This window comes from Physcomitrium patens, chromosome 15 (genome assembly GCF_059467195.1).
Source record: "Physcomitrium patens ecotype Gransden chromosome 15, ASM5946719v1, whole genome shotgun sequence".
Taxonomy (NCBI): domain Eukaryota; kingdom Viridiplantae; phylum Streptophyta; class Bryopsida; order Funariales; family Funariaceae; genus Physcomitrium; species Physcomitrium patens.
Window position 1 is genome coordinate 240,093 of NC_143424.1, and position 65,577 is coordinate 305,669.

The 65,577-nt window shown below is 32.1% G+C and overlaps 3 protein-coding genes and 1 long non-coding RNA gene across 13 annotated transcripts; 1 reads left to right on the plus strand and 3 right to left on the minus strand.

Annotated features, from left to right (window-relative positions):
- Positions 1-47,428: 47,428 nt before the first annotated feature.
- Positions 47,429-52,419, minus strand: LOC112292603 (uncharacterized). 4 transcript variants are annotated; one of them, XM_090256127.1, is made up of 7 exons: positions 51,449-52,419; positions 50,287-51,194; positions 50,042-50,169; positions 49,117-49,196; positions 48,859-48,893; positions 48,505-48,620; positions 47,429-48,303 (listed from the first exon to the last, which is right to left on the minus strand). In XM_090256127.1, the coding sequence occupies exons 2-7, from the start codon at positions 51,119-51,121 to the stop codon at positions 47,749-47,751; spliced, it is 1,749 nt and encodes a 582-aa protein (XP_090112253.1). In that variant the 5' UTR covers positions 51,122-51,194; positions 51,449-52,419; the 3' UTR covers positions 47,429-47,748. The 4 variants fall into 4 exon arrangements, with proteins under 4 accessions (XP_090112253.1, XP_090112254.1, XP_024397025.3 ...); XM_090256128.1 differs by having other exon boundaries at positions 47,429-48,287; positions 48,489-48,620; XM_024541257.3 differs by having other exon boundaries at positions 47,429-48,325; positions 48,458-48,620.
- Positions 51,591-52,418, minus strand: LOC141046261 (uncharacterized). Its single transcript, XR_012219045.2, has 2 exons — positions 52,269-52,418; positions 51,591-51,907 (listed from the first exon to the last, which is right to left on the minus strand). It is a non-coding gene; the product is annotated as an uncharacterized LOC141046261 (long non-coding RNA).
- A 1,148-nt stretch (positions 52,420-53,567) lies between the features above and the next one.
- Positions 53,568-58,428, minus strand: LOC112292045 (putative plant SNARE 13). 5 transcript variants are annotated; one of them, XM_024540143.3, is made up of 8 exons: positions 57,437-58,428; positions 57,083-57,175; positions 56,673-56,766; positions 56,450-56,579; positions 55,999-56,078; positions 55,573-55,659; positions 54,999-55,073; positions 53,568-54,848 (listed from the first exon to the last, which is right to left on the minus strand). In XM_024540143.3, the coding sequence occupies exons 1-8, from the start codon at positions 57,505-57,507 to the stop codon at positions 54,783-54,785; spliced, it is 696 nt and encodes a 231-aa protein (XP_024395911.1). In that variant the 5' UTR covers positions 57,508-58,428; the 3' UTR covers positions 53,568-54,782. The 5 variants fall into 5 exon arrangements, with proteins under 5 accessions (XP_024395911.1, XP_090112256.1, XP_024395910.1 ...); XM_090256130.1 differs by having other exon boundaries at positions 55,918-56,078; XM_024540142.3 differs by having other exon boundaries at positions 53,568-55,073.
- Positions 58,429-58,470: 42 nt separating this feature from the next.
- LOC112292044 (uncharacterized) lies at positions 58,471-60,687 on the plus strand. 3 transcript variants are annotated; one of them, XM_024540139.3, is made up of 5 exons: positions 58,476-58,965; positions 59,162-59,489; positions 59,630-59,941; positions 60,063-60,156; positions 60,265-60,687. In XM_024540139.3, the coding sequence occupies exons 2-5, from the start codon at positions 59,194-59,196 to the stop codon at positions 60,331-60,333; spliced, it is 771 nt and encodes a 256-aa protein (XP_024395907.1). In that variant the 5' UTR covers positions 58,476-58,965; positions 59,162-59,193; the 3' UTR covers positions 60,334-60,687. The 3 variants fall into 3 exon arrangements, with proteins under 3 accessions (XP_024395908.1, XP_024395907.1, XP_024395909.1); XM_024540141.3 differs by having other exon boundaries at positions 59,226-59,489; XM_024540140.3 differs by lacking the exon at positions 60,063-60,156 and having other exon boundaries at positions 58,471-58,965.
- The last annotated feature ends 4,890 nt before the right edge of the window (positions 60,688-65,577 follow it).

Genomic DNA, 65,577 nt, shown 5'->3' on the forward strand with positions numbered 1-65,577 from the left:
CAAATATAAAAAAAGGTCTAAGCCTACAATAGTCCAACTTGTCACAAAGATAAGTAGTCTTGATATTGCAACAAAGTAACCATATCTTGTCACCAATGTTGAATTGTGGTTGTTTCTTGTGATAGGTATCTACATTAATCTTTTGTCATTCTTGAGGTCCTTTTGATTACGACTTTTATTGTTGCATGTAGCATTGATAAATAATTTGCCAAATCTTTTGCCACACGATTATCAACTTTTGAAAAGTCAAAAGTAATAAGTTATAGATGAAAATCATAATTAACAAAGAAAGGTGTTTGTTGAATCAAAGAATATATCAAATTATTGTACATAAACTTTGCCAATAGTAAAAGAATTGTTCAATCATCTTGATGATAAATCATGGTCCACCTCAAATATGCTCTAAAACTTGATTCACTTGTTCTGTTTGTCTATTAATTTAAGGATGAAATTATAAAGAGAGATCTATATCCACCTTTAAAATTTCGAAAAGGTTTCTTTAAAATCTTAATATAAATTGAGTCTTCTTACCTAAAATAATATCTTTAGGTAATTTGTGATAATGATAGATGTTGTTAAGAAAAAACTTTGCCATTTCTTCACATGTGATAGATTTTGTATATGGTACAAAATGTGCCATCTTAGTAAATGATCTACTACTATGAAAAAAAATCATATGAAGCTAAGATTAGAGGATCTATAATAAAATCCATAGAAATAAAAGACTGTAATTGTTTTAGAAGAGGTTATAGCTAAAGAAGTCAATAAGGTTGACGATAAGGAATTTTGGATCTTGAATAAATATCACATAATTATAAAAAGTCTTTAACCGCCTTCTACATTTGAAGATACTAAAAATTTCTTGATATTAGCTCCAAAATCTTGTTGGATCCAAAATGTCCAATTGTTAGAAAGTCATGATAAGTTTGAAGAATACATAATTATGCCCTACCTTCTAGAAGGTATAATTGTCTCTTGAAGTAGAGTAAGTTATTTTTGAATTAAACTTGGAAGAATTGTTAGATTTAGAAGAATTACTCCATATATCATGGATAAGAAGATTAGAAGACATACTTGATTGAACTTTTTTGATAAAGATTAAATCAAAAATAAATGTTGATTTTATTCCTTAAAGCTAAAAATGTTCAAATTTTAAGAAAATGATTCATTATTAATCAAAATTTGTATTTGTATTTTTTTTTTTATAAAAAATAAGAACTTCTAAAAAAGGTATTTCATAAATCTTATTATTTTTCGGATCAACAAGTGATCAAGAAATCAAATCTTGATAAAGATATGCTCCAACAAGTTAAGCAACAATTTAAAACAAGTGATCACATGAAATACTTGAGGTTTCTGTCATTTGATACATAGTGACTAGACTTGAGGCAACTTTGAAATAAAGATACCATTTAAAAAATAAATCTACAACAACAAGAAATTCTTGGACGTGGATCTCTCACAAACATATACATTTATTCTAATAGTAATTTATATGATTATGTAGAAGTAAGAAAATATAGACTAATTTCATAAAGTCTTCAAGAGAATCTTCTAAAAAGCTTCATAGATGCAATTTTGACTTTAGATATCTTTCTAGGTTAGAAACTTGGCCAACAAATTAACCACGTGTAGATAGTTTGTAAAATAAGTTAATTTTGAGTAGCAGCTTGTAAAACAAACTAACAATGTGGTACATACATACATAACTTGCCTTATAAGTTAAGACATGTGGCTAAGAAAGTCAACACATGTTGAAGGTCCTATAGAATATGGCTATGTAACTCCTAGTTAGAGAGTATATATGGAGGCAAAAGTGAAGCCTTTTTCACTCTTGTCAATGCCTTTCTAGTTCTTAATCTTATTTTAAGACTTTTTAGTCTTCTTATTTTTTAAAAATAGTCATTCTAGTTCAATATTATATCATCTTTGAGTGACTTTCTAGTCCCTTTTAATGACACAAGAATATGTTGAAGATTTTTTTTCTTTGAGATTGATGTCCTTGAGAGTTTGACAAGAGAACTAACATATTGTTCTTGTCTTGCTTTAGAAGTGAGTGGATTATCCCACTTCTATTGTTGTGTTTTAAAGATTGTAGACTATTCACCTTTAAATAAAAAACTTTATTTTTTTAACACTGATCTTTTTTTTAAAAAAAGTGGATTATCCTTCTTTGTAGAAATTTTTATTAGAGGTTGTAGATTATCTTCATCTAATTAAATTTTTAAAATTTTTTTGAATTGTCTATGGAAGAAAAAATTATAGATGCTATTCTCAATGGAAGTGAATATAGATTTGCAACTATTATAGATCTTCATGAGCTTGCCAATACTTTGAGAGTGGAAATCTCACGTACTTCCAATATGAATCATGGATGTATTATGCCAATGCCTATGGAAGAAGTTCATAGTTTGTGACAAGAAATTGTGCAGTTGAAGGAAGTAAGTAGATTGACTTTACAACCAAATCTAAAAAAATTTGCTTCTACAAGTATGGTGAGAACAAGGATTAGTATGCCTCAAAAATTTGATGGAATAATATCAAAATTTTAAGGATTTTTCTAATAATTCAAGCTCTATCTAAGGTTACATCTTTTCCAATACCCCGATGGATTTACTCAAGTCAAATTTATAGGCGCACTTCTATCAAGAAGTACTCTCTCTTGATTTGTATCTTTAATAAAAAAAAAAAGATTTGCGACTCTTTTATGATTTCATTTCATTCTTAGAAGTGTTTATGATCACATTCAAAGAAAGTAATCAAAAAAGAATAGCAGAGACCAAGCTCTTATCTTTATAGCAAAGATCATGATCAGCCACCATATATACTACTAAATTCCAAAACTTTGCTTGCAACATGGACTCGAATGACAAAGCCTTTATCAATCAATTTCAATATGGATTGAAGGATAATGTCAAAGACTCATTATAGACAATGCCAAAGATAAAATTGCTCAATCCATTATTTGTGATAATTGATTATTTGGAAGACATCAAGAACAAAGATATGGTTGAAGAAGAACAAATCAAACAATGACAACAGTTCTTAAGTTTTCAAAACCTTATTTATCAAGGCCAAAATCAATGCAAATTGATATGTTATGTTTTAAATCCCTCATAGAGCAAGAAAAGAATTGACGACATCAAGAAGGCTTATGCTTATATTATGGAGAAGGTAACTATATTGCTTAATATTATCTAAAAAAACAATACAATTACAAAATAAGAAGCATGGTTGCCAAAGAAAATAGTGTATTGAAAAATGAGTTGTTCTAGCTACAATAAGGACTATGCGGCTGAAATCATGTGTAATATGTAATAAAGGTTTTATTTTTTTCTCTGATCTTTTACCTTGTTTTATAATAGAAGTCTATTTAGAATTGAAAAATTACAAAGTCTTAGCCTTGTTGGATTCAAGAGCCTCAGGTTGTTTTATAGATGAAGACTTTGTCAAAAAATAAGATATATCCTCAGTTAAAAAAATCAAACTTATACATGTAGAAGTAATAGATAGACGTTCACTATCTTTTGGGGATGTTATACATGAAACTATTCCTATAAAATTAGCAACTAGTGGTCACAATAGTTTAGTAATATTTAATGTGATTAAATTTCTTTCTAATTCAATTATTTTAGGATTATTGTAGTTAAAAAGATATAATCCTCAGATAGACTAGATTTCTTACAATCTTTATTTTTTCCATAGTTTAGTCCAAGGTCTTGCTAGGTAAGTAGAAATCCATAAGTCTAGTATATCCAAACTTTTATTAGTAGACATAAGAGCTTTTATGTATGCCACAAATAAAGGGCCATCTTTTGCTATATATGCCATGCACATTATTGATGGTGAAAAGATACCAAGTGGTATTTGTAGCCAATATCAAGATTTTTAAGATGTTTTTGAAAAGAAAAATATAGATATTTTTCCAAAGCATCATCTTTATGTTTGTTTCATTAATCTTTAAGGAAGAACTCAACAATCATTTGGACCAATCTATAGTCTATCAAAAAATGAGTTGACTACACTCAAAGAGTATATTGATGAAAACTTGGCTAAGAATTTTATACACCATTCTAAATCTCTAGTTCACGCTACTATCTTATTTGTGAAGAAAAAAGATGGATCTGTACAGATGTGTATGGATTATTGAGGACTTAACAAGATCACCATTAAGAATAGGTATTGTCTACCTTTGATTTTAGGACTTCTTGATCAATTAAATAAAGCAAAGATCTATACAAAAATAGATCTACAAAGAACATATAACTTAGTCCGCATCAAAGAAGGAGATGAATAGAAGACTACTTTTCAAACTAGCTATAGAAATTTTGAATATAATGTCATATCTTTTGAACTCAAGGATGCACCAATTACTTTTTAATATCTAATAAATGATGTTTTTTGTGAGTTTCTTGATGATTTTATTGTCTGTTATTTAGAAAATATTTTAATCTATTTTAAGAACACAAAAGAGTATAAAATTCATGTTCGTCATGTATTATAAAAACTAAGAGATGTAAGATTATATGTGAAGATGAAAAGTATATTCTACACTATTCAATTTGATTTTTTGGAATACATCATTTTCAATGAAGGCCTTATGATGGATCCAAAGAAAGTCCAAACTATCATAGATTGAAAGATCCTAAGAATAGTAAGAGATGTGCAATGCTTTTTGGGCTTTGTCAATTATTACCGAATCTATATCAAGAATTTTTTTTAAGTTACAACTCCACTTATACGTTTGATTTGTAAAGACAAACTTGAATGGAATAAAGAAGCTGAAGCATCGTTTATTATTTTGAAGAAAAAATTTACTTTTGCACCAACTTTGTATTGTATCGACTTTTTCAAGGCATTCTTTACAGAAATAAATGCATTAGACTTTGCCTTAGATATAATATTGTCACAAATAAGAATAGATGACAAATTCCATCTAATAACTTTTCATTCTAAGAAATTTTTAATAGCCAAAATTAACTATGAGATCCACAACAAAGAACTTCTTACAATTATGGATTCATTTCAAGAATGGCATCATTATCTAGAAGGTACTTCAAGTCCTGTTATAGTATATACAAATTACAAGCACCTCAAATATTTCATATTGACACATATTTTGAATCATCACCAAGCTCATTAGAGCATGTCATTATCAAGATTTGATTTTAAGATGACATATTGACTTAGAAAATAATAAGGTTTATCAGATGCTCTCTTTAAATATTGTCATATTGTGTGAATTTCTATTTAGAAGTACGCTGAATACTTAGTTATAGAGAGTTTAGTTTTAACTTATTGGCCAAACTTCAATAAGTTATTTAACCTTTAAAGTAAAAGATAAATAAATACTACAATATCAAAAAGATATTGTACTAATAAAACTATTTATATTTAAGAAGATTTATACATAAGGATTTCTAAAATATTTAGTAATTTTATAACATTCTTGGCTATACCAAATTACAACTAATTATTTGCTGATAATTAGATTTTCAATAATTTCAAAGAAAATCCATAATCTCTTTTCAAAAGCTTATTTTTATATCAAAATTTAACCATAGCTCTATATATCCATCTTCAATACATAAATAAAGTCTTAAATTTCAAAAATTCCTTTACTTTGTATAAAATATTCACATTATAATAAAACCCCTTCAAAAATATAATATTTCTACAAAAGTTTTCTTCTTCTTGAACTTCAGAAATTCATATCTCTTGATTCAATCATTCAATTTTTTTTTAAATTCATAAATATTATAGAATTTATCCTTAAGTTTTATGTCAAAATACTTCAATTGTAAATTTGCTACTAATTGTTTGACATCTTAAAATTCCTAGCAGGTGCTCTAAAACCCTAATTCACAAGCATCTGAGTACTATTTTCTTTACATCTCACAAATCCAAAATTCAAATACTACAAACTTTATGCATAAAGTTTATTAATATGATTATATACAATCTAGAAAATTTTGAGCCAAAATCTTATCAAATTGCTCAAGATATAGCTCAAAATACAACCACTAGTAAATCGGGTCACTTACTGCCCTTAGATTTGAAGTACTAACTTCAACTTCCAATATCTCCTTCATTATAGTATAGAATTCATCAAATAATATACATAAAATATAGTCAAAAAAGTATTTTTTTCAAATCTGATTGCCGATCCTTAATTGGTTTCTGCATACATGCGTTATATCCAAAAGAGTGAAAATAGATACAAAACCAGCACCTTGACTTTGAGCGCCTATATCTCCTTCATAAAAACTCCAAATGACTCAAAATTTGCACCAAAATTATAGTAAAAAACTTGAAATTACCAATCCTAGCCTCAATGTTCAAATGGCTCCAAAGTGTAATCTTAATTTCTAATAAGGCCTTGGACAGCCTCTTTGAAGTCAAGTGGGCATGATTTTTAGACAATAGGAGTGGAGATTTTTATCACCCATCTTCATTCATCCATATGGATGCCTTAACTTCTCTTTTTGTTACCAAAATCTCTCTTCAATGCTTTTCTTTATAAGATTTATACAATATATTCCCTAAACACCATATAAAAGAAAAAGAATAAGACTTTAAGGATCACCAATATCTAATAAAGGTGACTTTAAATATTTAAAAGTTACTACTAATAAGATCGACTTCAAAAGTCACTATCAAAAGAAAATGAAGTTATATAAATTCTAATAGAGGCCCTTTTAAATAAATTTTTTTGGGGGTAGTAATCTATCCACATCCTATAACCAACAAAAATCCACTAATATGGCTTTTACCATGTTATATAGTATATTATATATTAAATATATAAACACATTATTTTCACATAGTAGTCAAACCACAACACGACAATGCTCTTATCTTAAATCAAAAGAAGGAGACATATATTTTTATCAATAAAGAACAATTCTCTTGAAGCCAAAGCATTTTCATCTTCGAGCAATGAAATCAACATTGACTATTGATTTGACCTTTGTCAAACAAATTCAATCAAATATGTCCTCTAATCCTTTTATTCATGATATCAAGAATTTTTCTTCTAAGTCTTATGATATTTCAAAGTTTGAATTCAAGAATAATATTATCTATTTTAAAGGATGCCTATATGTTTTAAAAGGAGAAGCATGTTTATGGGTTCTTCAAGCACATTATGACTTTCTAGCAGCAAGACATTTTGGATACAATAAGACTTTAAAGCTTATATCAAAAGATTTTTGGTGGCCACAAATGTGGAAGGCAGTAAAAGACTTTGCCTAGTCATGTGATGTTTGTTTAAGATCAGAACTCCTCATCATCAATTCTATAGACTTTTTCAACCATTGTCTATATTCGAATAATCATGGTCTTTTATTTCTATGGATTTTATTACAAATCTTTTAAGTTCAAGTTTATATGATTCTATATTTATAATCATAAATTACTTCATCAAAATAGTATATTTTATACTATATATAAAATCTATTTCAGGTGAAGAAATAACTAATCTTTTCATTGACAATATCTATTGCTATCATAGATTGTCAAAGGATATTATATCGGATAGGGGGACTCAATTCGTATCAAAATTTTGAAAAATCTTATTCAAGATTCTAAAGGTGGATATAAAGCTTTTTTTGGCTTTTCATCCTTAAATTGATAGACAAACAGAATGGGTGAATCTAATTTTAGAACAGTATTTGAGGTATACCATCAATTATCATCAAGATGTTTGAACAATTCTTTTGCCATTGGCAGAGTTTATATACAATAATTTGATACATTTTTCTATTCAATAAATTCTTTTCTTTATCAATTATGGTTATCATCCATGACTTGATACTTTTGACTTTTCAAAAGTTGATAATTCTATGGTGGAATATTTAGCAAATCATTTGTCAAAGCTATATGCAACAATGAAGACACAATTAGAGGAAGTTCAAGAACGACAAAAGACTAATGCAAATGCCTATTACAAGGAGTAATCACAATTCAATGTGGGTGATAAGGTATAGTTACTTTGTTGCAATATCAAGACTACTCGTCTTTGTGACAAATTGGACTATTGTAGGTTGAGATCTTTTTTATTTGTGAACAAATTAATCATGTTGCTTATCAATTACATCTACCGGAGTCTATGAAGATCCACCTTATATTTTACATGTCCTTTCTTGAGCCGTATAAAATAGTAAATATCTTAAAAAAAAGACAAATGCCACCTCCTCCTATAAAAGTAGATAATAATCAAGAGTTCAAGATGGAAGAAGTCTTAGATTTAAGGCAGTGCCAAAATAGGTTGAAATATATTGTTCATTGACATAGATATGATATTAACAAATGTACATGGGAGCCAACAAAGAAACTTGCAAATACAACAAAGAAGGTTGAGGCCTTTTATCAAGGACATCCATTAAAACTAAGATGAAGAATTGTAAAGATCCATGAAAGATGATGACCGCTCCTCATGGAATTCGTCTTTAGAAAGAAGGGTAATATCATAGATATATACATTTATCTCAATAGTTACTTATATGATTAGGTAGAAGTAGGTAAATATAAATTAATTTCATAAAGTCTTCTAGAGAAGCTTTCTAGAAGCTTCATAGATACAATTTTGACTTTAGATGTATTTATAGGTTAAAAACTTGGCCAACAAATTAACCACGTGTTGGTAGCTTATAAAATAAGTTAACATTGTATAATAGCTTGTGAAACAAGTTAGTTATGTAGCACATACATACATAACTTGGCTTATAAGTTAAGACATGTGGTTAAGGAAGTCAACTCATGTTGGAGGTTCTATGGATATCATTTCAATATAAGATTAGTAAAATAATAAATCCTTTTTCAAAGCATCAAATAATGTTTTGGTTTTTATATCCCTTAAAAGTTTGTCTTTACAAGTCAAATGTGTAAATAAAGCTACAACTTAAAAAAATTCTTGATGAAGATGTGATAGTAATTAGCAAATTTTTGAAAGCATTGGACATTTCTTATTATTTTTGGAATCTTCTAATCTATGAAAGTATGGATTTTTTTCAAATTTATCATTAGTTTATTATTAAAAATGATGTATTCTAGGAAGTCAACTTAAATAATGTGGAATACACAGTTTTCATATTTGGCATATAATTGTACATCTTTAAATTTTTATAACATACAACAAATATGAACATCATATTCTTCTATATTTTTAGGGTAGATTAAATTGTCATGCAAATAATTAACAATAAAATCATCTAGAAATTCACAAAAGACATCATTCATTATATATTGGAAAGTAATTGGTGCATTCATGAGTCCAAAAGGCATGACATTACATTTAAAATACCCATTCTTGGTTTGAAATATAGTATTTCATTCATCTTTTTTTTTTTAATGGATACTAGATTAGATGCTCCTTGTAGCTCTGTTTTTATATAGATATTTATTTGATTTAATTGATTAAGAAGTCCTAAAATCAAAGGTAGAGGATTCCTATTTTTGATGGTGATTTTATTGAATCTTTGATAGTTTATATACATCTGCAAAGATTTATCTTTTTTCTTCACAAATAAGATAGAAGCTTTAATTAGAGATTTAAAATGGCATATAAAATTCTTAGCTAAGTTCTCATCAATGTGATCTTTGATTGAAACAACTTCAATTTGTGATAGGCTATAGATTGATCCAAATGATGGTTGAACTCCTTCATGAAAATCTATGCAATAATCATAAAGACAATGCTTTGAAAGAATATTTGTATTTTTTTTAAAAAAAATATCCTAAAATCTAGATATTGACTAGGAATTCTACTTAACATCTTTCCACCATAAAAAATAGGTGTGGCATATATAGCAAAAGATGACCTTTCTTTTGGAGCATGCATGAAAGCTCTTGTATCTACTAATAAAGACTAGGATGTATTAAACTTATATATTTTTACTTGACTAATGAGATTTTGGATTAAACTACTAGAAAAATTAAAGGTATTCATAATTCAATCTATCTAAGGATTATACTTTTTTAACCAAGATAATCTTAAGATAATTAGATTGGATGAAAATCTTATTATATTAAATATTATTGTGCTATTATGATCTTTAATTATTATATATAAAAGAATAATTTTATATATAACATCTCCAAAAGATAGTAAACAATCATCTTTGACTTCTACATGTACGAATATAAGTTTTTTGACTAAAAATATTTCTTATTTTTTGATAAAATCTTTGTCTATAAAATGATTAGAGGCTCTTGAATCTAATAAAATTAAGATTTTGTGATTTTTTAGTCTTAAATAAACTTCTATTACAAAACAAGGTAAGAGATCTAGAGAGAGAATAGGATCTTTATTAGGAATTACATAAGATTTCAGCTGCACTCTCCCTATTGTAGTTGGAGAAATTTATTTTCCAACACATTGTTTTATTTGGCAACCATGCTACTTATTTTGTAGTTGCATTATCTCTGAGGATAATATTAAGTAGTATGTTGAGATACTCGACAATATAAGCATAAGACCTTTTAATATCATCATGTCTTATCTTACTCTAAAAGAAATTTAAAATGCATAGTATCAATATATATTAGATTTAGTATTGATGAATAATTCTTTAAAAACTTAGGATTTCAAATTAACATTTGACTTGTTCCTCTTCAACCAAGTCTTTGTTCTTGACACCTTTCAAATAACTGATTATTGCATGCAATGGCTTCAACAATGAATAATTCCAAATAATTTGCCTTCAATATTATCAATAACAAATCTTTGATATTATCCTTTAATCTATATCAAAATTGATTAATAAGGGCTTTATCATTCTAGTCGAAGTCAAAAGCCAAGTTTTGGAATTCAATACCATATACGGTAGATGATTGTAATCTTTGCCATAAATGTATGAGCTTAATCTTTGCTATTCTTTTTCATTTACTTTCTTCAAATACAGCCATAAACACTTCTATAAATGAATTCAAAAAACAAACAAATTATAAATCCATTTCTATTAAAAGTCCAAATCAAGTATCAAAAAAATCAATCTTATAGACAAGAAATCCTCAATACACTCTTGAAAGAGATTAGAAAGACACTCAAAGATAAAATAATATTGACCTAGAATGGCTATTGTCAAAAATAAGAAGACTTAAAAGTCTTGAAATAAGATTAAAGACTAAAAAGGCATTGACAAGAATGAAAAAGGCTTCACTTTTGCTTCCATATATACTTTCTAATTAGAAGCTACATGGTGATGTTGGGGTAGAGAGAATGCAAAACTTCATCTTCTATTTTTTCATTCAAAAACTCTTATATTTCTTCAACTTCTTCTTCTTGAACTTCATTAGAGCCAATTTCTTGGTCTTTTTTTATAGTAATCATTAATCATAGAATCACATTTAAAAAAAAATATTTAGCCAATCTCTTTTTTTTTATTCATAATTATCCGAGTATCCAATACTTCTACCATAATAGCTTCAACTTTGGCTTTGCTAACATTATTCTTCTCCTTCACTTTATCTTTCTTCCACCATTCCTTTGATATTGATATATCTCCAAGATGATTAGAAGAAGGTATCTTCTTTAATTTTTTTTCATCTTCATAAGCTTCTTGTTACTTGAAGACCTTTTCTTCCTTCCAAGCTCAGTAGCATCTTCTTCATAAATAGCTCTACCTTTTTTTCTTCAACTATAACATCATACAAACCATCACGTTTGTTTTCATGTAAAAATGCTTTAATTCTAATGACATCAATTAGATCATTCTATCTAGTCATTTTCTTAATAGCTTTAGCTTCCCTGATTATGACTTTTGTAATTGATAAGAAATTAGCCTTAATTGCTTTTTGCTCAACTGTAAAAGAATAAGACTCAATTTCTTTTCCTTGTATGGCATTGTTCTTTAATATTTGTTCTTCCACCAATTTTTTCATACCACCTTTTCCAAAATTAGTCTTTAAAGGCTCATCTGACCCTGTGAGTCTTATCTTATCCTCCTTAAAATATACAATACCATCCTTAATTAAAACCTTATAATTGTCACATGTACCATGCTTATGATTTGAATTATTACACCACATATATCTCTCTACAAATCCCTTTGAGCCTTCAATTGTCTTTGATGAGTTTGCTATGTGAGATTTCTTCAATTCAGTCATTTCTACCTTCAAATCATATATGCTCTTGATTAATTCTTCAAGAATACCATCCTTGACAATCTTCATCACCTTTTGAGGTGGTACTTCATTCTGAGATGTAGGCACTGATTCCAACCTTAATATTAAATCTTAAGTCTTAATCTTCTATTGTTTAGCCAAAAGTCCCACTGTCTCTTTTATTAGCTTTCAGTTATTTATAAAACCACTCTTAGACGTCTTTTTTGTTAGATGAAAGAGAATCTTGTATTTCAAATATTCATTAGCTGATTGCAAGAATAACTCAGTTTTTTTTGTTTCTAATAGATGCCTCTTTTGCCATAGTAATTACTCAAATATGGTTTTAAATTTTTTGATTAATTCATTTAGAGCCATTTGATTCCTTGGCCTATACTCAATCCACACCAAAAAAGTCACATTGGTCATTCTTTCTAAATCTTCCTCAAAAAATTCATCTTTCAAGAGTTCTTCAAATTTCTTCCATGATATAGCCTCTACATGCAACTTTTGCACCTTTTTTCTAATTTTTGGTATCATTGCCAAATTAAAAATAGTGATAAGCTTCAATTCTAGAACTTGATGCACTTCCATTTTACATGTGTAAATCCTTAAGAACTTGGTGATATTCCTCCCATCAAACCTCTTAACTTTATCTACTACTACTTATAAGATCTTTGTAATGTTCATATCCTTTCCATGCACTTGTTGCCTTTCTTCCATAAATTGAGCAAATTTCCTAAACAAATCATAGAAACCCACTCGTCCTAATAATCCAAACCTTGGTGTTAGTGTAAAATACACCCTTCTATCCAAATTACAAGATGGCCTCAATTAAGAGTTGTTTTTAATGGATAGTGTGAAGTAAAAGATGCAATGAACAAGAAAAAAAGAAAGAACAACACAAATAAGTGAAAGGAATATATACAAGCAAATACACACTCCAAAACTTGGTCACAGTCTGTTCAAGGAGTTTTCACATAGTATAAAATAAAAAATAAAAGTAAAAAGTATATTTTTAAGAAGTTAATTTTTTAATCTTCCAATGGTGTAAAAAAAATATAAATCCGAATTACTATGAGTAAATTATGAAGTTTTAAAAATAAGAAATAAATAAATAAAATTTAAGTCAAAATATTTTATCTCAAGGATAACTTGCTTATAGGTCAAGGATTCGAGCCTCACCAAGGCTCATATGTAGTCTATATCGGGTGTCTAAAGAGGCCTTGAGGCTTTAGTCTTATCTTCCTACCTATACCCCAAGTGCTACAATCCATATGGAACTTGTACACCTTCTTTCCTACAAGGACTAGACTAGCTGCTGGTCCTCCTATTTTCTACTAGTAAAACTCATTTTTTTATATTTATGACTTCACCATAGTGTTTATAAACATCCAATTATCTTAGAGATCTTAATGTGGCCTTTAAAACTTACATCCTTTGTTCATAACAGCTTCCGAAGTAATAAAACTCATTTTTACCAAGATCTTAAACATTGCTCTAAAAATTCCTAAAAAATTACAAATAAATTCTAAATATATTCTGGAAAATCCTATAATGTTTCTATAATGCTAATATCCATGAAAGGCTATATTTTCCTATCTTGGTGATTTTTTATAATAATAAAAATTAATTTAAATCTATTATAAATTCTATTTTTTTTTATACCAATAACTAAAATGACATGAGGTTCTTTCTCATGATTCTACTAACTACTAACATTTATAATTTTTATAAGTAGTACATATAGATAAAAGACCAATATAAATATTGGTCTTAATAAATAATTCTTATTATTCAATAATAAATAAAAATACTAAACCAACATAGATAATTGCCTCCAAGATTTACTAAGACTCCATTTCTACCACTAAATTCTAATTTACTATTTTTTTAAAGATTTCTACACTATTTACTACATATTATGATTTAAAGCATTCTAAATACATATTTTTATCCTAAAATAATAAGTGAGTTAATTTAATGACTCACACCTGGATTTTGATTCTCTATTTCAACTAGTTGAGATAATTAGTGCCTTAAGGCTCTCTCAGTGGAAGCACCAATATATCAAAGTAGAGAGAGTTTGCCTCAAGAAAGCGCTGGATTTCTAGTTGCTATTAAATTCTCAATCAAGTCTAAGAAATAAAAATATCAAGTTTACATATATAATATTTTTGCTTTTAGGACAATTACATCAATCCATAAGCCCAAGTACCAAGAAAACATCCAAATGTATGATAAAGTAACTTAAAACTTTATATATCCTTATAAAAAATGTTTTTTAAACTTCAACAACTCATATTTGACAATCGCACTATCCAAAAAATCCTTAATTTTATCCAAAGTACTGATATACTTTCACAAATCTACTTTGGATTTAAAGTAAAAACTATCACAAAAAAATTCAATTGCAAATTCGTTACAAATCTTGAGATATTATCAAAATCCTAACAATAGCTTTAAATCCTAGCTTACATACACCTGAATGCTATTTTCTTCATATCTCACAAAATAAGTATACAAATACCATGAAACTTTGATTTATAGCTTCTTAACCTAATAACTCACACTTGTAAATATTTTGAGCCAAAAATTCATCTAAAAATTCAAGATATGGTTCCAACCATTAATATCAATAAAATGACTTACTTACTACTTTTGAATTACTTGTGCTATCTTCAATGCCCTATAACTCCTTCATTTAGACTTAAAATTCATCAAAAAATATATGTAAAGTATAGTGCAGAAAGTATTCTTTCCAATTTTAGTCACCGATCTATTATTATTCTATGTACACATATATTATGCTTCAAAGAGTGACAGTAGGTACAAATTTGATACTTTAACTTTGAACATCTATATCTCCTTCACAAAAACTAGAAATCACACAAACTCTTTACTTAAGTTATACCCAAAATCCTGAACTTGCTAATCCTAGCCTTCAATTCTCAAAAGACCTCAAAAAAAAAAAAAACCTTAATCCCTAATAAGGCCTCGGGAGCTTCTTTGAAGTCCATTGGGCATGGCCTTCAACCAATAGGAATGAAGATCTCCATTCCTTGCCTTCATCCAACCATGCCTTCCTTTTATCTCTTCCAATAAGCTCCTACTAGTTAAGATATTCTTCTTTAGGCTTTACACTAAACATTTAGATTTGACAATTTTTTTTTTAAGTGTTATAATCAAATAACATAGACCTCAAAATAAACTTTCTTAAATCCATTCTATTAAACATTAATCAATTAATTGATCTAATACACACTAAAACTTATGAACATATAATATAACCTAACTAAATTTTATATACTATAAGTATTTACAATATGACAAAGATATTCTACAGGACCTCCAACATGTGTTGACTTTCTTCGCCACATGTCTTAACTTGTAAGCCAAGTTATGTATGTATGTGCTACATAATTAACTTGTTTCACAAGCTATTATATAACGTTAACTTATTTTATAAGCTACCAACACGTGGTTAATTTATTGGCCAAGTTTTTAACCTATAAATATATCTAAAGTCAAAATTGTATCTATGAAGCTTCTAGAAAGCTTCTCTAGAAGACTTTATGAAATTAATTTATATTTACCTACTTCTATCTAATCATATAAGTAACTATTGAGATAAATGTATATATCTATGATATTACCCTTCTTTCTAAAGACGAATTCCATGAGGAGCGGTCATCATCTTTCATGGATCTTTACAATTCTTCATCTTAGTTTTAATGGATGTCCTTGATAAAAGGCCTCAACCTTCTTTGTTGTATTTGCAAGTTTCTTTGTTGGCTCCCATGTACATTTGTTAATATCATATCTATGTCAATGAACAATATATTTCAACCTATTTTGGCACTGCCTTAAATCTAAGACTTCTTCCATCTTGAACTCTTGATTATTATCTACTTTTATAGGAGGAGGTGGCATTTGTCTTTTTTTTAAGATATTTACTATTTTATACGGCTCAAGAAAGGACATGTAAAATATAAGGTGGATCTTCATAGACTCCGGTAGATGTAATTGATAAGCAACATGATTAATTTGTTCACAAATAAAAAAGATCTCAACCTACAATAGTCCAATTTGTCACAAAGACGAGTAGTCTTGATATTGCAACAAAGTAACTATACCTTATCACCCACATTGAATTGTGATTACTCCTTGTAATAGGCATTTGCATTAGTCTTTTGTCGTTCTTGAACTTCCTCTAATTGTGTCTTCATTGTTGCATATAGCTTTGACAAATGATTTGCTAAATATTCCACCATAGAATTATCAACTTTTGAAAAGTCAAAAGTATCAAGTCATGGATGATAACCATAATTGATAAAGAAAAGAATTTATTGAATAGAAAAATGTATCAAATTATTGTATATAAACTCTGCCAATGGCAAAAGAATTGTTCAAACATCTTGATGATAATTGATGGTATACCTCAAATACTGTTCTAAAATTAGATTCACCCATTCTGTTTGTCTATCAATTTAAGGATGAAAAGCCAAAAAAAGCTTTATATCCACCTTTAGAATCTTGAATAAGATTTTTCAAAATTTTGATACGAATTGAGTCCCCCTATCCGATATAATATCCTTTGACAATCTATGATAGCAATAGATATTGTCAATGAAAAGATTAGTTATTTCTTCACCTGAAATAGATTTTATATATAGTATAAAATATACTATTTTGATGAAGTAATTTATGATTATAAATATAGAATCATATAAACTTGAACTTAAAAGATTTGTAATAAAATCCATAGAAATAAAAGACCATGATTATTCGAATATAGACAATGGTTGAAAAAGTCTATAGAATTGATGATGAGGAGTTCTGATCTTAAACAAACATCACATGACTAGGCAAAGTCTTTTACTGCCTTCCACATTTGTGGCCACCAAAAATCTTTTGATATAAGCTTTAAAGTCTTATTGTATCCAAAATGTCTTGCTGCTAGAAAGTCATAATGTGCTTGAAGAACCCATAAACATGCTTCTCCTTTTAAAACATATAGGCATCCTTTAAAATAGATAATATTATTCTTGAATTCAAACTTTGAAATATCATAAGACTTAGAAGAAAAATTCTTGATATCATGAATAAAAGGATTAGAGGACATATTTGATTGAATTTGTTTGACAAAGGTCAAATCAATAGTCAATGTTGATTTCATTGCTCGAAGATGAAAATGCTTTGGCTTCAAGAGAATTGTTCTTTATTGATAAAAATATATGTCTCCTTCTTTTGATTTAAGATAAGAGCATTGTCGTGTTGTGGTTTGACTACTATGTGAAAATAATGTGTTTATATATTTAATATATAATATACTATATAACATGGTAAAAGCCATATTAGTGGATTTTTGTTGGTTATAGGATGTGGATAGATTACTACCCCCAAAAAAATTTATTTAAAAGGGCCTCTATTAGAATTTATATAACTTCATTTTCTTTTGATAGTGACTTTTGAAGTCGATCTTATTAGTAGTAACTTTTAAATATTTAAAGTCACCTTTATTAGATATTGGTGATCCTTAAAGTCTTATTCTTTTTCTTTTATATGGTGTTTAGGGAATATATTGTATAAATCTTATAAAGAAAAGCATTGAAGAGAGATTTTGGTAACAAAAAGAGAAGTTAAGGCATCCATATGGATGAATGAAGATGGGTGATAAAAATCTCCACTCCTATTGTCTAAAAATCATGCCCACTTGACTTCAAAGAGGCTGTCCAAGGCCTTATTAGAAATTAAGATTACACTTTGGAGCCATTTGAACATTGAGGCTAGGATTGGTAATTTCAAGTTTTTTACTATAATTTTGGTGCAAATTTTGAGTCATTTGGAGTTTTTATGAAGGAGATATAGGCGCTCAAAGTCAAGGTGCTGGTTTTGTATCTATTTTCACTCTTTTGGATATAACGCATGTATGCAGAAACCAATTAAGGATCGGCAATCAGATTTGAAAAAAATACTTTTTTGACTATATTTTATGTATATTATTTGATGAATTCTATACTATAATGAAGGAGATATTGGAAGTTGAAGTTAGTACTTCAAATCTAAGGGCAGTAAGTGACCCGATTTACTAGTGGTTGTATTTTGAGCTATATCTTGAGCAATTTGATAAGATTTTGGCTCAAAATTTTCTAGATTGTATATAATCATATTAATAAACTTTATGCATAAAGTTTGTAGTATTTGAATTTTGGATTTGTGAGATGTAAAGAAAATAGTACTCAGATGCTTGTGAATTAGGGTTTTAGAGCACCTGCTAGGAATTTTAAGATGTCAAACAATTAGTAGCAAATTTACAATTGAAGTATTTTGACATAAAACTTAAGGATAAATTCTATAATATTTATGAATTTAAAAAAAAATTGAATGATTGAATCAAGAGATATGAATTTCTGAAGTTCAAGAAGAAGAAAACTTTTGTAGAAATATTATATTTTTGAAGGGGTTTTATTATAATGTGAATATTTTATACAAAGTAAAGGAATTTTTGAAATTTAAGACTTTATTTATGTATTGAAGATGGATATATAGAGCTATGGTTAAATTTTGATATAAAAATAAGCTTTTGAAAAGAGATTATGGATTTTCTTTGAAATTATTGAAAATCTAATTATCAGCAAATAATTAGTTGTAATTTGGTATAGCCAAGAATGTTATAAAATTACTAAATATTTTAGAAATCCTTATGTATAAATCTTCTTAAATATAAATAGTTTTATTAGTACAATATCTTTTTGATATTGTAGTATTTATTTATCTTTTACTTTAAAGGTTAAATAACTTATTGAAGTTTGGCCAATAAGTTAAAACTAAACTCTCTATAACTAAGTATTCAGCGTACTTCTAAATAGAAATTCACACAATATGACAATATTTAAAGAGAGCATCTGATAAACCTTATTATTTTCTAAGTCAATATGTCATCTTAAAATCAAATCTTGATAATGACATGCTCTAATGAGCTTGGTGATGATTCAAAATATGTGTCAATATGAAATATTTGAGGTGCTTGTAATTTGTATATACTATAACAGGACTTGAAGTACCTTCTAGATAATGATGCCATTCTTGAAATGAATCCATAATTGTAAGAAGTTCTTTGTTGTGGATCTCATAGTTAATTTTGGCTATTAAAAATTTCTTAGAATGAAAAGTTATTAGATGGAATTTGTCATCTATTCTTATTTGTGACAATATTATATCTAAGGCAAAGTCTAATGCATTTATTTCTGTAAAGAATGCCTTGAAAAAGTCGATACAATACAAAGTTGGTGCAAAAGTAAATTTTTTCTTCAAAATAATAAACGATGCTTCAGCTTCTTTATTCCATTCAAGTTTGTCTTTACAAATCAAACGTATAAGTGGAGTTGTAACTTAAAAAAAATTCTTGATATAGATTCGGTAATAATTGACAAAGCCCAAAAAGCATTGCACATCTCTTACTATTCTTAGGATCTTTCAATCTATGATAGTTTGGACTTTCTTTGGATCCATCATAAGGCCTTCATTGAAAATGATGTATTCCAAAAAATCAAATTGAATAGTGTAGAATATACTTTTCATCTTCACATATAATCTTACATCTCTTAGTTTTTATAATACATGACGAACATGAATTTTATACTCTTTTGTGTTCTTAAAATAGATTAAAATATTTTCTAAATAACAGACAATAAAATCATCAAGAAACTCACAAAAAACATCATTTATTAGATATTAAAAAGTAATTGGTGCATCCTTGAGTTCAAAAGATATGACATTATATTCAAAATTTCTATAGCTAGTTTGAAAAGTAGTCTTCTATTCATCTCCTTCTTTGATGCGGACTAAGTTATATGTTCTTTGTAGATCTATTTTTGTATAGATCTTTGCTTTATTTAATTGATCAAGAAGTCCTAAAATCAAAGGTAGACAATACCTATTCTTAATGGTGATCTTGTTAAGTCCTCAATAATCCATACACATCTGTACAGATCCATCTTTTTTCTTCACAAATAAGATAGTAGCGTGAACTAGAGATTTAGAATGGTGTATAAAATTCTTAGCCAAGTTTTCATCAATATACTCTTTGAGTGTAGTCAACTCATTTTTTGATAGACTATAGATTGGTCCAAATGATTGTTGAGTTCTTCCTTAAAGATTAATGAAACAAACATAAAGATGATGCTTTGGAAAAATATCTATATTTTTCTTTTCAAAAACATCTTAAAAATCTTGATATTGGCTACAAATACCACTTGGTATCTTTTCACCATCAATAATGTGCATGGCATATATAGCAAAAGATGGCCCTTTATTTGTGGCATACATAAAAGCTCTTATGTCTACTAATAAAAGTTTGGATATACTAGACTTATGGATTTCTACTTACCTAGCAAGACCTTGGACTAAACTATGGAAAAAATAAAGATTGTAAGAAATCTAGTCTATCTGAGGATTATATCTTTTTAACTACAATAATCCTAAAATAATTGAATTAGAAAGAAATTTAATCACATTAAATATTACTAAACTATTGTGACCACTAGTTGCTAATTTTATAGGAATAGTTTCATGTATAACATCCCCAAAAGATAGTGAACGTCTATCTATTACTTCTACATGTATAAGTTTGATTTTTTTAACTGAGGATATATCTTATTTTTTGACAAAGTCTTCATCTATAAAACAACCTGAGGCTCTTGAATCCAACAAGGCTAAGACTTTGTAATTTTTCAATTCTAAATAGACTTCTATTATAAAACAAGGTAAAAGATCAGAGAAAAAAATAAAACCTTTATTACATATTACACATGATTTCAGCCGCATAGTCCTTATTGTAGCTAGAACAACTCATTTTTCAATACACTATTTTCTTTGGCAACCATGCTTCTTATTTTGTAATTGCATTGTTTTTTTAGATAATATTAAGCAATATAGTTACCTTCTCCATAATATAAGCATAAGCCTTCTTGATGTCGTCAATTCTTTTCTTGTTCTATGAGGGATTTAAAACATAACATATCAATTTGCATTGATTTTGGCCTTGATAAATAAGGTTTTGAAAACTTAAGAACTGTTGTCATTGTTTGATTTGTTCTTCTTCAACCATATCTTTGTTCTTGATGTCTTCCAAATAATCAATTATCACAAATAATGGATTGAGCAATTTTATCTTTGGCATTGTCTATAATGAGTCTTTGACATTATCCTTCAATCCATATTGAAATTGATTGATAAAGGCTTTGTCATTCGAGTCCATGTTGCAAGCAAAGTTTTGGAATTTAGTAGTATATATGGTGGCTGATCATGATCTTTGCTATAAAGATAAGAGCTTGGTCTCTGCTATTCTTTTTTGATTACTTTCTTTGAATGTGATCATAAACACTTCTAAGAATGAAATGAAATCATAAAAGAGTCGCAAATCTTTTTTTTTTTATTAAAGATACAAATCAAGAGAGAGTACTTCTTGATAGAAGTGCGCCTATAAATTTGACTTGAGTAAATCCATCGGGGTATTGGAAAAGATGTAACCTTAGATAGAGCTTGAATTATTAGAAAAATCCTTAAAATTTTGATATTATTCCATCAAATTTTTGAGGCATACTAATCCTTGTTCTCACCATACTTGTAGAAGCAAATTTTTTTAGATTTGGTTGTAAAGTCAATCTACTTACTTCCTTCAACTGCACAATTTCTTGTCACAAACTATGAACTTCTTCCATAGGCATTGGCATAATACATCCATGATTCATATTGGAAGTACGTGAGATTTCCACTCTCAAAGTATTGGCAAGCTCATGAAGATCTATAATAGTTGCAAATCTATATTCACTTCCATTGAGAATAGCATCTATAATTTTTTCTTCCATAGACAATTCAAAAAAATTTTAAAAATTTAATTAGATGAAGATAATCTACAACCTCTAATAAAAATTTCTACAAAGAAGGATAATCCACTTTTTTTAAAAAAAAGATCAGTGTTAAAAAAATAAAGTTTTTTATTTAAAGGTGAATAGTCTACAATCTTTAAAACACAACAATAGAAGTGGGATAATCCACTCACTTCTAAAGCAAGACAAGAACAATATGTTAGTTCTCTTGTCAAACTCTCAAGGACATCAATCTCAAAGAAAAAAAATCTTCAACATATTCTTGTGTCATTAAAAGGGACTAGAAAGTCACTCAAAGATGATATAATATTGAACTAGAATGACTATTTTTAAAAAATAAGAAGACTAAAAAGTCTTAAAATAAGATTAAGAACTAGAAAGGCATTGACAAGAGTGAAAAAGGCTTCACTTTTGCCTCCATATATACTCTCTAACTAGGAGTTACATAGCCATATTCTATAGGACCTTCAACATGTGTTGACTTTCTTAGCCACATGTCTTAACTTATAAGGCAAGTTATGTATGTATGTACCACATTGTTAGTTTGTTTTACAAGCTGCTACTCAAAATTAACTTATTTTACAAACTATCTACACGTGGTTAATTTGTTGGCCAAGTTTCTAACCTAGAAAGATATCTAAAGTCAAAATTGCATCTATGAAGCTTTTTAGAAGATTCTCTTGAAGACTTTATGAAATTAGTCTATATTTTCTTACTTCTACATAATCATATAAATTACTATTAGAATAAATGTATATGTTTGTGAGAGATCCACGTCCAAGAATTTCTTGTTGTTGTAGATTTATTTTTTAAATGGTATCTTTATTTCAAAGTTGCCTCAAGTCTAGTCACTATGTATCAAATGACAGAAACCTCAAGTATTTCATGTGATCACTTGTTTTAAATTGTTGCTTAACTTGTTGGAGCATATCTTTATCAAGATTTGATTTCTTGATCACTTGTTGATCCGAAAAATAATAAGATTTATGAAATACCTTTTTTAGAAGTTCTTATTTTTTATAAAAAAAAAAATACAAATACAAATTTTGATTAATAATGAATCATTTTCTTAAAATTTGAACATTTTTAGCTTTAAGGAATAAAATCAACATTTATTTTTGATTTAATCTTTATCAAAAAAGTTCAATCAAGTATGTCTTCTAATCTTCTTATCCATGATATATGGAGTAATTCTTCTAAATCTAACAATTCTTCCAAGTTTAATTCAAAAATAACTTACTCTACTTCAAGAGACAATTATACCTTCTAGAAGGTAGGGCATAATTATGTATTCTTCAAACTTATCATGACTTTCTAACAATTGGACATTTTGGATCCAACAAGATTTTGGAGCTAATATCAAGAAATTTTTAGTATCTTCAAATGTAGAAGGCGGTTAAAGACTTTTTATAATTATGTGATATTTATTCAAGATCCAAAATTCCTTATCGTCAACCTTATTGACTTCTTTAGCTATAACCTCTTCTAAAACAATTACAGTCTTTTATTTCTATGGATTTTATTATAGATCCTCTAATCTTAGCTTCATATGATTTTTTTTCATAGTAGTAGATCATTTACTAAGATGGCACATTTTGTACCATATACAAAATCTATCACATGTGAAGAAATGGCAAAGTTTTTTCTTAACAACATCTATCATTATCACAAATTACCTAAAGATATTATTTTAGGTAAGAAGACTCAATTTATATTAAGATTTTAAAGAAACCTTTTCGAAATTTTAAAGGTGGATATAGATCTCTCTTTATAATTTCATCCTTAAATTAATAGACAAACAGAACAAGTGAATCAAGTTTTAGAGCATATTTGAGGTGGACCATGATTTATCATCAAGATGATTGAACAATTCTTTTACTATTGGCAAAGTTTATGTACAATAATTTGATATATTCTTTGATTCAACAAACACCTTTCTTTGTTAATTATGATTTTCATCTATAACTTATTACTTTTGACTTTTCAAAAGTTGATAATCGTGTGGCAAAAGATTTGGCAAATTATTTATCAATGCTACATGCAACAATAAAAGTCGTAATCAAAAGGACCTCAAGAATGACAAAAGATTAATGTAGATACCTATCACAAGAAACAACCACAATTCAACATTGGTGACAAGATATGGTTACTTTGTTGCAATATCAAGACTACTTATCTTTGTGACAAGTTGGACTATTGTAGGCTTAGACCTTTTTTTATATTTGTGAACAAGTCAATATTTTTGCTTATTGATTGCATCTATCAGAGTCTATGAAGATCCATCATATATTTCATGTATCTTTTCTTGAGCCATATAAAATAGTGAATATCTTGAAAAGAAAATAAATATCACTATTTTTTATAGAAGTGGATAATATTCAAGAGTTTGAAGTGAAAGAAATTTTAGATTCAAGGCAATGCTAAAATAGGTTAAAATATCTAATTCATTGGTATAGATAAGATATTAATGAATGCACATAGGAGCTAATAAAAAATCTTGTAAATATAGCAAAGAGAGTTGATGCTTTTCATTAAAGATATCCATCAAAACTAACATAAAGAATATAAAATACCTACTAAAAAAGAAATAAGATCCAAGAAAGTTAACATTCTATCTTCAACCCTTGTTTATAGCTTCTATATATTTATAACTTTAAGGAGATGGAAAACCAACAACTAAGAGATTCAACAAAAGAGCTTTCATTTGTTAATTTACTGGACGAGGCATTGTAATTGTCACAACCTTCAAGATGACTTAATCCAGATGAAGATCATTAAAAATAACATGTTCTGCTTCAAATAAATGGTAAAATACAACTTATTTGATATCACGACCTTGGAAGGAATTCCCAATGTTTTGTAATTTTATAAAAAGTAGGAACAATCCTTGATGGTGTTTCAAATGTTTTTCTTTAAAAAAGTTACAAAAGCCTCAATAACAACCATATTACATGGTGGTCTTTTTGTCCTAGTATCAAACATTATCAATGGCTAAAAAGACCTATCAATCATCTTCAAAGAGAATAAAGATGAGAGTATGTGGCAAACACAATTTGCTACATTTTAGATTTTTTCAACATATGAAGACCACTTCTTATGGAACTCATGCCTAAAAGAAACGATATTGTCACAAATATATATATTTAATCTAATATTTTTATATAAGATTAAATAAAAATAGGTAAAAATAAATTTATTTCATAAAATTTTCTAAAAAAGCTTTTTGGAAGCTTCATAGATATTATTTTGAATTTACATGTATTTATAGTTGATTGATAGATTAGAAATATTCTAAAAAGAGTTTAAGGTGGTTATTTAGGTAGAACTAACTATAGAACTTTCTAAAAAAAGAATTTAAGATGATTATTTAGGTAAAGTGTATCACTTAAGAATATTCTAGAAAGTCCAAGATGATAGGATAAGATATAAATAGGACTTACCAAGGCCTTTTGAGGCATTTCATCAAGTATGGCTTTGATCCCTTTCTCTTATTAAAATTTGGTTTTGCATCTTTCTATTCAGTTTTGTTTTATTCTATTTTTGTTTGCTCACTTTTATCTTTCATGTTCTATTTTGTTTAGTTTTATTCAGTTTTTTTTTAGTTTATTTTGTCTTATTTTGTGATGAGGCTTTAATTGCTGTGAATTAGAAGGATCTTGGATTTTTGAGGTAGTTTAGTCCTGTTTCATTGGTATCAAAGCAAGTCTTAGACTATTTATTTTTGGCAACATGTCAATAGTCATCATCTAGTTCAAAATCAATTGTTGTGGTCACATTGGATATTGTCTTAAGGCTACTAAAAGCTGTTCTTAAAAAGTCAATCAAGAAGAAAAAAAACATTACAATAATAGAATCCAACACAAAAATTATGGTATGAGAGATATGATAGAGCAGTCCCAAATAGAGGCTCAAATACAATACCTCTAAGGCCAAATAGCTACTTTACAAAGACAAACAGAAGCCTCAAAGACAAGAGAGTTGACATATGCTAAGCTGAAACTGTGTAAGCTTCGTACAAACTTTGAAACTTTAAGACAAGAAGATATATGTCAATGGCTCTTCAACATACAAAAATATCTCCAACTATGAAGGCAAATACCATTGAAAGAATTATATATGCAGCCAACTATTTGAGGAATACAACAACCATTTAGTGGCGACATTGAATTCAAAGCTATAGAACTCAAGGTAGATTTTATAACTAGAAGGAATTTGAGATCAAGTTCAGAAATCAATTTAGATCTATCAATGCAAAATAGGTAGCATACAATCAGTTGGCAAATCTTACACAAGCTAGGTTGGTATAAGATTAGGTTTCTCAATTTAAATCCCTATATCTCCAAATTGGCAATATTTTGGAAGCAAAGTTGATGGATTGATTCTTATGAGGTTTGAAACATGGAGTCTAGCAAAAAATAGAACTAAAGAATCTACAAATATTTGAAGAAGCAATTTGGATTGCAAAGAGGGTTGATGCTATAGATTTCAAAAATCATGGAGCACAACCTATAGTACAAAGTTCTATGCCACTATGTAATATTATAATACAACAACCAATGCCAATGGAGATTGATGCTCTATAAAGATCATTGACACTACAAAGACGACAAATATTGGTATAAAATGGATTATATTTCTATTTTTAGGAGCCAAGCCATGAAATCAAAGGTTGTCCAAAATGTCAAAATTCAAGCACTAGCAAGACAAGGTAGGTTCATAGTCTCAAAATTCACTAATTCGATGATGAGTTAGAATAAGAAAATGGGGCTCTCTTGTAAAGGTGCCAAGAAGCAGTACTAGAGATAGCTATTGTCTCTTAGAGACAAATGGCATGGCTTTGGACAACTATAAAAAAAATCAACTAGTGCATCTAATGGGACTATTAAAAAGACAACCATGTCAAGTACTTGTAGATTGTGGCTCTATAAAAAATTACATCTCAATTGAAATTATCGACCAATTTGGAATTAAAACTAAAGCAATCAAGGAAAGAAGTATATATCTTGTAAATGATTGAAAGAATGTATTGCATGAGACATGTGAAGAAAAAACCTTAAGATTGATCAATGCATATATCTTAAGAGAGAGATTCAAAGTGATGAAGCTAAGATATGACGTTATTCTTGATATGCCATGGCTAGAAATGAAAAATAAGCAAGTTGATTGGGTAGCAAGGACAATCTCTTTTAAAGATGGAGGATGTAAGATAATTCTTTGCACCACCACATTAAGAGAAGAGAAAAGTATTGAAGTAAAAGTGAAATTAAAATAAGTTACTTTGTAGAAGATATTATCTTAGGTAAGTTATTAATGGTCAAAGGATTGATTCTTGATATATAGAAAAAGAATCCTATGGATATAGGGCGAGATCAAGAATCAAGTCTCAAAGTCAAGAAGATAAAGTATTAATTAGGTAATATCCAAAGATTAGGTAAGAGTAATTAGTGCATTTCATAGGATATCTTTGAGATTAGTGAGTTGCCAGAAGGATACTAAGACCATGTGTACAAAAGTCAAAGAATAGAAGTTTTCTTTTTGGACAATAATCACTATCTATAAGTATTGGGTGTTAGAAGTAAGACATATCTTACTCCATAATCTCTATGCATGCAACCTTGTTGATGCAGAGTATTGTGACTTCACAGTACATATTCTTCAATAGGTTATAGATCCACTCACCTTTAGTTGTGAGTTTTGAAGTTCTTTGAAGACTTTGTTGGTATTAAGAGTAGATCTTATGTTTGTTGCTGATATTAGGATTTGGTATCTTTTAAATCTACTTTTGCATCTAGTTGTTGATGTTGCTATTTTTTTATTTATTGTTAAGTGTATTTATAATCTTGGAGATTGTTAGATATCTTAGATTGATGTTTTAAGATACTTATGTTATATTTTTTTGTTGAATTTTATCATTAGTACTCTAATTTTGTGCTTTTATGTACTAATTTTCTTAAGAGATTTACTTCTTATAATAAGGGGTATTTTGTGAGATTAGAAGTTTTTTTGTCAAAGAAGAGAGGTGATTAAAGAAAGGCAAAGCTAATACAAGAGGTTATGATAGAATATTAGACTTGTGAGAAGTCTTATAAGTGAAGTTGAGAGTGATTGAAGAGTATAAACAATAGTTTACTCATTAAGAGGGCATTCTGGTTTTCTAAGGCAGCAACATCTTCTTATTGATTTTGAGAGTTCATTCTTCTTTTTTCTTGATTCTCTTTAATAAATCCCTTCTTTAGAGATGGCTTCAAGTAAAGGTGAGGATTTGAAAGTGATTGAGAAGTTTAGAGGTGACAACTTCTACCATTGGAAGAAGAAAATGGAGCTTTTGTTGGCTTTATTGAATCTTTGGAACATTGTTGATGAAAGTGAAGACCCTTCAAGTGACAATGCTGATGTGAAGGTAAAAAAGGAGTAAAAATAATGTGAAAAGAAGGCTTTTGTCATGATTGCAACAAATCTTAATGATGCCAATTTTTCACATGTAATTTCTTGCACTAGATTAGCAGAAGCATGGAAGACTCTTTGCAACATCTATGAAAGTAGAAACCTCACCAACATTCTACGAATAAAAAAGAAATTCTTAATAATAAAGATGGAAGAAGGAGATGACCTCATGGCCCATGTCAATAAGGTAAAAGCACTTATAAAGCAACTAGCAGTTATTGATATGCCGGTTGATGATAGAAAAATTGTGTTGACATTGCTCATGAGCCTTCTTAAGTCCTACAACTACCTCATTGTGGCATTGGAGTCTATGAACATTAAGGAACTTACTATGAATTATGTCATGTCAAAACTTGTCCATGAAGTAACCAAGAGGAAAGAATAAGAACATCAAAGTGAAGATTTGGCTCTATTTTCAAGAGAAGGAAAAGGTAGCTATTCTCACAAATGTGATAGTTCAAAGAGTAATATGAAAAATTACTATATTTGTGGTAAATAAGGTCACTTTGCTAAGAATTGCTACAAAGCCAAGAAAAGAAATAGAAAGAATACAAAAAATATTTGTAATAACTTTGGTGAAGATGATTATGCTTTCATGGCAAGTGAAGGAGCTTCTATGGCTACAATGTCTATGTGGATTATAGATTCAGGTGCTACTAAGTACATGACACCATACAAGTATTCATTTGACACTTATGAAAAAATTCCAGCAATCAAAGTTTGGTTGGGAGAGAATGGCATGGTACAAGCCATTAGAATTGGTACAATTATTGTAGAAATTGTTGTGAAGGACCAAATAAAGAGGATCAGATTGAAGGAAGTCTTACATGTACCAAAGATGAAAAAGAACCTCTTTTCAAAAAAAAACTTATATCATATGGTTGTAAGGTTCAATTAAGTTTTTACATGAAATTTGATTAGTATTTTCCATTTGTCCATTGGCTCTAGGGTGATTTGATGTAGTCTTACAATATTTTGTATTATATTTAGCCATAAATGCTTCAATTGTACTTTTTATAAAATAAATTCTTCGATCATTAACTAATACTCATGGACAACCGAACCGTGTAATAATATTTTCATATAAAAAGGTTGCTACTGTATTTGCACTGTCGGTTTTTGTAGCTACGGCTTTAGTCCATTTTGTTACGCAATCCGTTGCTATCAGTATATACCATTTTTGTCCATTTCTCAAGGCTGGTGTATATGGTCCCACAAAATCAATTCTCTATTTTTCAAACGGCGCTTGAGCTAGAATTGGTACCAATGGCATTACTAAAGTTCCAGTAGGTCGACCCGTTCTGTGACATGCGTCACAATGATGGACGAATTGGTGGGCATTTGCAAACATTGTTGGCTACCAATAACCAATCTATAGTGCTTTACGAGCTGTGCTGTCTCCCGTAAAATGTCCACCACAATTGTCCAAGTGATAACCTTCCAATATAGTACTCACTTCAGTTTGATAAATACAACATCTCAAAACTCCATCCTTGTTTTTTATACCATCATAAATCTGAATGATTTGGTCATTTCGAGCTTTAGCTTGATACAACCATAGTCACCCCAATAAAATTGGATATGACAATATAAAGCTTTGCAATCAAAAAATAATATAATCAATTTTATAGGTAATTCTCATAATTACTGTATCAATACTTCATAAAATATCCATAGGTTTAACTTCATTGGAGTCAGCCATTCTCAAAACTACTGTAGTAGGCAATAGGTGATCCAAACCCAACTCCTCTATTGTAGCAATATTCATAAGTTTTACACGAGATCCTCTGTCTACTTACACTCCTAATAATAACACTCCATCAATTGAAACATCAATTGATGATGCACCCAGATCGGCATTCAAACTTATTTCTTGGATTTATTTATTTTGAGATGTGCGACAAATTAATGAAGAATTCAAGATAGTTCGACATTGAAGTACTACCACCAATAGTTGCTTCATAGAGATCGTGGACTGTATGGTGCCCAAATCTTTTAGAATATCATATGGTTCTATATTAGAAGTAATTTCCAATGTCGGTTTCTTCTTCCCAGTCCTAGACACCGACGTAGATAAATTGATTTTTTCTATATTAGAAATTGGTAAAGCTATTGGAACTAAATTTGATAGAGTCTGTAAAATTGATTCTTTTAACAGGTAAGATTGTTCTCCCAATTGGGCTAATATTAGTTACTTAGAATTCACGCCTCTTAGAGGATCTTTCAACGGAAAGGACGTTTCTCAAAACTATGTAGAAAATGAAATAGCTTGAAATAAAATCGAAGCCTCCATAATTAGTCCCTCATTGGGATGCACAATTGATTCATGTCTTATATTGAATAAAGGGCCCATGTCAGGACTTGGATGGGATGTCCTCATAATTAGGTCCAATTGGCCGTTTGCTTCAGGATCATCCAAATGTTGAATTGGTCTTTTCTCTTTTTACTGACTTCTTGTAAGGACAACTTGAACTACTTCTACTCGATGAACTAGTGAATCTTGAGGACCTTGATTTATCTCCTCTATTTTTCCTTGGCTTTGGATCTGCTAATCTCGATTATTGAAATTGAATGGAGCATTACATTACTGATAAGTATGTCCCGATTGCTTATAATTCGCACACAGTGGCATATAATCATCACTGGCTCTCGGATTGGGACATTCACTGGCATAATGACCAATCTTTCTGTAATGGAAACAACTAAGTGGTCTTCTTGTATCCCCATTTGGCATATTGGGTGTCTCCAGCGGTATATATCTACTAGGCTTATTCCATATATGGTTAGAAAATGATCTTGGTTGTCCCATTGGTACGGAAGGTACTTGGTTTGATGACGCTGGTGGAGCATATTACTGATACCTCTACTGCTCTTTCTCGTAGTTTTGGAGATTTGATGTAGACCCCTAATTAAAATTGGAACTTTGAAAGTTATTGAATGCTCAATTTTATTGATTAGATCGATTTCCATTCCATCCATACGTATTTCCCATTTGAACTTGATTAACTTTCCACTGAGTCGGTGGGATCATGGTCTGATTACTGAATTGTTGTTGCCTTTGTAAATGCTAGCAGTTTTGGATAGGGTATTTTTTTCCACAAAATGTACATTGAACACCTGTTTGTCTAGGTGATGGATATTCCATATCAAAATGACCTTGTCCCTTATAATTATTATATCATACATTAAGTCTCGTATTAGAAGGCTTATGTCATTTCTCCTTATCTTTAGTCAAATTCATGGCCAATTCTTCCATCTTCATCAGATTTAATAATAAGGCTTCATTTGGATCTTTAACAATCGTATTTGTGAACAACTCCGATTGTTGATAGGTTGATAATATAAAATAAGGTTTTATTATTATTGACGCTATTGCCTTCAGTGGTGTAGCATTAATTGGTTGTTGCAACATAACATTCTTCACATTGGAGGTAGCCATTTGTGGATAATTATCCATCGACACATTTCTCGATTGTATTTCTTGGCTTCTTGAACTTGGAATCATCGTGGCCTCCACTATTAACAATTAGTCATAATGACATTCTTCTCACACCTTTGCTCATGCCAACGATGCCTCTACTATAGCTGGTCGAGCCTCTTTTACAAACATTTTCAATTCTTGTGGATGCAATCCGTTAATTAATATCGACAATATAAATGCATCTAGGATTTGATTATTTGACTATTTACGAAGTATATCCATGATCTGGCCATAATAAGACTCTACAAATTTTCCTACAAACATCTTACTATTTATAAAACTTTCTTGAAGCCAATCTTCAAATCTAATTGGTCTAAAATGGATTAGGAAGGCATTCTTCAAGGCCTTCCAATTGGAAAATCTACCCACTGGTTGCCAAATATACCATTCACAAGTTGTATCTTTTAAAGTTGTTGACAACCATCTCAACCAAATGTCTTTAATTCTACCATTATTAGCCACGTAGGCTGTCAAGAAATGAGATATATAGTGATCGGGATAACAGCTCGGCCAACTACTAAAAGTAGGTAATGGTGCCACACTTATAATTCGGTCTCCTATTGCTCCCATTTGTAGTGCAATTGGTACTTCTAGCACTCTTGCGGCCATTGGTGTTATCACTAGTCTCCTTGCTATTTGAATTTGAATTTTTCTTCCTTTGGTTTTTCTTGGACCTACAATTCATTTTTGTCATTCTCGTAGAAGATTTCTTATGTGTAATGGCTCTTGTCTTTCTTTGGCTTGTCGATTAATTCTTTGATAATCCTCTCCTTTATGATTATCACTCATAATCTTTCATTCTTCTTTACAAAATCAATACTGCCTTAAATTATAACTCACATATTTGTAATCCTAAAACTGGTTCTTTTCACGTTCTCATTCAACTTATAATTCCATCTCCTATACAATCAATTTCTAACATTCCATATTGTTATCATTTCCTCAACAACAATGCCAAAATATTGTTCTTGTTGTATTCAAGCTTCAGTATACTAAAACAATTGAACTAATACAAGTGGGTTTGAACATGAGGAAAGAATAGTTATATGAATTGGATCTATTAGTGTCACAATCGACTGTACTATAGCTATCTAAAATCAATTATCAAACTACAAAATACCAAGGCTTATTACTTCCATCTTTATTCAACACATAATCCATTCTATGACTATGAATTCAACAATACTTCTCTCAATCACAATTCTTCATAAGCAAATAATAAAAGCAAAGAAAACAAAGAGGTAGCACCAAACTTACCTCAACTTACGACTCTCATAATCTGGCTCTCGGCTTATGACTCTCATAGTCTAACACTCGATCTCTCTTTCTTCAACCTATTTATCCTACCATAAAGATGATCTGTCGGCCAGTGGATTCCAAAGGTTATGACTCTTTGAATTCTTAACCATTTATTCTACTAACATCCTACTATTACCAACTAAACTGCCTAACCATAAGTCTAATTTTCAAAATTGTCAATAACCAACCAATAACTTACCAAAAAATTTATTTAACTATTCTACAATTACCATGTATGCCTAGTTTTGTGCCTCAAGGTTTGATTTCGACCTAGTTTGATAACTTGTCCTCTTTGGATATCAAATTTTATCCTTTTGAATTAATTTTTATTTCAATCAACTCCTCATTTCTTCTTATATATGTTCATATTCTTTATTTTTTTAATCTACCTTGTTTTGTATTATTTATGACCTTAAAAAGTAAGTAGAAGTCTTTGTAAAAAGGTTGCATTTAAACCTTTAGTTCTACTTTTTTTTGGACTATTTTCTATTTTTTAAGATAATTTGCTATAATATTTGAAGTAAGACCTTCTATAATATAATAGATTCTTCACTCTTTTCACCTATTAGTTGTATTATATCATAACATCCTCTCTTTTAAACCTTTACATTTTAAGGCATACACCATTGATTCTTTAATATGTTAATATAGAGTGTTTTTCAACTTGATCAAATTCTTGATCTTCAATTTGCTCTTTTTCTTCTACCTCAATGTCTTATAATGGATTTTATTCTTCATAAGAATTAATATTTTTACCTCTTTGTTTGAAGTAGTTGATTCTCTTCTCTACTATAGGTATCTTTAATTCTTTACAATCAAATTCTTGTAATAAGTATGTTCTATTGTTATATATTTATTTGACAACATAAGCAAATTTCTTTACTGTGCTATCTTAGTTGTGTAGAGTACTATTATAAACCAACATCCAATTATCATTTTGAATTAGTTTAAAAAATAATCGATATTTTTTGTCAAACCTTTCTTTATTTTTTTTTTCTTGCCTCTTTTAACTTCTTTATAGCTATTTCAATATCCTTGGATCTTCTTTTAAGTTGTTAAATTTATCATGTTAATAATTCTTCTATTTTTAAACTATCTTCTTAAAGAAATGTATTCCATGTTGGTACAACTTCTTTTATTGGCATTACCAGTTTTTGTCTATATATCAATTTTGCTGGCATGAATCCTATAACTGTATTATGAATTATGCAATCTGCCTATAATACAAATTGTAATAACTTAGGCCAATCACCTATCTTACCTTTGCATGCTTTAACCAACGCTTTGATAATTCGAGAGTATCTACATTCACTCTTACCATTTTTTTTTTCAGATTATATGCAGTTGTTAATGCAAGTCTAATGTCCATCCTTCCAAAGAACTCTTGTGCTTCATTTTTATTTAATTTCCCTCTATCTATAGTGATTTTTCTAATACAACTATATTGGTAAATAATTTTTTGTAATATAAACCGACATACTCCTTCTGTAGTTTTTGTTCAAAGTATTGTCCACTCTACTTGATTTATCAAATCTTTTGAAGCAAGTATCAAATATTTCTTTTTTCCAAATCCCATCGGCATTGCAAGTAAATCAACCATTCATTTATAGTGAATTGTTAATGAATATGTTGGATGCAATCTATCTCAATGATAAATGTTTGAATATACTTGATAAGTCTCATAAGATTCTACAAAATCCACTATATCCTTATGTATGTCCTTCCACCAATACTTTTCTTTCAATTTAATAAATGTTGCCTAAATACTTCAATGCCCTACCCATAAACTTTCATGAAATTTCTTAATAATCTTTTCTTGAACTTCCCAACTATATATCATTCATTGCGGTACTTCTCATCTCTTCTTTGGATGATTCCACAAAAATTTATTTAAAAAAAAATATCCATATACTTTCTTTTGAATCTTCTTAAATTCTTCATCCATCCAACTTTCTTGCCTCATTAATATATTTAAGTATTTTCCTATATACAAATATTCACTATCATATAACTCTTTTGTGAATAATTCAAGTAGTGTAGTCAAATACAACCTATCCTTTTTTGTACAAAAAGTCGAATAAAAGTCAGTGTCGATATTTCCTTCATCATCAACTATATCATCTTCATCATCATATTGTGCTCATGATAACATTTCTGCAATTGTATTGTCTTTTCTTGAAATATGCTTAAATTCTAGATTCATAGATTTTATATATCCAATCCATCTTAATATTGCTATATCTAGTATAGAACAACTAGTAATCATATCTAATAAGGATAAACAATCTATTTCTATAACTTCCAATACACCAATCAAATATTCTTTTTCATTTTTCATAGCTATTACTATACTCCATAATTTTCTTTTAATTTGTGCATATGCCCTTTGCTTAGCATTTAAAATCCTTGCCTCAAATCTTATTACATATCTATTTCCTTGTTCATCATGTTGTCCAACTGTCCAACCTATTTCAATTGAATTTGCATCAATTGTTGATATCACTGATCTTCCAATTCATAATTTATTTTCTTCAAATTTGGAAGTGAAAAAAGAAGTTCTTTCAATTTTTCCATAGCTTTTCTTTGGTCTCTTTTATAATAAAATTTTTGATTCTTTTGTAATAACTCATACAATGGATCTACTACATGTACAAAATGAGGTATCCATATATGATAGAAAATACATACTCTTAAAAATCTTTAGACTTTTATTGTATTTGTACATTTTTTTTTTTATCTTTTTTAATAATAACAATCTTTTCCATACTTGGCTTACATTCATATAATCCACATATGCGTCCTACCACTAAAACTACTTTTATTACAAACATTGATTTTTTCCTCAATAAGGTTAAATGAACTTTTTCTAATCTTGTCAAAATCTTCTCACAATCATCAATATGATCTGCCATAAACTTCCTACATTCCTTTGAATCCAATGTTTCATCTTTTTTTTCTTCTTCACATCTTTTAATTGGTACATTATCTAAAAAAAATATTATTATATTTAAAATAAATTCTCTTAACACCTTATGCATTCCATTCATAATGTGTCCTACAGAATTTATAGTCTCTTATAGTAACATACACATTTGACCAATCCTAATAGAATCTTTATAGTTGTCAAATTCCTACTTTGTATAATCATTTAAAATTAATCATAATCTAAATAAAAGTCATCTATTGAATAAATGGTTCTTCTAACAAATGCTACTATAAATTCATCCACAATTGGACTTGAATCTATATTTTTAATAATTACTTTATTTATAGCTTGTATATCTTATATAAATCTCATTTTTCTATTTTTCTTTGGCACTATAAACCATTGATTAGAATAGGGTACTATAGATGGTTTCAAAATTTTTATTTTTATTTTTTTATTGAATAAATCTATTAACTTAGATAAATGTGCTCTTCATATTGGAATTAGTTGCAAATTCCATGGTTTAAGAGGAATAGTAAAAATAACCATTAATGCTTTTATACCACCATTATCAAAGTTTGTCTCTAATTTTTTTCCACTTTCTTTTACGTATATCATACCATCTTTCAAAAAAATAATCCCTTTATGTAGTACCTTTGTAAAATCCTCACATTTTCTTTTGGAATGATCCATGCTATCACATCATATGCACCTATATACTACACCTTTTATTCATCTTAACCTTTTTTTGTTGATACTCTTGATGATTGATCTTTCTCTTCAAATTTTACAAATTTTATTTGCAAATCTCTTATATCTCATATAATTTCATCAATGCCCATTTTTTCTTTCTTTAATATAGCCAATAAATGTTGAATCATAGATGTAAGATTAATAGTGGAAATTTTTATCTAAGATACTTACAATGGTTTTTGAATATCCACCATGTCTTTTATCTTTTCTCTTTTTGTAAGTAATCCTACTGCTTCCTTCCAATTTGTTGTCAATCCTTCATTTTCTTCTCTATCTTCAAATAAGAATTCTAATTTTTCTTGCAACTCTCTATCAACCACTTGAAGAAAAAGCTCCACTTTACTTAGATCCAATAATTGCTTTTCTTTCTTTGATAAATAAGAATATTACTTTTCAAACTTTCTTTATAATTCTATTGCTAGAAGATTCTTCTTTGGCCTTTAAATCCATTAAAAAATGACTTATTTCTAACCATGTTACTATCTTCTAAGAAAAATTCATCCTTCAATACTTGAAAAAACTTCTCCCATCAACCTCTAAAATATCTTATAAGAGATTTTATCTAATTTCTTATCTCTAATGTAGAGGCTAATTCAAATAATTAAACCATCTTTCTTTTTGAAATACACTTCAACTCCGATTCCTTTACATAATACCTTAAATGTTTTGTAATATCTTTCCCTTCAAATTGATTGATCTTGTCTATAATTGCTTGTAATGCTTTATTTTTCATACTCTCTTTCCAATCTTTAATCTATTGATGTTGCATAAATAAAACAAAAGCCTCAAACATACTTATAGAGTTGGAATGAAAATACATACCTTTTTTTCCACTAGTTCCACCACCTCTAGCTCCAATTAAAGCACCACCTATAGCTCCTCTTTCAACTTTCTTGCCATCTTTTTTAATAATTCAAATAATTCAAGAGAACCAAATACCTTCCACTTCAAGTCTTTTATGTTGAGTTCACCAAATATGTCATATTACATGAAGTCTTGTTTGAAAGTGCATTGGACACCTTCCTAAGGAAGATAGAATGGAAATTGCAATAATTTTTTTTAATTCTAATTTAATATTAAATAAAAACTAATTAAACCTTAATAATATTAAATAAGATTTAATCAAATTCAAATAAAGCCTTAAAGAAAGTACAAAAGAAACAATAAAAAAATCTTAAAGGAATTGAAAAAAAATCCATAATGAAACTTAAAAGAATCCTTAAGAATTCTTAAAAAATATTTGAATAATCTCAAATATATCTAAAATAAATCTCAATCAAGTTCTAATTTAATCCTAATTAAAATCCTAATAGACTTCAATCAAATCCTAGACAAACTCTAAATCCTAAACCAAATCCTAGATCAAATTCTAAATCCTAAATAAAATCTTACATCAAATCCAAGACCAATTCTAATTCCTAAATCAAATCCTAGAAAAATCCAAAATCCTAAATCAAACCCTAGATCAAATCCTAGATCTTAAATTATATCCTAAATCAAATCCTAGAACAAATCCTAAATCTTAAATCAAACCCTAAATTAAACCTTAATCCTACTCAATCTAATCTTAGTACAATTTAAAACCTCAATATCTATTAATTGAACTATTGATCTTGTTTAAAATTTTACACACCTTTCAACAACTAAGTTGGAAACAAGCACACAAAATTTGAAGATAATTGCACATACCAAATAGAAGAAAAATCCTAAATTCTACTCAAATATTGCTTGGCCTCTTACTCTAATCTAAATATTGAACTTCTAGTACTAATATTTCTTTCTTAAACTATTCAATTATTTTCAAACTAGTACTAATATTTCTTTCTTAAACCATTCAATTATTTTCAAATTTTACATATGTATAGAAAATCAAGTCAATTACTTTCAAACACAAATTTTACTTCAATCCAACTAATAAAGTATTAAAGATCTTAGAAATCCTAATAGCCTCTCAAAGTCTAATTTTTGAGATCTCAACCTACTTAAAATTTAATAGCCTTCAATTCAATCATTTGATCAAGTTTAAACTTAGAGCATACACTTTAGATACCTATTTTCATAAATCTTGAGAGCAAACTTAACAAAGTTGGAATTTGACAGCAAACTTAACAAGATTTTTGAGCATTGATTTTGAAAGAATTTGTAAAATAATCCTTGAGTTAAAATATAATAATAGAAGTAAAGTAATTCATTCATTTCTAAAATAAGACAAAATTATTAAATTAATATTCTTATCAAATTATCATAGACATGAATCTCGAAAAAAAAAATCCTCAATGCATTCTTATGTCACTAAAAAGAATTAAAAAATCACTCAAAGATAATATAGTATTGATGAAATAGAACCAGACTACTTCATAAACTCATGATCCTTCTAATTCACAGCAACTTAAAGCCTTATCACAAAATAGGATAAAATAGATTAGAAGAAAACTAAATGGAACTAAACACAATAGGACATTAAAGACAAAACTAAGCAAATAGTATAGAATAGAATAAAATTGAATAGAAAGATGCAAAATCAAATTTTTCTAAGCAAAAGGATCTATAGCTATATATAATTAGATATTCCAAAAGGTCCTAATCAATCCTATTTATATCTTATCCTACTACCTTGGACTTTCTAGAATGTTCATGGGTGGTGGACCTCACCTAGATAACTACTTTAAACTCCTTTTCTAAAAGATTCTATGGTAAGTCCTTCCTAAAAAACCAACCTAAGTTTTTTTTAAAAGATTTTATGATAGACCTTACATACATAACCATTCTAAATTCTTTTTAGAATGTTCCACGATGGATCCTACTTGGTCTACTAACCTTATCCCAATTCTAGAAACTTCCATGGTTCTAACTATCTATATAATTATTTTATATATATCCTGTTACAGTTAATCTCCCTCTATTAATGCAAAACATCCTTATTTTGCTCTCAATGGTATTTCCAAATTATCTCTTGGTAATGGATGAGTTTTTGTATAAGTTTTTATTTTGCATCATGAATAGAATAACCTTTCTAAGAAAATTTGTATTGAAGTAGTGGACGTCCATTGCCACGACAAAGGTAGCAATGCTCTAAAATACTACCCACTTTATATTCTTGTTGGTCCTCAATCACAACTGGTAGTGGTGGTAGTTGGTGTTGATCTGAAAAGCTCTTTCGTTTAGTATAAAATTCTTTTAATTACAAAATATGAAAGACTGGATAGATCCAAATATGTGACGGAAGCTCAAGGCAGTATGCAACATCAGAAATCACTACAAAAATGTAGAAAGGTCTAAGCCACTGAAGTACTAGTTTATGTATTTGGATTGATGTAATAAATAGCAAATTGGTATTAGAGAGTAAGACTTGATCACCCTCTTGGAAGGTCTTGTATTACTTATGGTTATTTGCTTACTACTTTTGTCAATTTTATGTAATAATAAGGCAGTGCTATGCTACTTATAAGGACATTGTAAGCTATTATATAAATTCTTCTATTATTAGATTATTGATATTAATGAGACAATTGAGAGTTGCTAGCATAATTGAATGTTGATTGGTATTAAAAAAAAATGATGAATAATTGGTAGTTTCTTGAATATTATCATTGTAAGAAAACTCCAAGGGCGTCAAGTACTCATTTCAATCATTATGATGAACCACTACAAATGCCCATTGCATACCTTCTAAGATCCGATTTGTACGCTTTGTTTGTCTATCTGTTTGGAAATAGAAGGCTATAGATACGGCAAGTCAAGTGCCTAATAGCTTAACAAGGCTTGCCAAAAACTTTCCATGAAGCATGGATCTTAACCAAAAAAATGATACAAGATAATCCATAGTGACAAAAGATATTATCAAAGAAGACTTATATAAGCGTTGAAACATCAATATCTGAGCGTACCCTAGCTAAGTGAAGTTGTTTCAAGGGTCGATCCAAAAAGATGACAACTATGGTATGATTATAAGGCATCTGTGGCAAACACATTATGAGATTCATGGTCATCTTCCAACATGTCATAGATAGTAAAATTCGCTACAATAGTATAGGAGACGCTACGTTGCATGCTTTATTATATTGAAATAATTCACAAGAACATATAAAGGCTTGAATATTATGATCCAAATCTTTCCAAAATCATATCCTTGAGATCTATTCTAGAGTCTTTTCTTGTCTCAGATGTCTAAATATTAGAATTTCATGTTCCTCCTAAAGTATGCATATTTGGAGTTTAGCATAATCAGATATATAAATTTACTTCTTGAAATAGAGTAAGCCATCATCAAGAATATAATCTTGATATTATATATTATCCATCTTTAGCCAATCACTAACCATCTTGAAATAAGCATCCCAATGCATAGCTTTCTTCTATTCTACTTTTTTGATTAGATTTGATATAATACTACTAAAAGTAGTAACTTTTGTCTTGTCTCTCAATTCATCCTTCAAGTTTGGTCTCTACAATTAGCTGTCCGATATAGTATATTGTTGCACTTGCTTATACTCAAGTTGGATATCAAAAAGCTACAACTATTCTTTGCAACAATGATGCACTAATTTGATATTTTACAAATACAAATTATGTAGCAAAGATCAATGATCAATCTAAACAACCACTAGCTTCTCAAATAGATAGTGTCACCACACCTTTGTGGCATTTACAATTACTAATTACTCTTAATCATGTATAGATTAATTGCGCTCTGTCCTTCTGAACTTCTATGATTCATATGCCACAGGTTGAAGGTCCCACCAAATTCTTGTTGAAGAAAAATTCTAATAGCAAAGTTGAAAGTATCAAGGTCAAGTATACAATGAAGATTAGGATTATATGGTTGCAGTATTGGAGCAGTAATGAATTCCTTCTTCAACCTATCAAAGATATTTTGTTGTTTTGGTTTTTATTCAAATGGAGCATTCTTTCCCAATAAATTTATCAATGAGGCAGTAATGTGAGCAAATCATCAAACAAAACTATGATAGTATTTAACAAGGCCTAAAAATGAGCAAACTTTAGAAGCATCCTTGGGGGTTGGTCAATACTTCATTGCTTTTACCTTATCTTGTTCCATATGTATGCCTTTGGAAGACACAACATGCGTCAAAAGGATGACTTGCAACTTCCAAAGTTCACATTTTGATTGCTTGCAATAGAAGTAATTATCTTCTAGCCGATTTAGCACTTCTTGTAGAAGTTGCTCAAATTCTTCAAGGATTTAATATATACAAGGATATGATCAATGAAGATGACTATATATTTATCCAAGAGGTCTCAAAATAATTTGTTCCTCTCACCTATGAAAGAAGTTGGAGCATTGATGAGGCCCAAGGATAAAACCAGCCATTTGACATCTCCATAGCATGTACACAATGTCATCTTTCCTACATCCTCTCTTACAATAGATGTTTGCTAATAGCTGCTCTAAAGATCCAATTTACTAAAGATGGTTTTATTTCAAAGTTGATCAAGAAGATCATCCACACATGAAAGTAGATATGTATTTTTAACAATTTGCTTATTAATACCTCAATTGTTGATGCAAAGGCAAGATCCACCTTCTTTCTTGAGTAAAAAGAGTACACGTGCTCCCCATGGTGATGTCTTTTCTTCAATGAGGCTTTTTTCGAAGAATTCATCTAATGTCTTCTATAACTCTTCAAGTTCTTTTGGTGTTAGGCAATAAATTCATTGACTTGCTAATTTGGAACTAGACAATAGTTCTATTTGAAACGAGATACCTTGATAAAGAAGTATGCTACTAGGTAGGTCAATTGGAAAGATATCTTGACATTCTCGTATGAGTTGCTCTATCCGTTGTCGTGATGTAATACGACTATATAATAAAATTATAATCAAAATTAAATTTTTAATTAATATCTAATTATTTTAGTTCAATTATAATTTGAGGTATCTAAACATGAATTTTATAAAAGCCTCTTAGGTTATTTTCTTATCTTAATAATTAGTAGGTTGAAGATTAGTTAGTAATTTTATCTTCTAGGTTGTAGAGACTCTTCTACTACCTTAGAAAGACCATAAATTAATGAAATCAGATTAGAAGAGATAAATAATTAATATAGTTGGTACTAAGATAAAGTTGAGAGTAGGATTGGACTAAAAAATCCTTAGGATAGGATAGATTGATACCCAGGGGTTGACCATTTGTGAGATAGGATCGAAATCAGATCTCTGGCCACTAAAATGATGACCTAGGGCAAAATAGGGTTTCATTTTAAGATCGAAGGTTAGGATTTTAGAGCTAGCTTGAAGTTCTTTTCAGAGACATAAGCATTATTTGGAGAGGGTTTTGAAGGACTTAGCAATTGTTGTTCAAAGTCAGGATTTGTATCAATGATTTGGATTTTATATAATATGATTAGGGCTAGCAATTTTGGCTAGTTCGTGTAATTGGAGTGACATCTATAGTTGAAAATTTGAAATTTTTTGGATTATTAGGTGTACTAAGTGTATACAAAATTTTGTGATAATCTAATGGCGTGGTTTAGAGATATCTAGTTTTTAGCACAAGAGGATTTTAAAAGGTGGCAGTTTGAGGTTGGATAGGGTTTCTATGATATCTAAAGATCTATTAGTCGGATTAAGGTGAAAATTGGCATGGTATTGGAAGACTTAAAGATTAAGCTACACACCAATTTTGAAACAAAGTTAACGTTTGGAAAGGGAGAAATCGTTGCTTGAATTTCTGTTTCACTTTTCAAGTTGGCGGTCGAGTGACATTAGTGCAATTTTTGGAGGTTTTCTCACAATCTATAAGTTGGATTGGACTAAAAATTCTTAAGCATGTAGAAGACTTACATTGATAATTGCATACAAAATTTCACATTAAGTGGACAGTCGGATTGGATGTTATAGCTTGTTAAAGCTCACTAATTAGGATTTGGGCTTATAAGAAAAATCTAAATTGCTTAAATATGAAAGTAACAAGGTAATTGGGATTTAAGTATGATTAAGACTACTAAGAAGAGTGTTTTAAGCACTTTTGAATTAAAATTCAGATTATATTCTTCTTGTATGGGCAAAACCTATTAGGGTTTCTTGGCTACTTATGAAACATAATCTCACCTTCCATAGTTAAGTTCCATGTACATTCCTGAGCAAAACAACACATAATACAACACTGTTCTACTCTTTTGGCTATCTTTTCTACCACTAACGCAAGATTTAGAACCACCATATATATCGGTTACTCATACTATATTTGCTTCTTCATAAAAGTTATCTCTACAAGTAAATCTTTGATTATAGATTGTCTTTCTTCTTCACTTAATACATAGGTACAAAGAGTCACCTTACATCCTCCAACTTTAAAATAGATTGTCCTTGCTACTTAATCAACTTACTTATTTTCCATATCTAGCCATGGCATACTAAAGATAACATCATACCTTAGGTTTGTTACTTTGAATCTCTCTCTTAAGACATAAGGGTCTGTCAATCTTAAGGTTTTTTCTTCACACATCTCATTCAATACATTTTCTTGGTTATCTGCAAGGTACACACTTCTTCCTTTAATTGCTTTAGTTTTAATTCTAAGTCAATTGACAATTTCAATGGAGATGTAATTTTTTATAGAGCCACAATCTACAAGCACTCGACATAGTTATTCTCTTTGTAGTCTTGTTAGATATATCAATCGATTCTTTATATAGTTGTCCAAGGCCATGCAATTTGTCTTTAAGAGATAGTAGATATCCCCAATATTGTTTCTAGGCACCTTTATCAAAGAGCCCCATTTTCTTGCTCTGACTTATTATCGACTTAGTAAATTTTGAGACTCAGAACCTGTCTTGTCTTGCTAGTGCTTGAATTTTGATATTTTAGACAATCTCTGATTTCATGGTTTGGCTCTCAACAATAATAACACAATCCCTTTTGTACCAATATTTGGCGACTTTGTGGTATCAATGATCCTTATAGGGCATCAATCTCCATTGGCATTGGTTGTTATATTGTAGTATCACATAGTAGCCTAGAATTTTGTACTATTGGTTGTGCTCCACAATTTCTGAAATCTATTGCATTGACCCTCTCTACAATCCAAATTACCTCTTCAAATATTTGTAGATTCTTTAGCTTCACTTCTCACTAGACTCCATGTTTCAAACATTGTAAGAATCAATCCATCATCTCTACTTCCAAAACTTTGCCAATTTGGAGATATAGGAACTGGAATCAAGAAACCTAAACTTGCACCAACTAAGCTTGTATAAGATTTGACAACTGATTGTATGATATCTATTTTGCATCGATGGGCCTAAATTGATTTCTAAACTCGATCTCAAACTCCTCCCAGTCACAAAATCTAACTTGAGCTCTATAGCTTTGAATTCAATGTCACCACCAAATGGCTATTGCATCTCTCAAATAGCTGGCTGCATATATAATTCATTTAATGATATTTGCTCTAGATAGTTGGACGTATTGTTGCATGTTGAAGAGCCTTTGACATACATCTTCTTATCTTGAAGTCTCACAGTGTGTACTAGCCTTATTCAATTTCAACCTAGCAGATGTTGACTCTCTTGTCCTCAAGGCTTCTATTTTTCTTTGTAAAGTAGCTATCTAGCCTAAAAGATGTTGTATTTGAGCTTCCATCTAGGATTGCTCTACCATATCTTCCATATTGTAATTTCTCCATTGAACTCTACTATTGTAATATCTTTTTACCTCCCGATTGATTTTTTAAGAGATTCAAGTTCCTATATCTCCAAATAACCACCTTTAACTCTTTCTGGAATGTTTTAAGGTGGATCCTACCTAGTCCACTAACCTAACTTTAATTCTAGAAACTTACATGGTTCTAACTATCTATATAATTATTTCATCTTTATCCTCTTACAATTGAACTAGAATGGCTATTGCCAAAAAAAAAAAAAAAAAAAAAATAGGAAGACTTGAAACAAGACTAAGGACTAGAAAAACATTGATAAGAGTGAAGAAGGCTTCACTCTTACCTCTATGTATATACTTAACTAAGAGCTATATGGCAATATCCTATAGGACCTCCAAAATGTATTGACTTTATAAGACATGTATCTTAACTTGACAAGATAAGTTTTTTTTATGTATGTCACATAGTTAGCTTCTTTTTGAAGCTACTAACACATGATTAACTTATTAACTAAGTTCTAACTTGTCAATCAACTACAAATATATGTAAAGTCAAAGCAACATCTATAGAGCTTCTAGGAAGCTTCTCTAAAAAATATTATGGAATAAAACTATATTTATCTACTTCTATTTAATCATATATGTAAATATTAGAATAAAAATATATATTTGTAAGACAACCAAAAGAAAAAGTAAAGAGAGTAGAATTTGATAATAGATCATAATTTATAAATTGACAAAACTCTATTCTAATTTGATTTCTACAATTCTTCACAAATTGTACAACTTACTTCAAAAATCTAACATCACAATCCACATGTCTCTGTAACTTTGCTTTCCAAATTACTTTACATGCCCTCCTTCATTGTGTTTTGAAAGTAAACAAAAGCTAAAATGCAAAAGTAAAAAGTATTGTAGGTTATTCATCCATCTTTTGTAGATAAATGTTTCATGGAACTTGTGATGAATCTAAGGATTCTTCTTAGGAAAAACATCATATATATCCCTAAAATATATTGAAATATATACATCTTCATTTTTTATAATAGCAAATGTATTCCTTGTATATGATAAGGTATCACCACAAAGAGTACATTTGCTATTGTCAAGAATGTAGGAACATTCTTGATATTTTAGCATATTTGAAGGATATATATATTATATTTTTTCAAAAATAAAGCGTAAGATTGAATTAATTTATATATGATCATACATTTGTTTCAATTTAGATTTTTTTTTTCTAATTATATAAGAAAATTTATATATATTTTTTTTAAACATATTTGGTGTATAAATTTTTTTTAAAAAGTTATAAAAATATGACACACATGTGCATGCATATTAATGGATATATTCTTGTTTTTTATTCTTTTTGATTAACATGTATTGTAGACTACTATTCATAGTCTTTAGTAATGAATGAAATTACTTTTTGGTTAAACCATAATTTTATATCATGTGTTTGTTGTTTGGTAGTTTTGATTTTTTTAAAAACATCTCAACAATTAGTTTTTCAAATTGTATTCAAAGGTGTTTACAAAGACATTGATAGACATAAATTTTACAACAGTTTGTAGATTTTAAGATCGACTATAATCAATGGCTAGGCCCCTCTAATGTAGGATGTTTCACTTAATTTAGGATGTTTGTTCTTAAATCATGAACTATTAATATAGGAAAATTAACTTAACCTAAAACACCAACAAATAGTTATTGAGTTTTGAATGTACGGCTGCCATCCTTGTGCAGCTTTATAATGCACTGAACCTGAAGCCTTCTTTAGGAGTACAATGCAAGGGTTCTGGCATTTGACTTTGCAAGGGTGTTCTACCATTCATTGCTCCAAGTGATTCTGGTAAACTAGAAGAAAATAAATGTATGCATGTATATATATATATATATACATATACATAATGGCCAATCAGAAGTGTCAGGATGAAGACCTGCCAGCATGCGTGTTAAAGGTGAGAATGTGACATGTGCTTCGAAATGGCGCTCAGTATCGAAATTCTACCAGTAGTCGATGAAAACCCAAAAGCATAAAAAGTAGCTAGGTGCTAAGCTTGGGCGAGGTCCTAGTCTACTGCAATTTTGGAGCACAAGTAGAATTCGAGATATCAGTAGTGTAAAAGAATTAAGCTAACGGGTAAAACGTTACTGCTAAGCTGCATTCATTCATACAATCAATCAATCAATCAATAGGCGCTATGTAACATAACTAGAAGCAGTATTCAATCTGGGTAGTGGTCGAGATCTCCCATTGGGTTTGTGACCCTATCTCCAGGAGTCGAAAATTCGTGCCCAGCTGTGTCCACCATGTGAGGGTCTTCAAGCGTATGAGAGACCTGTGCCTCATCTGCGGGAGTAGTAGCCGATTTCTTCTTCTTCTTCGATCTACTTCCCGGCTTGCATCGCAGCTTGTTGAGGTGATAATCGCATAGTTGGTACCCAGGTTTTGCCAACAAGGGGCAAATCCACCCCTTCCCGTCGGTTCGGCTGCACTGGTTACCGAGCTCTTCAGCATTCTCTTGCTTCAAATATTTCAGCTTTTTCGGTCGTCCACTTCGCACAGGCCTACTTTTCACTTGAATCTCTAGTTCCGATGATGCTACCTCACGTTCTTGAGCAACACGATTCCTCTTCCATCTCTGAGCAATGATCGGGAGCTTGCCCTCACCATTGCCAAATGTTTTGGAATCATTTACTGTACTGGACTCAGTTTGTTTCGTATGTAGTAGAGAATCTTCGCGTTGCCAGTTGGGTGATGGTCCTTCACATACAAGATTCTGCTGTATGTCAATTACTGCACTGCACAGAGCAAACTTCCCTCCCTCAATTTCCATATAGTAGGGGGAACTGCGCAATAGTTTGGCAATCCGTCTACTAGATTGAACTGCACCTTGCTCTAGACCAGCTAAACCTTGTTCTGTTATTACTGACATGATTTCCTTCGCCGTCAAGCCTGCTTTACCAGTTCGTTTACATACTGTGTACAGCGAAAACGCCAGGCTCTCTTTCGGCTGCTGCGCTGGGTGATCTGGTGAGAACGACAGAGAATTTTCGGCAATAGTAGGTGCATGTAGAGCCTGCCCTGTATTTACATCTGGCATCCAACAATAGACAATGACTTAAAAGTCAATCATCAAACTATGTCTAACGGTATCATAAATCTTCACCGTAACCATTAGACTCATTAATACTTTTTCTGATTTATCCAGATTTAGGGTTCGCAGTGTATTCAGCACAAGCTTGAGTGATAGAATAATGTCAAAGCGCAGATGCGCATGCTAGGTTAAAGCACTCGTAAATAAACGGATACACTATGGAGTGATTATTCCTACCAGTAAATGGGGGAATACTCCTGTTCCTGCTAGATCTGTACAAAACCACGGAGAGGTGAATCGACATTTCAAATAAGAATTAGACGGAGTTGACCTAGTCAGAACAGAAGATGCTTCAAGCAGAAATTAAAAGCGTTAGTCGTAGATGTTCTACATTGACAACATTAAAGAAACTTTTATGGCTCTAGGGTTACTACATGATGTGGGGACCAAGACTATGCATCCTGTTTCAGCAAACCAAGATATACAGGTGAACACCTTCTTTGTAGACTTTCGGCGGTAGCCTGAGTCTGATCATCGTGAAGAACACCAGATATCATCTCTGCAGGCTCACCAATCTGAAGGGCACCGACTCAGATTATTAGTTCAAGACTTCCACATGAAAGTAACTAAGCAAAGTGATTTAGTCATTACTGTCACAGAGAGACTTGATCCATAGACTCCTTTGTAAGGAATAATGTATGACTACACCAGATCCATAGCAGCCGCGTCCCATAGCATTTGCAGCTGGTAAGTCTGGAGAAAATGGTCGCTTCTTACCGGATCTGTATGCTTAAGCTAAGAAATTGCGGTACAAGTTCAAGAGCTAGTTGTAAAAATACACGCGGACAGTAAGTCCTTCCTGCATGAGAGATAGTCAAGCATCAAAAAGGTTCCATGTCCAGATTTCTCCTGCAAGGCATGCCAAAAAGAACATCTCCTCCAGGGCACATGCCTTTTCTCTGCATACAGCATTCTAGCCAAAGATTAATAATGCTGTATCTTGCCCGGCATTGAGACTCTGTGACTCATCCGTGAATCTCGATTACAGCATTGCCCTTATCCGTGTGCATGTTTACAAGCTCTACTATGGCAAAAGCAGCAACTTCCTACTGTCTTATGGTGAGATAATCACTTCAATACTAGAGCAATTATCTACGATCATCGCCTTTTCAATTGCGCAGCTGCACGCTTCTACTATACTCGTGATTAAGTTTCAAGCACTTGCCAGCCGAAAGAACTTAGAAACCCCTACTTTGACTTCAGGTTTAATCCAAGTCATGCTCTTCATCATTTGACAGCATGTCGGGGAACTGCATCAGCTGTCACATGCATATAGATCTTGTTTTCCACTTTAATAACAATAAACATCAACATTTGCAGAAAACGAGCACAGTTAGTGTACATAGATTGCTGAACTTACTGAATCAACATGCCCCTGCCCAAATAGCCCTGCTTTAATGACGGCTGGTCGGAGCGAAATACCAGCACATAGATCCTCCATTGTCCCACTCTTAACGTCATTAACCAGTGGTTCCTCAGAATTTGTCCCTGCAGACAATGCTTGCACTACTAAGTATACGTTTCAGAAGCATTTTCCGTGGTCCTCCCAGGTCTTTTGGAGCAGAGAGAATGTCACGCGTTCGGAACCAGAGTTGGCAAAGTTACCTGTACAGTCTTTCTTGTCCGAAGACTCGGCAAGCCACTCAAAGCTATCTCGGATCCGCTTGTGAGGACTTTGCCCCGCTTCTTTACATTTGTCTTTCCTTCCTAACGAAAGATCTAAGTATTCAGCCTCCTTGCAGGCATCATAAGATGGCAGGCCGGATGAAACGGAAGATTTTCCGGGAAAAATATCGCTATCATCTTTGGGTTTCTCCGCTGCATTCCACTTGTTGCAAAATGAATTCGGAAGAACCACATCCCCCTGAAGAGCGGCGAGTGCATTTGAGCTGTCATCACAAGAGAACAAAGGAAGACTAGAAGTTCTCTCCAGCTCGCCAGCGGGAGTTTGCTTGAAGCTTAACCCGGAAGAAGCAGATCCACATCTTGCCGAATTTCGTGCATCAAAACTTGTACCCCCCACCAATCGGTGCAGGTCATTACCTTGTACCACTTCCTCGGAACTTTCGGCTAACCCTTTTGATAAGATGGCAACGTCCTTTTTTGATAAAGAATTTACATATTCCTCTAAATTTGAATACGGTTCTGATTCGGTGAACCCCTTCGAATGCCGCAATTTGTCTAACCATGTGAACTGAGAGCGAGACCCAGAATCTACTCTGCAAATTCCACCTCCAACCTGTCCTAAACCACTTCCTTCATTTAAATCCTCTCCAATACACCCCTCTCCGTTGTCAACCGTTTGCCCCTCGTTCCCAGGTTTCTCTTTCACTCTTCTGAAGCTATGTACCAGCTCTTGTTCTTGACCTCTCGGACCAGGATTCGGGCCCGTCGAGTCCTCTCCTGTATTTCCCCTCGGCTGCTGCTTCCGGATTCGCATTTTCCAGAATTACGAGATGCAACAAGTATGGAATAATGTCAACAATGACGCCTCAAACCACAACAGTATTACCCTGTCAACCAAATTCAAAGGACGGTCAGAATGCCATGTAGCTTCTAACTCACTCTTTTTATTTTTATGCAGGGCTATTTGCCTCACAATACCGGTTCAATTTCACATTTCAGCTAACCGCATGCCGTGAATACAACCAGAGACCAGTCAACTTTGAAATACGCCCACTTTGAATACAGGAAAAGCTACGTGGTCAATAAAGAACGGAAAACGAAATACAACCTGTGGGGTTTAGATCAATAGGTCGGCACTTACAAAGACTAGGCTTCGCATTTAATACAGGAAATTTGAGTGGAGAGAGCATGACTGAGGCAATTTCTTCTTGAATCTAAAGGCCACTATCGCACGAAAGCAAAGGGATTGTAAGTGACTCGCAACTCGTTCGCGTGGACTGGCATTGGGCTTGCTGCAGCAGCTAAAGCAGGTTGATGTCTTTGAAGCTCTCCCCTTGCCCTTCTACAATCTCAGTAGACAAAAATTGATTGAAAATCACAAAACCAACTACATTCTGGGGACATAACGAGACCCGTACTAAAACGTAACGACTAACTGATATCCTCGGGGACTTACCAGCTACGACTGATTCGTCTAGCAAAATTAAGATGGGAGGGAATATGAACACACACAAAAGGAACAACGGTGCCAACGCATTGAATCGCAACAACAGCTCAAATTTGCCACCTCGACATCTATCAGAGCTGCAGACCTGTCCTCCTAGCAGCACAAATCAAGAAAGTGGTTGAGAAGGATCGAAAAGAAGAGCCGCTCCGGTGCAGGTGACATGGACAAGCGGATTTATTTCACGACAAGGGGCAACATTTGAAATAACGAACAAGTCGAGCAGAGTGAAGCTTGGCACGCCTCTGTGATCTAGATTCTCTGCAGTGTCTTAATCTCCCGAATAAGTGGCATAGGCACAACGCACACAAAAGTCTATTCCTGTGCGTGCTATTCACACTGAGCTCCCTCATCCACTTTCTTTTTGCTGGTTATATGTCTCGAAATGGAGCCAAATGATGCTCGAGTCCGTGGCAAGTCAAGATAAACTAAGGGTGCGTATTGATATCAAACGCACCGAATACACTTGAAGATGAGCGGTGAGAAGTTGGCGGCTGACGTAGGGCGGCAGCATGCAATTGTTCGACACTGAGGGAATCGAGGAGCGGTTACACACAGGTCCCCGATGACCAGCTTCATCATTGCAAGAGGACTGATTCGGAACCATTTTGAGGGGCTGCAAAGAGGAGAAGAGTAAGAAATATCTATCATAACTAATCCGGAACAGTATAGCCCTCCATTGAGAATGGCACGATACGAGACGACAACACAACTGGCGAGATTGTCTGATTCCTAACCCTAGCCCTGCCAAGCGACAGCTACTCGCCGAAGCAGGGGCGTTCGGAAAATGGTCGCAAATGGAGGCACACGTGGTCCCAGAGGAATGCTTGAAGGCTTTTCAGCTTGTCTGTCAATCCTCCGTTCTTCACCAATTATGCAAGATAGGTTTGTCAGATTTGATTTCATTGCAGGATTCGTAGCTGCCTTTATAGATATTCCCATCTCAGGTTCACTACAGCTTCCTTTCCTTGTTTTGGGGTCTAGATTCCCCTTCATCCGTAGCATCGTGAAAAGGTGCGTAGCAAGTTGCAACGATGGATGACGGCAGCATCAGTTTAGGGCTTGAGGTCATCGTAATGACGAAGTATAGACGTCTATTCATGAATCGCCTGTGTATACGTCTGCCTTACTATAATCCAGTTCAAATAGTGACAAATCTAAGATATGACTTACAGTTCCGGAACTAATTTACACGGAAGCTTCTTGTTTAGAACCGCTTTGGAAAAATCTGCCTCTTCACCTGCTGTTGTAAAGTCTCAAAGTGATCGTAGTCAGCCATTAGTGGCTTCAGTGCTCATGCGTATAAAAAATCTACTGCAGTCCGAGTGATCAAATGAGTACGAAGTTAATTCCAACTGAAACAATACTCAACGAGAACAACATACTCTTTCTTGTTAGGGCTTTTTATATCTACACCGTAAGAGTTTCAGATGCGGGGTTCGTTGGTAAAGCCCTGCATTAGAGCTGATGGTTATTAATTCGACGGAGGAAATTAGACAATTGAAAGATATAATTGAAGCTGAGATATTCTTAAAAGTAAGAGATACTTGCGGCACGTTGAGATATTTTTGAAGTCTGTAAGGATGTTAGATCTGTAAAGACAGTTTATGTCAGCGAGGAAGGTAGATCAAAATCCAGATACAATTCCTAAGATACACAAATACACTGAATATTGGCATTATCTCCCGTTGCTGCAATGAAGATAAATTACTATCACGGCAGCATAACTCAATCGTGCTGTCTCATTGCACAAGTGTGAGACCAAGAGGAGCTCAGTAGCGAATAAGGAGACCTCATAAGGCCCATTACATCACAAGCTAATAATTCCATCACAAAACCAGCTCTCAAACGATACCGAATGACAACCCCCAAGAAAGGCACAACACACTCGGAAGAACAAGGCAAGGCCACTTTGGAAGGGACTGTTCGTTCAACTGGATCATATCCACCTTGCGTCTGAGAATACAATCAACGCAAACAAGATACACATTATACCGTCGACAACGTTGTCTACGCGAAAGTGCAAAGCTGGAGTGCAAAGAAGCGCAGACAATGCAGAAACTAGAAACGAGTCACAGAAGAAGAGACAACAAGCAAGAAGAGTAAGAGACAATGAGAATGAAGCTCCTACTTTGAGGAGAAGTGTTAGCTATCGATCAGTAACGCCCCCCCCAGCTGCGAGCCAGGGCATTCGCTCTGACAAGCGCCATGCCATGCCATGGCCATGGCATCCAGGCCCTGCTGCAGCAACTGGACCATCGATCGGCAGAGCTGATCATGCCGCAACGCAAGGCGGTACAGGAGACCCGTGCTAAAATATGAATCCAAGCTAGGTTTGACTTTGGCAACCCTGCCGTTCCCTGCCCAACCCTAGCCTGGCCTCCTTCCTCCCTTCCTTTCTTCCTTACGCCGTGTGTCGTCGCATGCTCGGGATATGTGCCGTGTTTTCAGCCCTTCGGCGCTGACTGTTTCCGTGATCTTTGTGGTATGAGTCAGTACCCTCCCCCCTCCCATAATGCTCCTCCCCAATTGTGCCCATTTCCATCCTTTTTCCTAACTCATCTACCAGCCATGTCAGACAGGTCCGCCTCCTTTTTAGCAGGGTGAGCCCAACTCAGGAGCTGAATTACATGCACAAAAGGAGTGTCGGAAACTTGGAAAGGAGTAAAATTCCTCAATAGGTCGTGTTACATGTAGGTGGTTCAATAGAACATAGGATAAGTTGACGAAAGGTCAACAGCCCCAAGTTTTTCTGTAGTTTATGGTTTGTATCTGCTTTAGAGTGGACAAATATCTGCTTTAGAGGTAGACTGCTCCTAGAATAGAGCAGGCCTGCTTTTTCAGAGGAGTAGAGGGAATGAGAAAGTTTGTGTATAAACTGCTACCAAGCTCGTTGACAATATGAGTGACCTACTCCAAACTCGGCAGTAGGACTAGGAAGAGATGGTTTTTAGCAAGTCCAACTCTGTCATCAGAAGGCGCCTCCTTCGAGCTGGAGGTGATGAACTGGGTAATCCACCCTCGGGATGGACAAGCTCTAGAGAAAAAACACGCCAGTATTAAGAACTCAAGCACATAACATCATAGTTAGATACAGGTACATCAGAAATCAAAGTCACTCATAATCGTCAGTGAGTTCCGAGGACGGCGTGGGCTCAACGTTATGAAGAAAGATGAAAGGGAGTACCTTCACAATAACAGTCACGATCAAAGATATCGTTATGAGAAGTAAAATGAGCATTACAAACCTGTTTGTTGCCAGCTGCACAGTGAAAAGCAGACCCTTTGTTACAGAAAAACTTAAGTTTGGAAAGCAATACACACTCAACAAAATGCCAATCTAATGAAACAGCTCTTATTTCAGTGCAGACAGATACAAACTAATTCGGGGTCTAGGAAACCAGAGTCGAGGTCATAATTTCTTGGAGTAACACAACGGAGACTGTATGGGTTGTGCAATGTTCCTGGACTGCTTTCATTCCAGTGCGACCTCGGAAGGCGTATCCCCGGGCAACATGATGATGAGCTTCGTTTACAAGAATCATTTTCTGTACTGTATCGCATCACCTGTCTGGCAAATATTTGGCTAACCGAAACTTGGAGGCATGCTAACTATTCCTAGAGCTGACGTGAAGAAACAAGTTGGTTAAAAACCTGCAGTGCGCTGAAGGCATATAAAGAAGCAGACTATGTTCAGAAATACAATAAGCCTTACCTTGCAATCCATAAGACGTTCAAGCTGAAAGAGGGAAGTGCTTTACCTTACACCCAAGTTCTTTAAGTGATCCAGTTTTCGTTGAAAACCGGGTGGTGTCCACATCATCCTTAGTCTTGCTTGACTGCTCCTTCTGAAGGCATCACAAACGAATCAGCCTAGGCAATCTTGATGTGCGGACTAAAAGGGAACCTCAAGCTATGCTTTACTCGTGAACTGCGTTCATTATTTATCCACTGGTCACTGCAGATGTAATAAATTATCCTTAGATTTGATGGCTTGAAGTTGGGTTTTCGTTTGCAGATAACGACCAACTGCCGCTATCAGATCTACAACTAAACCATGCACAAAAAACCTCGAAATCAACCAAAAAGCAAAAGGAAAAACGAACTTCGAAAGAATTGACTTCTCCTTTCAAAGTAGTCAATTCTGCCGTAGTCGCTGTCTCTGTCCCAATACTCATGTGATATACCTCACAAGAACTCTCTGTAGTTTTATCTGTTCCATCCATCGGTTGTCTAGCCGTTTGGGTTGGGTCTTCATTTGCCACAGCTGCAGTAATGGCAACAGATGCAATTTAGATGAATTGGAGGACTTAGGGTAACGCTTCAACTGAAATACAAAATCTCAAGGCACAACTTAGGAGACCACAGTAAAAATCTGTGGACCCAATCAACTTCCTTCAGTTTCGGCCTTCGTCAAACCTTGGCAATCTCGGATGAGAGACTCAAAGTATTACGCCGAAGACATTACCAACGGGGAAGAGATAACGAGATGCACAAAATATCAAAATGATATGAATCTACCATCTAAACATGATCTAAACATGATCAAATCCAGGAAAAGAAGCATGACAGGATAAATAAATAAAAAAATAAAAAAAATCTCAAATTGGAGCACATAAGGCCCGGAGGTTAACCAACATGAGGCCAGGCGAACATCCACATCCCTTAAAGATGCAGTATATGAGCCTCCGCCGAGGAGTTCTTCCCTCCTCCCTATCGAGCTTGGGTACGTCTTTCTTAGTGCGACAAAAGAGTTGAGTTCGTTTATCTGCAGATGGAATTAACACCTATCAGAGACTGAAGATCGTTTTGATTAAAGATACGACCGCAACGAATCATTTGCTAGCATCCCTATGCATACCAGTGATTGCTTTTTCTCATTCAGCATCTTGTTAAATTCCAGATTTGTTAGGCTTTCCTCATACTTCATTACTTTGTCGAAACCCTTAATCAACCTGGAGAACCCCAGACAAGTACGCCATTTTATCACAGAAGCACAAAAAAGGGCCCAAAACAACGTTGTAATCATCTTCATCACGTCAATGAAGATGTCTGCAATCCGACAAGTTCTAAGCTTTTAACTTTCAAGGCAACTTTCAAACTAGAGAACACCATCACAAGGCATGTCTTCTCACTTTTGCTCAGAAGACAGTTGAGTAAATGAGTGGACAGCAACGAAATTATGTAGATGAACAACAAGCAATGATTCAATGTTTAAGTCTCAAATGGTGAACATATGGTATGTCACCTCAGAGCGAAGGAAGTGCTTACCGTTTTGCATCCCGCATCTGAGCAGTGAGCTCCTCCAACTGCTTGTTCTTCTTGTCGACATCTTTGATCTTATCTGTCCTTTGAAACCCACTCCTGTCAAATAAAACGCAGACTCAGTACAATTGCATTTTTGTACTGGGTAATGAATAAATGCGAAGCTCCACAATTGCACAAAGCTTAACCTCGAAGATTCACGTGTTGAAAATGATCTGCTTGTCTACTCGTTTAATTCTGATGTCCTCCATCATCGCTAGGAGAGGACCATCAACAGCATCCCATCAACGACTCAGGTATGTGAGCAGAGTATGTCTACAAAAGGACATTCACATTTCTGCTAAGAAAAACGCAACTTACGCAAGGATCAAGAAAATCTCTCGCACTTCCTTTTCAATGCTGGCCACCTGTGACGGCAGCCCTGAAACCATAGCTGCGTCCCCAGATGAAATCCCTCCAGAATTTAGACCGAATGGAGAATAAGACCAGTTTCGGATCCTTCCCTTCAACCTGTAAATAAAATCGACATTACTTCATCCTTCGAAGATAATATTATCTCGTCTGTTCTGTAGTGATGATCCAGGAAGCGGTGGTCTGTTCTTGTCACACTCCAGCAATGTGGACAATCCCTGTTGAAATGCTGCCGACGAATCCGCAAGAGCACCTTAACCTTCCACTATACGAATCAGTGCACTTAAGCAAGGACCCCGAGTGAGACAACTCCCCAATTCCAACTTTTAAACTTGCGCGATCGCTGTTTTCTTTAACCTCTAAAACATAAGAAATCTAAAGCTGACTCTGAGAGCTTCAAACGGCAGCTAACTCTTGCTCTTCTGGAAAACCTTCCACCAAATTGCAATCAATCCTCAATTTCCACACGTCCAAGCACCTGTTATCAAAAAACTGCAATGCGAATCTGGTCTTCTCTACTTCGTAAGAATATGCAGCAGCCACCTCTTCCATTCGCAGTTCACATGACCCACTTACGAATCCCTCAAGGCTGAACCCAGAGGCTGAACCCAGCGGCTGAGGAACCTGTCAACAAGCTAAAGCACCTTGACCAACCAGATCACAAGAATGCATCCTTGGAAGGGAGGGAGCGAGATGAATGAAACTCAACAATTTCCTGGACGGCGTAAGAACACGAATCGCAATTTCTTTAATCCTTACTTTACAAATGTGGATGATGGGGACCACGTGCAATGACTAGACCACGAGCCCATGAAAAATGCAGCAGACGTGGCAAACGAGACTGTGGAGATCCCAGGTGACAAGTTCATTCTGGGCCCCACTGAGCTCATCGATGCTCAGTTCTTCCAAGATTGGCGACCTTTAAAACCTCTAATCGCCCGCCTCTTCAAACCCTCAGTGCCCTTCGTTCAATATTGTTTTTGCTTCTTACCCCCAACTGGGTATTGCAATCAGAGCAATCAGTTACCAAGTATGAATGAGAGAGGATTTCATCTTTAATATTCTAAGAAGAAAGCATTCTACGGCGTTCAGCAATCTTCTAGATTTTGGATTTTGATCCAGCTCTTGATGCCTTTGCTCTCACCAGCAAATAATGTTCTCATCGTGTGACAGACTCGATGTCGCTCTTCTTTTTTGAGTAAAGGATGCTTTCCATAAAGCAGTTAACGTAAAATCCTCTGGGTGACTCGGCCATTCTCATAACATACGAAAATTGTGAAGCCTCTGGTTGGCGGTCCTTCATTACGAAAGCGTATTTGGAAATATATATCAGAGTGCCTGAAGAAATAAACTTGTCTGTCTATTTGCTATGATAGGCTGGCCACCTTGCCTTACTCTGGTGAGCTGGATTGTGCAAAACGGGAGATTGCCGAATGAGCAAAATGGCTTCCTCCACGGATGATCTGATGACTTGAACGGTGATCTTCCTTGACTCAAAACCCAAGTATGTCATGGTTCGGCAGCAGAAACTGAGAATTAGGGTAACGCAGAGGATCGGACGATTCATTTCCAATTTTCAGTGCTGATGTTAGGAGCGACCCATGACATGGAGCTTGATAGTATTATGTTAGTTTCACTTGCGATGACTAACGCCATTGTGAACATCGATGATAGATTCAAGGGCTGTCGAAACGAAGAAGAATATCATGGTATTAACAGACCATATTGTTCCGTTTAGGGAGAGTTCTACCGTCCAACCGAAGGACCCTGCTCGTGTCAGCTTCCAAGGGGAAGCATCCTCAACCCCTTTGATCTCAACATGGAATCTGTTCCGGCTTGCTTTAGTGACTTCCAGTATGCTATTTGTCTTTCTTCTCTCCACGATTTACAGCCTCAATCAAGCTTCTGGAGTGCCATCTTCAAAAGGAGGCTGGTTGGAGATGAAGCAGTCACCACTGCATCATGTCCTTATCCAAGACCATTCCTTGTCCAATGATTTGAAGTAAGCTTAAACTTCCTACACCTCTTCATTCTGAAAGTGTCTCCTTAGTGCATCATTGAATTTCAGAGTGATCCGTGTTCGTAAGCTGCGAATTTTGCATTCAGGAACTTTACTCATACGATTCTTACATCTTCATGCAGGGAGACTGATTCCGGATTGCTTCAGAGGATCAATGACAAGGCAACTCTTGAGCTGAAAACTTTGGTGATCGCCGAGACAGTAGTACCCTTCGAAAAAAGAGAAATGCTTTCGGATTACGTCAAGCAGCAGCTGGATGGATCTGAAGTTATCTCGAGTGAGCAAAAATCTGCCGTCATGAACATGGTGAACATGGCGCCCATCGAAGGGAGCATTAACGAAGAAGAAAGAGGAGTGGGAGGGAGTTTGCGAAATTCTGCTGTCATCGCATTGTTCAAAACTTATCAGAAAAATATCCATTTCCTGTTGATCGGGTAAAATTATTCTCCTCAGATATTTTTCATGACAAGCTTGCCATGTTCTCAATGTCTTTAGGATGCCATAGATTGTGTCATTTCTCGTACTTGAAATTGAGTCGCTCTGTTTGAATTGAAGGGTGCGTGTTGAGCCACGGTTGGGCTGGAGAAGGATATCTGTAAGAGAGCGCAATGCTTGGAATGATAATCTGTCAAGAGTGCTGTACAACAAGGTTTGTAGTGGACGTTCAGCTGCACTACTTGCACTATCCTCAACCTAGAATTCTCAGCTCATGGTCGCTTATGCTGTCCTTGCTAATGTCCGAACTGTGACTTTGCAGATTCGCGCTGAAGCAAAGACCTTCGTGGCATATGGTACTCCAACTCAATTGACTGAACGCGACCTTTAACGTCAAGACAATATCCCAAGATCCGCTTGGTGTGCTAGTTTTGCTCCAGATTGTCGTAGAAGCCCACCTAAAAGTCCTGCAAACTTGGAAACTTCCTTCCTGGCATCACATCAATTCCGTTAATATCATGGCGTGAATTAGTAGTGAACAGTAATGCCCGAAGACGTCTACAGAACGGAAGCGTAAGTGATAAGTCTACGAAAACATCCCTATAAAAACCCAGACGACGTTTGCGAGTTTCCTTATACTTCAGTAACGCAGGTAGCTGAGTTCATCGAAATTCATCAGTAGCCTATACCACATCGGCTGATGTTGTGAAACGTAAATCAAACCATCCCTGAGCTTCTTTCACCATTGCACGCCAACATGAGTTCTCACCGTCTGTTCATTTCCCTGGTTGACTTTTGCTTAAAACATGTCGAACCATGGACATCTACCCAGTTAATTCAGAGCATGATAGATGTGGGAAAATTGACTCTGAGCTCGATTGCATGGTCTGTGATTCATTCTCAGAAAGTTGTGAAAAGCCTCTCAGCAAAATTTTCGGGACCTCGTGGGGTTTGTGGGCTGGTGTTTAGTAAGAAAGGCTTAACCATGCCTAATACCATGAAGCTGAATTTCCATTCTGCATGCGGTAACACTATATTCATCTAGTGTGGACGGCCCTACTAAACATCTTCAACAGCTAATTGTTCATTTGAATTTTCCCTCTACAACTTCTTGTGCTAAGCTCTAAATCGCTAAAGCAGCAATGTCAATTTCAACTTCCATGGTTATTTGTCATTTTCCGGGCTGCTCAACACTAGAGGCTACCAATTCGTGATTTTATGCTATACCAGTTGATAGTTGTATTCACAAAATTCTTCCTATAGAAGTAATAATCAATGGTCATAATAGCTTTGTAATATTTAATATCATTAGATCTCCTTCTAATTCAATCATTTTAGATTTATTTTGATTAAAAAAATATAATTCTTGAATAGATTGGATTTCTTGTATTTTTGACTTTTTGAAAAGTATAATTAAGAATATAATTAATCAAGTAGAAAATCACAAGTCTAGTACAATTAAACCTATATTTGTAGATATAAGAACTTTTTTGTATGCTGCAAAAGAAGGATCACCTTGTATCATTTATGCCACATCTATTTCTAATAGTGCAAAGACTTCAAGTAGCTTTTCAAGCGAATATGAAGAATTTCAAGATGTATTTGAAAAAAAGAATATGGATATTCTTCCAAAACATCATCTCTATGATTTTTCAATTGACCTTCAAGAAGGAATATAACCATCATTTGGACCAATCTACAATTTATCACAAAATGAGTTGGCCAAACTCGAGGACTATATTGAAGAGAATCTAGCCAAGAATTTCATATGCCATTCCAAATCTCCAGTAAAAACTCTAATTTTATTTGTGAAGAAAAAAGATGGATCATTGTGGATGTGTATTGATTAAAGAAGACTCAATAAGATCACCATCAACAATAAATACCCACTATTTTTAATATCTTGACTTTTTGATCAATTGAATCAAACTAAGATCTATAAAAAACATACAATCTCATATGCGTCAAAGAAAGAGATGAATAGAAGACTGCATTTTGAACCAAGTACAAACATTTAGAATATAATGTCATGTCTTTTGGACTTACAAATACACGAGCAGCTTTTTAACATCTTATGAATGATATTTTTAGAGAGTTTTTGGACGATTTTATTGTTTGTTATCTAAATGACATCTTGATTTATTCTAAGAATACAGAAGGACATGAACTTCATGTTTGTCATGTATTACAAAAATTAAGAGATACAAGACTTTATGCCAAAATAAAAAAGTGTGTATTCTACACTACTAAAGTTGACTTCTTAAGTTATATCATTTCAAATGATGGACTTATGATTGATCCTAAGAAAATTCAAACTATTATGAATTAGAAGATTTCAAAAATGGTCCAAGATGTCCAATATTTTTTGAGATTTGTCAACTATTATTGGATCTACATCAAATACTTCTTTCAAATTACAACTCTATTTACACGTTTTACTTGTAAAGACAAACTTCAATGGAATGAAGAAGCGAAATCAATATTTGAAGCTTTAAAGATAGCCTTTGTTTTTGTACCAATTTTATATCACGTTGATTTCTCTAAGGTACTATTTATGGAAAAAAATGCATTAGACTTTGCTTTTGGTGTTATATCATCACAAATAGAAATAGATGATAAACTTCACTCAGTAGCTTTTTATTTCAAGAAATTTTCAGCAATCGAGATTAATTATGAGATCCATAATAAAGATCTTCTTGTAATTATGGATTCTTTTCAAGAATGGCATCATTATCTAGAAGGCACTTTCAATCTAATCATCGTGTATATAGATCAGAAGAACCTCAAATATTTCATATCAACTTGTATTTTGAATCATTGCTAGATTCTTTGAAACATGTCTTTGTCAAGATTTGAGTTCAATATCACTAATCGGCCAAGAAAACAAGAAGGTTTGTATGATATTCTTTTTAGATGTTCTTATCTTGGACCTAAAAAAAGAGATATAGCTTTTGATCAAGAAAAGATGTTTTTATTAAAGCCAAAATAGTTTTATCTTTAAGAGTGAAATTAACATTCACTATTAATTTCTATGGATTTTATTATGGATCTTCCAGTCTTAGGATTGTATGATTCTATATTCATGATAGTAGATCGTTTTATTAAAATGGTAGATTTTGTACTATGTACAAAATCTATCATATGCAAAAAAAACTACCAAGCTTTTTTTTGATAATATCTATTAATATCATGGATTATTGAAAGATATTATATTAAATAAAGAAATTCAATTTGTATCAAGATTTTAGAGAATTCTTTTTAAGATTCTAAAGATAGATATAAAACTTTCTTTGGCCTTTTATCCTCAAACTGATGGATAGATAGAGTACGTAAATCAAGTTCTGGAGTAATACTTAAGGTGTACCATTAATCATTAATAAGACGATTGAAGAACCCTCTTACCATTGATAAAATTTACTTACAATAATACAATGCATTCTTCTATGCAACTAATACCTTTCTTTGCCAATTATACTTATCATCTATGATTTGATACTTTTGACTTTTTAAAAGTTAATAATCCTATAGCGGAAGGTTTGACAAATTATTTGTCAGAGCTACATGCAACAATGAAGGTGCAATTAAAGGAAGCTCAAGAACAACAAAGGATTAACGTGGATGCCTATCAAAAAAAACAACCAAAATTTAATGTAGGTGACAAGGTATAGTTACTTCATCATAATATGAAGAGTACTTGTCATTGTAATAAGTTGGACTACCACATGCTTGGACCTTTTTTTATTTTTGGACAAATCAATCCAATTTCTTATTAATTACATCTACTAGAGTCAATGAAGTTCTATCTTATCTTCCATGTGTCTCTTTTTAAACCATACAAGATTGTGAACATATCAAGAAAAAGACAAGCTCTACCTCTTCTTATAAAAGTGGACAATAATGAAGAGTTCAAAGTAGAAGAAGTTCTAGATTCAAAGAGATGCCAAAATAAATTAGAATATCTTATCTTTAGGTGCGGATATGATATTAGTAAATATACATGGGAGCCAATAAAAAAATCTTACAAATATATTAAAGGCGATAAAGGCTTTTCATCGATAATATCCATCAAAATCAAGATGAAGAATAATAAGTCTTTGCTATAAAAGAAACAAGGTCTACAAAAGATTGAATTTACCTTCTATCTTTGTTTGTGGTTTTTGTATATTTGTGACATGAAGGAAATTAAGAACCAACAACTAGTAGATTCAATTCAAGAGCCTTCATTTTCTAACTTGTTGGATGAGACATTGCGATTGTCACAACCTTTAAGATGGCACAATCAAGATGAAGTTCTTCAAGAATGACATATTCTTCTTTAAATAAATGATAAGATACAACGTATTTGGTATCACGACCTTTAAAAGGACTCCCAATGTTTAGTAATTTTACTAGACATAGGAACAACTCTTGGTAGTGTTCCAAATATTTTATTTGAAGGAAGTTATGAAGGCCTCAACAATGATCAAATAACTAGGTGGTCTTCCTGCCATAGTATGGAATACTATCAATGGTTGAGAGGCCCTATCAAATATCTTTGAAGAGAATTAAGATCAGAGTATGTAGCAAATATAATTTGCTGTATCTTGGATTTTCTCAATATAAGATGACCACTCCTCGTGGAACTTGTTATTAGAAGGGAGGGTAATGTGATGGACATACACATGTAAATCAATCATTACCTATATGATTTTGATAAAAGTACATAAAAGTAGGTTAATTCTATAATATCTTCTATACAAGCTTCTTAAAAGCTTCATAAATATTTTTTTGACTTTATAGGTGTGTATAATTGACTTTTTAGGTTAAAAATGTAGTTAATAAGTTGTTCATATGCCACACATGTTGGTAGCTTGAAGTACACGCTAATTATGTGGCTTATACGTAGAAAACTTACCTAAGCTAAGGCATGTGTCCTGCAAAGTCAACACATATTAAAGGTCTAATAGAACATCACCATGTAACTCCTAGTTAGATAGTATATATAGAAGGAAGAGTGAAGTCTTTTTTACTCTTGTCAATTCCTTTCTTGCTTCTAGTCTAGATTTAAGAGTCTTTAGTTTCATTGTCTTTTGGCAATAGCCATTTCAGTTTCCTTTTGATATACATACTATTTTATTGCTATTTTTTCACTTTTCTTTTAACACAAATTTTTTAGATTTATACCTCTTCTTCTAATTCATGTATTGACACCAATTTAGAATATTTAATTGCAAAAAATTTCAAATATCTATGTTAGAAGGATTAGTTCTTGTTAATGATATAAATTCTTTCTATACCAATTCAAACTTCTATTTTCAATTAATAAGAAATTTTTTTTTTTGACTATATTTATGTAAGACATCTCCTTTGCTATGATCTAAGTCAGTAGTTTCATGAAAAATCTACAAGAATTTTATGTAGATTTTGCTAAACATATTATATATATATATATATATATATATATATATATAAACTTAGATTATAATATTTTTTACACATTGAAGGAGGATTGTTTAGTCAAGGATTGAACCAAAGAAAATTAGAGAACATGTCTTGAAACAACATTGAAGCCTATATCTTCATACTTATAGGTAGCTTAATTAATTAGAAAATTAAGCACTAACTTGCACTCTTACAATCTTCAACAAAGGCAAAT

What these genes read in the sequence shown, in the direction of transcription:
- LOC112292603 (XM_090256126.1), bottom strand. Translation starts at nt 51,121, where the DNA reads ATGCGAATCCGGAAGCAGCAGCCGAGGGGAAATACAGGAGAGGACTCG. An exon ending in GGACAAGAAAGACTGTACAG is followed by an intron (nt 50,170 to 50,286) that starts GTAACTTTGCCA and finishes CATTGTCTGCAG; the next exon opens with GGACAAATTCTGAGGAACCA. An exon ending in GGCAGGGGCATGTTGATTCA is followed by an intron (nt 49,197 to 50,041) that starts GTAAGTTCAGCA and finishes GGTGCCCTTCAG; the next exon opens with ATTGGTGAGCCTGCAGAGAT.
- LOC112292044 (XM_024540139.3), top strand. Translation starts at nt 59,194, where the DNA reads ATGGTATTAACAGACCATATTGTTCCGTTTAGGGAGAGTTCTACCGTC. An exon ending in ATCCATTTCCTGTTGATCGG is followed by an intron (nt 59,942 to 60,062) that starts GTAAAATTATTC and finishes TTTGAATTGAAG; the next exon opens with GGTGCGTGTTGAGCCACGGT. An exon ending in CAAGAGTGCTGTACAACAAG is followed by an intron (nt 60,157 to 60,264) that starts GTTTGTAGTGGA and finishes GTGACTTTGCAG; the next exon opens with ATTCGCGCTGAAGCAAAGAC.
- LOC112292045 (XM_090256129.1), bottom strand. Translation starts at nt 57,507, where the DNA reads ATGGTTTCAGGGCTGCCGTCACAGGTGGCCAGCATTGAAAAGGAAGTG. An exon ending in GGATGTTCGCCTGGCCTCAT is followed by an intron (nt 56,079 to 56,449) that starts GTTGGTTAACCT and finishes CCATTACTGCAG; the next exon opens with CTGTGGCAAATGAAGACCCA. An exon ending in TTAAAGAACTTGGGTGTAAG is followed by an intron (nt 55,074 to 55,572) that starts GTAAAGCACTTC and finishes TTCACTGTGCAG; the next exon opens with CTGGCAACAAACAGGTTTGT.